At 40.9% G+C, this 72,089-nt stretch overlaps 1 protein-coding gene across 1 annotated transcript; it reads right to left on the bottom strand.

Annotated features, from left to right (window-relative positions):
- Positions 1–19,667: 19,667 nt before the first annotated feature.
- Positions 19,668–29,810, bottom strand: BMP2 (bone morphogenetic protein 2). The gene is made up of 3 exons (XM_060120460.1): positions 29,738–29,810; positions 28,256–28,605; positions 19,668–20,632 (listed from the first exon to the last, which is right to left on the bottom strand). The coding sequence occupies exons 2-3, from the start codon at positions 28,596–28,598 to the stop codon at positions 19,788–19,790; spliced, it is 1,188 nt and encodes a 395-aa protein (XP_059976443.1). The 5' UTR covers positions 28,599–28,605; positions 29,738–29,810; the 3' UTR covers positions 19,668–19,787.
- Positions 29,811–72,089: the final 42,279 nt, after the last annotated feature.

The raw sequence follows: 72,089 nt of genomic DNA, 5'->3' as shown, positions 1-72,089 counted from the left end.
TACATAATAGGTATCCTATAAATATTGTTGAGTTTTGAAGAATTATCTTTCATAAAACTGGGAAATTGATGTCTAGGCAGGTAACAGATCTTCCTAATCCATTAACCCTCTCCAAGCACAACTGTCAACCTTTGAGCTTTTCCAATATTATTTAAAACACCCAATAGATTCTGAAAGCCCAGAATGAATAAGTGATACAACACTTGCACTTTGAAATTGGAAAGTTACAGAAATCTCCTTTCCTTGAGAACTTTGGTAAGAACAGCTCAATAACCCCATTGAGACATCAAAATTTAGACAGAGGGATCTATTTTCCAGGTGCACAAAATTTTGCAATTAGAAGTATTATATACAAAGATTATTGAATGTTTGATCCTCTAAGAAAACTGCATTATTTTTTGCAAACTTTTTAAAAAATTGAAGTCTAGTTGTTGTACAATATTATATGAATTACAGATAAACACTATAGTGATCCACAGGTTTTAAAGGTTATACTCTATTTATAGTTATAAAATATTGGCTAGATTGTACAATATATCCTTATGGCTTACTTTATACCTAATAGTTTGTACCTCTTAATCCCCTACCCCTATATTTCCCCTCCCCCTTTCCTTCTCCCCACTGGTAACCACTAGTTTGTTCCCCATATCTGTGAGTCTGCTTCTTTTTTGTTATATTCACTAGTTTGTTGTATTTTTTAGATTCCACATACAACTGATATCACACAATATTTGTCTTTCTCTGTCTGACTTATTTTACTTAGCATAATGCCTTCCAAGTCCATTCAGGTTGTTGCAAATGGTAAAATTTCATTCCTTTTTATGGCTGAGTAGTATTCCATTGTATATACATACCAAATCTTCTTTATTCATTCATCCGTTGGTAGACACTTAGGTTTCTTCCATATCCTGGCAGTCATAGGTAATGCTACTATGAACATTGGAGTGCATGTATCTTTTCAAATTAGTGTTTTTGGGGTTTTTTGGCTATATATCCAGGAGTGGAGTTGCTGGGTCATATGGTAGTTCTATTTTTAGTTTTTGGAAAACCTCCATACTGTTCCACAGTGACTGTGCCAATTTACCTTCCCACCAACAGTGTGCAAGGGTTCCCTTTTTTCCACATCCTTGCCAATATTTGTTATTTGTGTTCTTTTTGATGAAAGCCATTCTGACAGGTGTGAGGTGATATCTCATTGTGGTTTTGATTTGCATTTCCCTAATAATTAGTGATGTTGAGCATCTTTTCATGTTCTTGTTGGCCATCTACATTTCCTCTTTGGAAAAACGTTTATTCAGTTATTTTGCCCATTTTTAAATCAGGTTGTTTGTCTTTTTGATGTTGAGTTGAATGAATTGTTTACATATGTTAGATATTAACCCCTTATTGATCATGTCATTTGCAAATATTTTCTCCCATTCAGTAAGTTGATGGTTTCCTTTGCTGTGCGAAAGCATTTAAGTTTAATTAGGTCCCATTTGTTTATTTTTGTTTTTATTTCCTCTAGGAGGTGGGTCAAAACGGATCTTGCTGTGATTTATGTCATGGAGTGTTCTGCCTATGTTTTCCTCTAAGAGATTTATAGTATCCAATCTTACCTTTTGGTCTTTAATCCATTTTAAGTTTATTTTTGTGTATGGTGTTAAAGAGTGTTCTAATTTCATTCTTTTGCATGTAGCTGTCCAGTTTTCCCAGCACCACTTATTGAAGAGGCTGTCTTTTCTCCACTTTATATTCTTGCCTCCTTTGTCATAGATTAATTGATCATAAGTGTGTGGGTTTATTTCTGGGCTTTTTATTCTGTTCCATTGATCTGTGTGTCTGTTTTTGTGCCAGTACCATTGTCTTGATTACTGTAGCTATGTAGCATAGTCTGAAGTCAGGGAGCATGATTCGTCCAGCTCTGTTCTTCTTTCTCAAGATTGTTTTGGCTATTTTGTGTCTTTTGTGTTTCCATACAAATTTTAAAATTATTTGTCCTAGTTCTGTGAAAAATGCCATTGGTATTTTGATAGGGATTGCTTTGAGTAGTATGATGAGTTCAGCAATATTAATTCTTCCATTCTAAGAACATGGTATATCTTTCCATCTGTTTGTGTCATCTTCAATTTCTTTCATCAGGATCTTGTAGTTTTCTGAGTACAGGTCTTTTACCTCCTTAGGTAGGTTTATTCCTAGGTATCTTATTCTTTTTGATGTGATGACAAATGGGGTTGTTTCCTCAATTTCTCCTTCTAATAGTTTGTTGTTAGTGTATAGAAATGCAACACATTTCTGTATATTAATGTTATATCCTGTAACTTTACAGAATTTATCGATGAGCTCTAGTAGTTTTCTGATGGTTTCTTTAGGATTTTCTATGTATAGTATCATCATCTGAAAACAGTGACATTTTCACTTCTTTCCAATTTGGATTCCTTTTAGTTCTTTTTCTTCTCTAATTGCTATGGCTAGGACTTCCAAAACTATGCTGAATAAAAGTGGTGAGAGTGGGTATTCTTGTCTTTTTCCTGATCTTAGAGGACATGATTTTAGCTTCTCACCATTGAGTATGATGTTAGCTGTGGGTTTGTCATACATTGCCTTTATTATGTTGAGGTATTTTCCTTCTATGCCCACTTTTCTGGAGAGTTTTTATCATAAATGGATGTTGAATTTTGTCAAAATCTTCTGCATCTATTGAGATGATCATATGGTTTTTATTCTTCAGTTTGTTAATGTGGTGTATCACGTTGATTGATTTGTGGATATTGAAACATCCTTATATTCCCTGGGATAAATCCCATTTGATCATGGGGTATGATCCTTTTACTGTATTGTTGGATTTGCTTTGATAATATTTTGTTGAGAACTTTTTGCATCTATATTGATCAGTGATATTGGCCTGTCATTGTTTTTTATGATATCTTTGTCTGCTTTTGGTATCAGGGTGATTCTGGCCTTGTATAATGAGCCTGGATATATTCCCCTGTAATTTTTTTGTTGTAGCGGGATGACTATGGGCGTGATCTGTTAGGCTTGTTTGGACCCTAGCCTGGTTGGTTGCCAGGCCCTGCCTTGTGCTGATGCTGCTGGCTGTTGGTTAGCAGGGCCTGGTCATGAATGGCTGATTGCAGAACCCCAGGGGACTCCAGGGCTAGTGCTGTCTCACTGGTGAGTGGAGTCAGCGTCCAGAAGACTCCAGGGCTGTTGCCCTCCCACTAGTGGGTGGAGGCAGGTACTGGGGTTAGTGGCAGACTACTAGCAGGTAGAACTGGGTCTTGGAGTCTGCCTGCAGGGCCCAGGGTTCTTAGAGCTGGTGTCAGATCAATGGGGGTGAGGGGTGGGGAGGGCAGAGCCCAGCTCCTGACACAGTTGGGTATGGGGTCTTAGGTGTCCCAAAGCTTGTGTTGGCTGGCTAGTGGGCAGGGCTGGGGCCAAGCTGGTCCCAGGGTAAGCTCTGGCCTACTGTGGGTGGGCTGGATCAGTAGGCTGTGGGATTGTGGGTTTCTTGCATCAGGTGTCTGCCCCCTGGTGGGTGAGGTTTTTCTAGAGGCTAGTGCAGGCTTCCTAGAGGACAGGGCCAGTGCCTCCCCCCCAGTGGATGGGGCTGGGTCTTGGCCCTCTGGTGGGTAGGGCCATGTCTAGACATGGTTGTGGGTTTAGGAAGTCTTTAGCCAACCTGTCTGATGATGGGTTGGGCTGTGTCCCTACCCAATTAGTTGTATGGCCTGAGGCATCCCAATACTGGTGCCTATAAGCTGTTGAGTATGGCCAGGTCTTGGTGCTAATAAACTAGAGGGTGGATCCCATGATGGCACCTAACTGCACCAGTATTCACGCAGTAGAAACCTCCCAAATATGGTTGACACCAATGTCTACATCACCACAGTGAGTCTCAGCCTCCTCCACCTACCCTGTCCCTCTGGGAGACTCTCCAAGCCCAGCAGGTAGGTCCGGCCCAGGCTCCTATCAAATTACTCTTTTTGTACTGGGTCCCAGTGGGTGTGAGATTCTGTGTGCACAATTTAAGAGTGAAGTCTTTGTTTCCCCCAGTCCTTTGGGACTCCCAGAATTAAACCCCACAGGTCTTCGAAGCCAAATGCTCGGGGGGCTTGTCTTCCCAGTGCAGGACCCCTGGGCTGGGGAGCCCAACGTGGGGCTCTGAACTCTCTCTCCTGTGGGAGAGCCTCTGCAATTAGTCTCCAGTTTGTATGTTGCCCACCTTTGGGTATGGGATTTGATTCTATCATGAGTCCACCCCTCTTACCCATCTTGTTTTGGTTCCATCTTTATGTCTTTAGTTGTAGGTTCTAGTATGTTCTGGTCTTTTTCATCGATGGTCATCTGAAGATAGTTGTGATTTTGGTGGGCTCATGAGAGGAGGTGAGCTCAGGGTCTTTCTATTCTGCCCTCTTGACTATCCCTTTGCAAATTTTTAACATGCCTTTTCATACAGGACAAGGGTAAGTGGCATGTAAAAATGACACCAGCTATCCAAATTCATATTGAAACACAGAAATGAATGTTGAAATGAGATATTCTTTTGTTAGCACAATATACTCTGATTCATTAGAAAATATAAGAGCAAGTGATTTAGATTTGAAAGGACTTCTAATACTTTCTAAGAAGTTATTCTGAAATATTTTTACATCTTTCTGTTTCTTTCTGATTGCAGCCCTCAGCAGTAGCTCTGCATTCTGTAGAAGGAGTGAAGTCACTTGGATAGATGCCTTCCTGAATTCCATGCATTCACCCAGATTGACGGCTTTTGAGAGAAAACATTATCTCCAAATGAAACTTCAAATGGAAGACTGTAAAACATAAAAACAGCCAACCAACCAAACAAACAAAACACACTCAGACTTGTGACCCTTGGTACTTCCCAACTCTAATAACCTAATGAAACAACTTTTCTGAAGTTAGAGGGAATAACAGCCATCCTCACAGCTGTCAATGTCAATGTAAAGTCTTCGTGGACCCCACCTGCTTGGTAGTAGATCTCAGATGACTGTCAGAGGCCCAGTCAGTTCCTGTGAAAGGGCTAATACCCAACCCCCATTTTCTTATCCCCCTTCTCTTATCAGGGGGAAAGGCATTTATTCCTTCTGGGGACTGATTTGTGGAGGTGACAATTAGCCTCATGGAAACAAATGCAAACTTGTAACTGAGACTTCTCAGTTGCCCCTAAACTCCAAGCCTGCCTCCTGACAAGCTTATAGGATAGAAGGTTCCTCTCTGGCCAGGAAGTTTATGAATGACTGTTTTTTTTTTTTTTTTTTTTTTTCATGAGAGAAGGATATATAGGAATAAGAAAAGAGAAAGCAGGGGACAAATGTTATCATCCATTTTTCCCTTCCTCAAGCAGAAAATGGTCTGTGCTTCACACAAAGGAAGCATAGGGAACAAGACCTATTGCTTTCCCTGGCAATGAAAGGGAAAAAAAGAGCATCATGCACCACCTGAAACAACTTTGAAAGCATCAATGAAGCCAGTTCTATAGCTGAGGGGCTGGAACACACCATGAACAACTTAGGGAAAAAAAAATGTCAGTAGCTAAAATGTCTACAAAAGCCTAGAAATTGCTGCCTTCAGAGAGATATTTTTCCCATCAAATTCTGTGGGAAGACCAGGGGACAGAATTGAAGACAGACATAAATAGTAAGTACCCCAGGTAGAACCTCAAATCTCTGGTTGAAACCAGAACTGTTATAACTCTTGACTATTCTTGGAGGCAAAGATAATTTTCCATAGGAATGACTATACATACTCTTCCCTGCCAACCACCCTCTGCTGTGCCCCTATATTCTTTTTAAGAACTTATGCATTTTCGGACTTCCCTGGCCGTCCATTGGTGAAGAGTCCGTGCTTCTACTGCAGGAGGCAGGGGTTCAATCCCTGGTCAGGGAACTAAGATCCTGCATGCCACGCGGCACAGCCAAATAAAATAAAATAAAATAAAATAAAATGACATGCATTTTTGCTCTTCCTGTAATGTATGCCAATATGAACCCATAAGAACTGGATGAACCAAAATGGCCACAAAATGGTGAAGGAGATAGTCCACTTCACTGTTCCTAAAAGGTCCTTCACACCTCTTATCCCCTCTTGATTTTAGACTCAGGAAGTTTTGAAGAATGGTGGTAGCAATCAAAGCTAAAATAGGGAAAGAGGGCTTCTGAAAGCTCTAATAGGAAATATATTAGAGTTAGGGAATTTTGCTTAGGAAAGGTAATTCTCTGAGTTCATCATTGCCTTTGCTGTGTTGGAAACTTTTCAAGAACTCTAGATAATGGGTTTTAAGAGAGTAGTCCAAAATTGTTTCTGAAATACTAAGCAATCTAGAGAATTTACAGGACCAAAAGTATTCAGATGAAAGTATTACAAACTTTCATCACTGCAAAGTGGTGATTTTCCCCATCCTTCCCATTTCTATGCAAATCTTTAATCAAGGAAGTAGTAGTGATTACTAAATGTCTCTTAAGCTTCAGGATACAGTGTGAATAATCAAAGTCACTCATTTACAAAATGAGACATAAATGAGTAACTATGAAGATCATATAATCAATCTGTGGAAATTAACAACATTTCAAAGTCCAGTTGAATCCCCCTGTAAAGTCCTAGCTTTGTAATTCTAAACAGTTGCTGCTTCCAAGCCAAAAAGTAATCCTTTAGTCTTCTCTTTGGTGACTATTCCTTCCTACCTCACCCCCACCACACCTATTCCCAGTGTTTTTCTTTCTAACAAACAGAGAAAGAAAAAGGAAAAGCAAAATACTAACTGTTTAAAATTCCAAGGTTTTACTTCAAGCCAAGGCCACGTTTCTAACCAACTTTGATCAGGTAAATTACCTCTAAGTGTCTCAATTTTTCCCTCTAGAAAATTGAAATAATGTATCACCTTTGATCTGCAAATTTGTAAGGGCATTTAGAGATTGAATGAAACCTACCTGCTGGGATTTCTGTTTCCAGGAAGATGGAGTAACCATCTCTCTACTTACTCCTCCTGCTAAGTTCAAGTAAAAACAACTAAACTAAAAACAAATATAAGAAAATCCTAAAGGTGATAAGAGGAAGACAGGCCAGCTAGAGGCCTTGGGATCTGAAGACCATAGGTGGTAAGTTCCCTGAGGTTTCTCAGCACTTCATGTATTCCAGACTGAATACTGGAGAAGTGGCACCCTACCAACACCATAGATGGAAAAAATAAATAAATAAATAAAAACAAAGGGAAGCCTTCTCTCTCTGGACAAAGGATAAGGAACGGGGTAGTCTAGAAAGGTAAAAAAAACTTTTAGATAACAACCAGTCTACACCAGCCAAGCAACACAGAAGAAAACCTGCAGCCCAACCCCTACCTCCACCAGCAAAGGACAAGTGGAGAGCTTAGACATCCACCCTTGGCAGGTTGAAATCAGGGACTCCAATCCTCTCTCCCCCAGGGTTTGTCAGAAGAGGCCTAATGGAGAGTCAGGATTTTCACCAATATTAAGTGGTAACAAGAACACCCCAACCCACAGCATTAGTGGAAACCATACGGGGACCCTGAAATCCCAGCCCAACCAACAGCAACAAAGAGCCCCTCACCCCCCGGTGTCAGTGGAGGCAGAGGGGACAACCTGGACTCCAACCTCACCCAGCAGTAAGGTAGTGGCACCCCCCACCTTCACCCACCAGAGCACTGTCAGAGAAGGGCTGCTACAACACGAGATTTGAATAAGGTCTAGAATCTTATAGCACACCCAAACTGTCTGGGTTTCAATTTTTAAAAGCTCACATTTTATACCAAGAACCAGGAGGAGCTCAAACTGAATGAGAAAAGACAATCATCAGATGCCGCCCCAAGATGATACAGATGTTAGAATTCTCTGACAAGGATTTTAAAACAGCCATCATAAAGCTGCCCCCAATGAACATTTATAAACATACCTGAAATAAATGATTAATAGAAAGTTTCAGCAAAGAAATAGAAGACATGAGAGAAAATCAAATGGAAAATTTAGAGCTAAAGAACAAAAATAACTGATATAAAAACTCAGTGGATGGGCTCAACATAAGAAGAAACAAGGCAGAGGAAAACAATCAATGAACTTGAACAGAACAATAGAAATTATCCAATCCAAACAACAGAGAGGAAATAGACTGGAAGAAATGAACAGTCTCAGGGGTACGTGGAACTATAACAAAAGACCCTGTCATCAAAGTCCTAGAAGAAAAGGAGAAAGAAGATGAGGCTGAAAAACGTACCCAAACAAATAATGGCAAAACATTTCCTAAATCTGACCATAAAAGGGAGGTTGGTGAGGTCCAGTAGATTCAAGGAGCTGAGCGAAACTCAAACAGAAAAAAAGCCAAAGAAATCCATTCCAAGACACATCCTAGTCAAACTTCTGAAACTAAAGACAAAATCTTGAAAGTAGCTGGAGAGAAATGAGGTATCCCTTAGAGGAGAAAAACAACTCAAATGGCAGTGTACTTCTCACCAGAAGCTATAGAAGCCAGAAGAAAGGGGCAGACGATTTTTTAAGTGCTGAAGAAAAAAAACTGCCAACTCTGAATCTTATACCCAGTGAAAATATCCTTTAAGAATGAAGGGGAAACTTCAGACATTCTCAGATGAAGAAAAACTAAGAATTTATTGCCAGCAGATCTACTTTGAAAGAATAGCTAAAGAAGAGTGCTGGCTGCTCATGCGGTGTGGGGCAAGTGCTGGCCTGGCTGCCCTGCTCTGTGGTGGACTTGCAGCCATTGCCAAGGCCAACAGGGAGCTCCCCTCCTCCTTCCCCATGGGCAGCCCCAGCCCCAGGGTGAGGGTGCATCCAGACCCCTCCCCAGCCAGTACTGTAAACAGAAGGGAAATGATAAGAGGACTCTTGAAAATCAGTAAGGAAGAAAGTCCACAGAAAGAGGAAATATATGGGTTAAGCACAAGACTTTCCTTCTCCTTGATTTTTCTGAATTATGTTTGATAATTAAAGGAAAAATTATAACATTGTATAATGTGATTGTCAATGACTATAGAGGAAATATTTTAAACATCTGTATTACAAATGGGGATGAGTAAAGTGACATTCAGGGAGGTAAGATTTCTTCACTTTAGTTAGGGATGGAAAAAGATATATGATGCAGTATATTTTATGCATATGATATGCATGTGGAGCAAAAATTGATAGGCGTGAAAGGAAAAATCAGCAAATCCACAAATATAGTTGAATATCTCAACTCCCATCTCTCAACATTTGATAGAATAACTAGACAGAAAGTCAAAGACAGAGAAGAATTCAACACTACCATCAACCAACAAGGTTTAAGATCTAAAGACATTCACAGAACACTCCACACAATGACAGCAGAATTCACATTTTCAAGTACTCACATAACATATACCAAGATAGAACAAATCTTGGCAATAGAACAAATGCTAACAAATTTAAAATATTTGAAATCAAATACAGTATGTTCTATGACCATAATGCAATCAAACTAGAAATCAATAGCAGAAAGGCAAAGTGAAAATATTCAAACACTTGGAAACTAAAATACATACTTCTAAATAATCCACGGGTCAACAAGGAAGTCTCATTGAAAACAATAGAATGAATGTTAAAATAAAACATATCAAAATTTGTGAGACACAGATAAAGAAATGTTGAGAGGGAAATTTGTAGCACTAGATGCTTACATGAAGAACGAAGAAAAGTCTCAAATCAATAAACTAAGCTCTCACCTCAAGAGCATAGACAACAAAGAGCAAAAATAAACCCAAATAGGAAGAAGGAAGGAAATAACAAAGAACAGAAATTAATAAAAATTGAAAACAGGAAAAAAATAGAGAATCAATGAAGAAAAATTTGGTTCTTTGAAAAGATCAATAAACTCTATAAAGTAAGTCTGACAGAAAATAAAAGAGAGAAGACACAATTAAAAATATCTGGAATGAGGGCCTCCCTGGTGGCGCAGTGGTTGAGAGTCCGCCTGCCGATGCAGGGGATACGGGTTCGTGCCCCGGTCTGGGAGGATCCCATATGCCGCGGAGCGGCTGGGCCCGTGAGCCATGGCCGCTGGGCCTGCGCATCCGGAGCCTGTGCTCCGCAACGGGAGAGGCCACAACAGTGAGAGGCCCACATACCGCAAAAAGAAAAAAAAAATAAATATCTGGAATGAAACAGAAGATATCACTGCAGACCCTGCAGACTTCAAAGGTATAATAAAGGAATATTACAAGCAACTCTACACATAAAGTTGACAATTTAAATGGACCAATTCCTTGAGAAGTACAAACTAGCATAAATTACTCAATATGCAGTAGATAATTTGAGTAGCCCTATAATTATTTTAAAAATTGAAATTGAATTCATAATTTAAAACTTCTCCAAAAAAAGAAATCTTCAACCCAGATGGTTTCACTGAAGAATTCTACCAAATGGTCAAAGAATTAATGCCGATTTTATACAATTACTTCCAGAAAATTCAAGAAGAGAGAACACTTGCTAATTCATTCTATGAAGCCAGTATTACCCTTATAACAAAACCAGACAAAAATAGTACCAAAAAGAGAAAAAGGCAGACCAATATTCCTCATGAATATGGATGCACACATCCTTAATAATATATTAGCAGACAGAATTCAGCAATGTATAAAAAGTATTATACCATGACCAAGTAGGGATTATTCCAGTGAGGCGAGGCTGGTTGAAATTTTGAAAACCAATCAATGTAATCTACCACATTAATAGAGGAAAGGAGAAAAATCATGTGATCTCAGCAATTGAAGCATAAAACGCATCTCTTCTGCATGTTAAAAACTCTCAAAACATAGGAATAGAGAAGGGTTTCTTCAGCTTGATAAAGAAACATCTTTTAAAGAATACCTACAGTAACCATATAGTGGTGAAAGGAATTCAAGATAAGAGAAACATCAAGATGAGACAGGCTGCCTGACAGTTGGTCAATGTTAGAGAGAAGATGTCCTGGGGAAGAGGAGCCAGCGGGACCCTGGAGGAGAAGGGTCTGAAAAATGCCCCCTTGCCTTTGTTGTTTTTTTTTTTATATAGTTGTTTTTTAATAGTTTTTTTTTTTTTTTTTTTTTTTTTTAGATGTTGGGGGTAGGAGTTTATTAATTAATTTACTTATTTTTGCTGTGTTGGGTCTTCGTTTCTGTGCGAGGGCTTTCTCTAGTTGTGGCAAGCGGGGGCCACTCTTCATCACGGTGCGTGGGCCTCTCACTATCGCAGCCTCTCTTGTTTCGGAGCACAGGCTCCAGACGCGCAGGCTCAGTGGTTGTGGCTCACGGGCCTAGTTGCTCCGCGGCATATGGGATCCTCCCAGACCAAGGCTCGAACCCGTGTCCGCTGCATTAGCCGGCAGACTCTCAACCACTGCGCCACCAGGGAAGCCCGCCTTTGTTTTTTTAATTGAAGCATTAGTCCATCTTCCATTTCCTAAGGGGGAAAGTGTATTCCACGTGGTGAATGTTTTAAGTTCCTAAAAAGTAAATAACTGTTTCAGCCTTTGAAATGTCACATAAAATTATCAATGAGTCATGAGAAAAATGCTAACGTCAAAATTAAAATCAAATGAATCATGGCTTCTCCCTGCAAAGTAGAAGCACGTTGGTCTGTGCTTATACTCTGCTGATGGGCAATTGGCTGCCAGCTCCCTCTCACCTCACCCCACCCCCACCTGACTGACTGGATCTTCCCCCCAGTATCCCATAGGCTGGGTTATGGAGAGGAGCAGAACAACTCCTCTCCCACCATAAGCATTTTCCACGAGGAAAGGCTGTGGCGTTACTCCTTTCCCCAAACTCAGTCCTACAACCCTGGAAAAGAGGGAAATCATGATAAGATTGTGTTCCCTGTCCAAGCTGGCGTCTCAGAAGAGACCTTCAGCAGAGTTACACTTTGGTTCAGCAAACTCTCAGATTGGTGACAACATAGGACCAATTCCCTCTCCTTTTGTATCAGATCAGGTTAGCTTTTCTAGCTCCTCTTTCCCAAATGCATTTCCTCATCTCCCAGACTGTCCTGGTACCCGGAGGAAGGGAGAAAGAGAGAGAGAGAGAAAGAGAGACAGAGGGAGAGCTGAATGTAAAATAGAAGTATAGGAAAATTTTAATTGGTTTTTTGAAGATTACATAAGTGATGGGGACAAAATATATCAATTTCCACTCCTGCTAAACAAGGACCACCACTTGACTTACCTCATCACTGGACAGCCTGTGATGTCCTTTGGGACCCAGAAGTCAAACCCCCACAGATCCACTTGGCAGGAGCTTTGAGAGAGTTGTGTTTTGGTAACAGATGCTATGGAGGGAGGCTCCTATTTTTACACCACTGGGGCTGAAACACCACCGTCTCCCTGAACTTCCTAGAAATGGTACATAATATGTGGTTCTAGGAAGGGGGGATCCTTGAGAACTGCCCTCCCCCATGTTATGAGAATGCACCTGTATTTTGGGAGTATCTGGCAACCCCCTCTCTGCTCCTTCATGCCACACCCTTAAAAGTATCTTAGCAAACTCATGAGTACACCAAGGTACAAAGGAACATCCAGGCCTCAACCTGACCCAGTCAGCGAAAGTGATATTCAGGTATAAAAGGTGCTCACAAAAGAGAAAGAGGATCTAGAGTTCACTTAGATGTTATTCCCCAATAAGGCAGAAATATATTTTCCTTTGGGTTGCTATTGTTGGTAAGAGGATTCTAGAATTCTTAGTCTCAGCTCTTTTTCAGGTAGCAAAACGGAAACTCTTTTTCAGTTTCTCCACAGTTCAGTAAAAAGGGAAGTATCAAAAGTCACTTCTGTGCCTTCTCTACACAGGTAAAATACTCTGTAGCATCATCAAGGAAGGAGTTATTGTGCAATGGTGGTATTTAAAAATCACCCCTCTGCTCGTAAAAGCTGTATTGATCTCACTCACATATGTATTTCTTTTCACCACAAACAACGCTTAACTTCTCCAGTTCTCCCCATTTTCTTTTATTCAGCCAAGCGATCTTCAGGTAGTTAAACACACAGCAAATCCTTTGAGATTAGAAAATATTGGAATTTTCTCCTGGGCTTATTTTCTTATTTTTGTTTAGCTCACCCTTTGATTGTCATGAGGTTTGCAGTCTGATTCATTTCAGGGCCTTGACGTGGAAGCATTATTATTGTCGTGCCTCCTAATATTGACAAGACAAATGTGCTAGTGAGGACAGTAGGTTTACTGGTGAAGCCAAGTGACTGAGCAATGTTTAAGTAAGTCAGTAGTAAGATTTCTTTAGAGGAGAACATTTTATCAGGTATGTACAGGCCAGACGGGCTTCAGAAGATCCTAATTTCCAAGGCAGTCTACGACGAACAAACTTCGGGGCTCCCTGTTTGATTCCCATGCCAGGAAATCCTGCCTGTAAAAGATTCAGAAAAGTTGGTAAAGTTTTCCATGGATTTGACTGAATTACAGCACAGGGAACCCTGTGAAGAGGAGAGGCAGAGAGACAGCATCTCAGAGGATGGAGGAGGGAAAAGGACAGACCTGAAGTGAGCAAAGCACAAGCACGTCAGCTACAAATTGTGTATACATGCAAGATGAACTTGTGAACACACGTCCAACTTGGCAGATGTTTAAAGATTGGGTATTTATAATGTGCTCCTGAAACATCTTACTGAAATGATGATGATTTAAGTGACTTTGATTTAGAATTAGACTTTTAAGAATTTTTAAAAGCATTTCCAATGTTATCTACCAAAAACCAAATGCAGCTTCATGGAGATAGGATTCTCCATAAACTGACGTCTTGTGTTTCTGAATGTTGCCTCCAATCTTTTCTCTACCTCTTTGCCTTGCAACAATTGAAGCAGCTGGGGGCTGGAGCTCACTTTATTAGTGATTTAAAACACACCCTTGGAAACTAAGCTGGCTTTTTTTTTTTTTGTCCATCCAGGTGGGAAGCGTGTTCCAGCAAATGGGAACAACACTTAAGAAAGTTCTCAAACAGCTAATGCTTTAAGAGCTCAACTTCAACAAATCTTCTACCAGTCATCTCGGCAACAAAAGACCAGGGTAACCTGGTAAGAGAACTAAGCCTTCCATATAAAGACAAAGATAAAACAGCTCAGCAGCCGAGATTCGACATCTTTAAAAATGCCTTTTCAATCTTTAACTTTTGTCTGGTTGGTTGTCTAGCAACCAAGTGCCGAAAAGAAACTCCACCCAAAACAAAGTGAAACAATGCAGACACTTATTTAGGAGTGTGTGTGTATTAAGGTTCTCAGGGTGCAAAGATAGAAACTTGCTTTCAGACAATTAAAACAGAAAAAGCCCTGATTGTAGATGGCAGGAAAGGAAGTAGGGAGTGAGGAAAAAGCAACCCGAAAATGCGTAATGTGGGATGAGGGTATAGTTTCCACACACCGGGCTAAAGCGAGGTTTACACTCTTAAGTAATAAAAACAAACCATTAAGCTCGGTCCAGCACTGTCAGGAAGTATAAAACAGTTCTTGAAACTTTGCAGTGACTATACAAAGCTTTTCATAAACTCTGTTTCCTGATCTTCATTAAATGTTCACATCAAGTTGCCATGGGGCAATTAGCTTGCCTCGTGAAATCAATAAAGAATCAACAATTTGGAAATAGTTGTACAGTAAAATAGTTCAATAATTATTCTCTCATCGTGTTGTGGCCAAGCAGTTCCAGTGTAAATGCAGACCAGATGAGAGCCTGTTCCTCACGAGGGGAGCTTTCAGCAATGGGCGGTTTGCAGAGAGAGCTGCTCATCGGCACGCACTGCAGCGAGAATGCAGTCTTGGCACTGCTTGGAGTGTGGCCCAGAAGGCAGGGCAAACACGGGCTGGAAGTGGCATTCAAGTCAATATCTGGCACACTGCTTACGCACCTCAGAGGGACTCAGTCCAAAGTGTGGAGACCTAAATGAAATGATAGACCCAATGGATACAAAATTAGGCACCCTACACTCAGCATTTGGACCCCAGACAGGAACAAAGATGTTTTTCCCCCTCGGGTATACATATCTGCAGGAGAAAACATAGGTATATATATTTATATCTATATATATCTATATATCTCTCTCTATATATATATATCTCTGTGTGTATATCTATATCGATATATGTCTACATTATATATGTATATAAAGAGTATATTTGAGACTAGGATTCATTCATTTCAGCATTTCTTCAACAAATATTCAAATCTGAGTTGCTTTTAAGAAACCTTCAAAGTGCTCCCTTGGAAAGTAAAATGCGGCTACTAAACAGATGACCTTCCTAAGACGTTTTGCTGTAAAAGAGGGGACAAGACAAAGTTCTTTCTTTGCTGACCCCCTTTGCAGATGGAAATCAATTCCTTTAACTTTTTCTAGTCAGAGCCCATTCACTTCAGCACCTTCTTCGAAGCCAACCGTGGCATCACAAATTCCAATATCCATTAAATCAAATGTCAAATACTAGCTTGGGAAGCTTTATATCACCCTCTAGGCTCAATGGTGCTGCAGAGTGAACTGCCTTAGAACTTGAAAAAAAAATAAAGCATCATTTTTAGTATAAACAAATGCTTCAAGTGTATGACATCTATTTGCTGCCTTCAAAGGGAAAACGTTTAACTCAGACGCTTGGCACTAAGATCACACGGGATCAACTCAGTGGACTGACTTAAGTGTTAAAACTTTTTAAAAGTACGTTAAGGGCTTGCACCTGCTCCCCCATCCACATAGATGTACTGACACGTATTTGACTAAACTGACTACATACATGCCCAAGCAAGCAAGCTGAACAGATTTTACAAGATAAGCAACCAAGTGTTTTCATGTCTGAGGGTGGCTAGAACACAAAATTGCCAGTCATCTTGTGGGGGAAAATAATGCCTTTGAAAAAAATATATAGGGCATCATTTTAGATAAAATGTATCCAAATGCCATCCTGCATACAGGTTTTGTTGTTTTGTTTTGTTTTTCCTTTTAGTGCTACTTCTTAGCAAGGGGCCTAAACTTAGTACCGCTTTCTGCTGTTGTGATTGAGAATCCTTAGAGCCTTGCTACTCAATGTGTAAGACCATAAGCCGGTGGGTAAAGGCAGCTACACCTGGGAATGTGTTGGAAATGCAGAATCTCAGGCCCCACCCCCGACTCATGGTAACAGAACCTATGTTATAACATGATCCCAAGGGGTCTGTATACACATCAAGGCTGCATCCTCCTGGAGCTAGTATTGGTGATTCGCATGCACATTAAAATCTGAAAAGTTTTATTTAGAGCATTGGTCCCCCAAGTTAGGTGGAAGTTCACTTTGAAGTTTGCAGGGCAGGGAAACAATGAGAAAACTCTGCCCTGGAGAAAACCATAAGGCTGTAATTTATGTCAGTGGGGTGCAGGCAAGAGGAAAAGCAATTTACCTGAGTGAAGCAGACCTGCATTAATCCCATCTCACCCTACCTGCCCCCTGCAAAAAATAAAGCTGAAAAGGAATAGAATAGTGCCAGGGCAGTCCTACTTCTTTGTGATTGCCTATCCATGTCACACTTATTTGTACACTTAACTTGTTCTTTACTGCAAGGCTAGGTTCTTTTTGCCTTATAACACACTGGAGAGGGGGGGAGCGCTGGGAATCTAACACTCCGTGAATCAATATCTTAACATTAATATGACTCTAGAATAGAAATACACTATTTTAAAAAGTGCTGTGTATTGCACAAATGATTTTTCCACCTCCAATAAAAAACTGAGGAAAAAAATATGGAACACTTAGATTATCCAGTAATGATGTAGCCTGCTACCTAGACCAGACTGATAGATCACCTCTCCACTCTTGGCCTCTTGAGGTACAATTTAAAGCAGCAAATGGAGTAGAAATTACAAAAAAATGGAAGCACAGAGAAATCTGTAAACGACTCATCTTCTTCTTCCCCAATTTTGAAGGCAAAAAATGAACAGAGCAATCTGGACCTGCCATACAGGCTAAAACCATGCCAGGGAGGTGCACACAGCCCAGACAAGCACAAAACGAGATGACACAATTTAATTTTGAAAGGTGATCTCCCCAAATTCAGAAACTTACTACATTTTTTGAAAAGCTAACTCTGAAAAGATTCAAAGTTTCCTATAGAATAGTGACTGAAAACTGAAGACATTCAGTGTCACGGGGTTAGTTACGACACTTTTTTTCTTAGAATGAAGAATGTGAGACAAAATGTCTGTAGGAACGTAGAATATATGTAAGAATATTATGTTTCTCAAATGAGCTGCCAAGAGGGTCAGAGTCCTCAACTATTAAAAAATCCCTGAAACTAAATTGAAAATGCCATCATCTATATATATGTAATACTAATCACATATATCTTCATATGTATATTTATACATATTACATATGTCTATATATATTTACACATATATTTATATGTATTTACACATATACTTGTATGTATATTTACACATATATTTGTGTATATATTTATATATATTCACATATATATGTCTATATATATTTACACATATCTATTATGCAAGAACCATTTGAGAACCATTTGAGAAAAGAACATTTGAGAACCATTTTAACCGAGAAAATCAGACCCAATGAAGCAGAGAAATAAAAAGGGACGAAACTGCCAAATGTATGGAAATTCTTGTGCTGTACTTTTACAGCTCTTATCTGGAGTATTTGGAGATGAGAAAACACGGATTATTATTCTTTAAGATGTTACGACTGTGCAGCCTGCCCCTCACATCCATGGCAAGAGAGGGTGAAGAATGCCAAGGGACAAAGACGATCCCGCTCTCCACAGGGGTGTCTAACACCAATGATACATAAAGAACAATAGAATAAGGATAAAAAGAAACTAAAAGGTTTTAACAGTGGAAGGAATAAAAGATAACTTGTACTAATTTTTTAGAAAAATATGATCTACGTAATCTCAAAACTAGGGTTAAACCTATCACACCCAAAATATAACCCAAAATGTAACAGGGTCATTGAAAGTTAATTCCTGGGAAGAATCTGATGATAACAGTCTGTTCCTTTACTAACACACTTTTTTTCCGCCAAATCAAGGCAGGGCTAGGAAAGGAAATTAGAACTAGGCCTCACCAATCACAGCAGGATCAGAGGTGACACAAAGTCCTAGAAATTGACCTTAAAATACTTCCAGTAAAATTGTGGGGTTGTGGGTCCCCTGGCCATACAAGCATACCCACCGAACCCTTCCTTGGGTCTGATTTCAACCCAGAGCACAGAAGCCCTGCCACTGGTATGTATTCATTCTGAGCGGCCTAATTCGACTTCATTCTGCTTGGGCTTCAGTCCAACTGGCAGATGTCCTTGTAGAAGCTTGATCTCAGACACTTTCCCTTTCTAATTTTTTGGCACCATTGCCTCTATTGCATGGGATATCATCTCTGAAACTTTATCTTGGGTTCCCCAGGTTTGGCTTGATTTTTGTTGCTTCAGTTTTCTCTTAAATCTTCCTGCCCCAAAGAGGTTCATGTGAAATACTAAATCATTGATTAATTCCTAGGAATTAGCCAATGACTTGCCTGCAAATTTCCAACCATTCCTCGCCTTCTCCCTACCTCCCTCCCAAATGAGTAGCCTCAGAAGCAAAAATGCAAACACAAGGTAATCTTTGTGAACGCTGTACAAATGCACCATTTTCTCTTACAGGTTGGCTTTTATAGAATGAAATGCCAGAGCTTTGATATTTATTATCTGAAATAGGTTTAACATTTGGAGAAATGTGTTCAAACACATAACCTTGGAAAGAAAAGCAAGCTGATGGAACAGAGAACAGGGGTAGGCAGAAAACAATTTTGCTGCGGAGGGGCAAAGTTAGAAAGTTGAGTCCTTTTGAGCATAAAGAGCTCTTAGGTGAGGTAAAAGTAAAATACAAATCAATTTTCAACTCTTCATGAGGGCCACTAGATATCAATTTTAAATATACATGACCACAATATCAATAATGAAGAAATCTTATGTTTTATTTAATATTTTGGCCAGACCAGCCCCTTTGAAGGGGTCACTAGTTTAGGAAAGAGGAACAACAAACCATCATTCACTTTCCTGCAGGTTCATCGTTTTCTTAATTATTTCTATTGGTCCTGCTTTACTCTTTCTGCAAACTAAGGGGTGGGGGGTTTCTGTATTAGATCAGCAATGTCTGGTTCTTATCCAAATATTCCACCTAATAAGGACGTAAGTTCTCATGGACTGGACAACCACTCTGCAACATTCCTGAGAATTGAATAATATAATAATCTTGAAAGTCAGCAGAGTGGATTATCCACTTTTTTTTTTTTTTTCTGGACATGAACTTGTGACCTTAACAGTAGCACTGCAAAAAAAAAGCAAATGTGCTAAGCACTTTGCCAGAGTAACCTTCCATGTAGACTTTTCATCTTAAATACACACGACTGAAAACAACTACAATTTTTGGAAAATTATGTACAAACCCAATACTTCTTTTGATTACATATAAATACAAATTAGCTATTTTTCCTAAAAAGTGGTTATAATAGTAAATAAATACAAAATAAATCTGACCATTATACTTCATGTGCTGGGGTTGAACCCATATAAAATGTACAACTAAATACATTTTAAAATCTTTAAGGAATAATTCTCTGATTAAAATATTTGTTTTCCCAACTTCCTTTCGTAGACATAAATATATTTTCAAAATAGCTGTTTTTTTTCTCCATTCCATTACATAAATAAAGTCTTCATTGGGAAATATTAAAGTGTCAACTTGATTTTGTTTTTTTTGCTTTTTTCTAAAATATATATATATATATATATTTATTTTATTTTATTTTGCTGTGCTAACGACACCCACAACCCTCGACAACCATGTCCTGATAGTTCTTTAATACCACCTTTTCATTCTCGTCAAGGTACAGCATGGAGATGGCACTGAGTTCCGTTGGGACACAGCATGCCTTGGGAATCTTAGAGTTAACTGAGTTGACCAGCGTCTGGACGATGGCGTGGTTCGTGGAGTTCAGGTGATCGGCCAGGGGGAAAGGGCACTCCCCATGGCAGTAAAAGGCATGATACCCCGGGGGGGCGACGATCCAGTCATTCCACCCCACGTCACTGAAGTCCACGTACAAAGGGTGTCTCTTACAACTGGACTTGAGGCGTTTCCGCTGTTTGTGTTTCGCCTGACGCTTTTCTCTTTGGTGGAGAGGGTGTCCTTTCCCATCGTGGCCAAAAGTGACCAGCAAGGGCCTTCTCTGTGACCAGCTGTGCTCGTCTTGGTGCAAAGACCTGCTAATCCGCACGTGCCTCTTGGAGACCCCGTGGCTGTCCTCTGGGTGGGCCACCTCCACCACAAATCCATGGTTGGCGAGCCCCTGTGCTGTCCACCTCATCACGGCAGGGGTGACATCAAAGCTCTCCCACCTGCTGGCATTCTGAGTCACCAACCTGGTGTCCAGAAGTCTGGTCATGGGGAACTTGGAGTTGGCTGTGGCAGGTTTTATAATTTCATAAATATTAATTCGGTGATGGAAACTGCTATTGTTTTCCAAAGTTTCCTGCATCTGTTCCCGAAAGACCTGAAGTTCTGCTGAGGTGATAAACTCCTCAGTGGGGATAGAAGTTAAATTAAAGAAGAATCTACGGGTTGTTTTTCCACTCATTTCTGGCAATTCTTCCAAAGATTCTAATTTAATGGAAAAAAAGTGGAAAAAAAGAAAAATCATTCAGTAAGGGAAGTATGACAACTTGATTGTATATATGGACTTATATACATCACTTCAGGGTTTGATTTAACACATGTAAAAATCTGCAGCCAGAAAGTTAAAATTTCCCCTTTAGATAAAGAAATGATCCTCCCTTTTCTATACATTTATGTCGATATACACACCATGAAACAAAATTTCACAATTCACTGTTACGTGTTTAATCTAATACGTGAATACTGCTTCCAGGTGGCTATAATAATGGGGGAAATGGTGAAGCATTTCTTTGGAATTCACAGACTTTAGGGCAAAAAAAAAAAAAAAGTCAGCACTATAGTTAATAGAGGTCTAATGAGTGAGGATTTGAGGAAATTATTGCATTTCTTAAAAAGAAAAAAGCTTTAATGTCAATCCCTTAAGCAGTATTCTAAAACATTACTCTGCAATTTAGATGATTTACAAATCTCGATATACAGATTTCAGTTTCCTAATTAAAGACTCTGAAACTCAACATCAACGATGACATTTTGCAAAGTACACCCTACTATTTTACTCAAAAGTCCAGAGACAAAGGCATTTACAGGGATCTACTTCTTTGGAAACGTAACGGTGGTACTAGGACACTGTGGTAATTAAGGCTGGATGATTTCAAGAGAAATAACTTCCTAACTTTGTCTGTTCCCTCACCTCTTTATGACCTCAAAAGTCAAAATCTCATTTCAGATGCTTTTGGGAAAAAAAATAATTCTCTTCTGTTTGTAATTCCTTTATCTTTTAAAAAAAATAAACCATATTAAAAATATACACCTACCTAATAATAGGCTACAGGATACAGATAAATCTCCCCCAAATTTATAAAAATCTACAGAAATGCCATTATGACATTCATGATGTAAGGGATAATCTAATTACAGAATAATCATTTTATATCTATTATCATTATTTTAAAATAGTCATTCTAGTGGGCTATTCATAAAAGTTCTTCCTGATTTAAAATTCCAGCATTGCAATTTTAAGGAGTACTGCTTGTCGAGCAAACAATAAAATATAACATAGCACCTTGAATGTACCGTCTGCAAATCATCAAAGGTGCACATTATTATTAAATAGATAGTAAACAGCACTAGAATTTGGGATATTTGGGTTTACTTTCTTCTAGCTTTACCACATCCTGTTATTTCACTGTCAACAAATTTTACCTGCTTCATTCAGGATCCAACCTAAGTGCTAACAAAATCTATTTGGCCGTGTCATCACCATAAGAGGAAACCATATTTTCATTAATTTTCTGGTTGTATTTCTCCTGAACCAAACAGCTATTCATTGTTCACAAAATTTAGACACCTTAGCAGAGGATAATCACTTCAGATCGTTCACTCCAAGGTTCTACCTGTGTAAACCTTCATCATCAAAGCAACAGTCATCGTTGCCAGCTAAGGTCAACAGGGGTGGTTTATACCAAATTATGGAGGAATGCTTTAATGCGACGTTTCTCAAACTTCAACCTGTGTGCACAACACCTATAGGACACCTTAACTCTTCAAATGCAGATTCTGATTCAGTGGGTGAGTCTGGGGTAGGGTCGGAGATGCAGCATTTCTAGCAGCTCCCAGGTTAGGTAATGCTGGAAGCTGGTGAACTGCCCTTCGAGGCTCAAGGTTTTAAAGAACGTTTTTCACGTGCAGGTATAAATTGCCAGGAACTTTTTTTTTTTTTTTTTTTTTTTTTTTTTTTTTGCAGTACGCAGGCCTCTCACTGTTGTGGCCTCTCCCGTTGCGGAGCACAGGCTCCGGACGCGCAGGCTCAGCGACCATGGCTCACGGGCCCAGCCGCTCCGCGGCATGTGGGATCTTCCCGGACCGGGGCACGAACCCATGTCCCCTGCCTCGGCAGGCGGACTCTCAACCACTGCACCACCAGGGAAGCCCCAGGAACATATTTTAAAGTGCCTTTTTGTTAAATAATATAGAAATGAATAGAAGAACCATTAGCCTTGGCCAAGGAGTAAGACTTGAGGCCAGGGGTGAGCAGCCAGACTCGGAACAGAAAGATCTAAAGCTCCTCTCCTTGGACAGGGCGACCATCAGTCCAAGAAGGGAGTCCCCCACGGTCCCCTCAAGGCTGCTAACCCGCACCCGTACGGATACCTTTGGGGAGCCGCTCTAAACCCCGCTGCTGGCTAATGGTACTTCGGGCCAGGCACTATTTTTAACATAACCCTCCCACCAATCAACCAGAGCTCTCCTCTGTGGCTCCGACAAGTATCAAGGGTTGTGTTTAGCTCCTTCTTTCCTTTCCTCCCTGCAATTCAGGAGCCCTCTGATGATTCCCTTGAAGGCATTCTTTCAGCAGAGAAGCCACCAGTTACCAGAGAAAAGAAGAGTGACCTAAAAATCAGCACATCCATCAGACACAATGACACAAAGCCAACGGCTGGACCCGGGCAACTGACTTCGCTGATCCCAGCACACCTAAAAGCGCTCTCTCTTCTTTTAAGGAGGGGAAGGTATGGCACATTATCCAGGGCCTTTGGGGAACAGCTGTATTAACAAAGGTGCCCAGAGAAATCATACACACACACACACACACACACACACACACACAGCCAGGAGGAGGATGAAGGAACAATCTCCCAGGTAAGCACGAGAGACAAGCAAATGAACTAAAGAGGATGGGTATAAAAGGGGCATTAAATAGAACAATAACCCTCCAAAAGACTAATATGAGACTGAATTATATAAAAATACCACCATTCAACTCGATTTAACCTATGAAAAAGCAGTTTCATGTGCTTCAAAATCTCATTGGAGGTAAGTGGCCAAAAGGATAATCACTTAGCAAAGGAAAAAATTACACTATTAAACATTCACAAGTAATGTGAAGATCCCTCTCCAACTTTGCAGTTTCATCTCAGTCAGCCTAATCCCTGAAGGACCACTATCCCTCCTTAATACACAGGCCTCCATGACAAGACCCCTGACTGCAGACTCTGGTCACAGAGATAAGTCAGAAAGTCACAGGAACCCCCAAACCCAGGAAAACAACTGACTAAGGTTAGGGCACCTACTACCCTCTCCTTTGATCTTCAAGGGAACGTGAATTTTTTCTAGAAGGCAGAAAAAAATCTGCATCTTTTGAAATGAAGTAAAGAATCTGCAAATCACCACATCCAGCCTAGGGATTCTGAAAATATGGAGCATTTACCTAAGCAGGTAATGTATGCTTTTCTAGAGGTATATACAATTATTAATTCTCTGTAAATAACCCTTATTGAATAAGCTGCACTTTCCAAGGGATCTGAGGATTCCAACCTATTTTAGACATGGATTCTTGAACCTCTAAGTTCTTATCCAAATAGATGGAGCTATGGCTTCAAAAATGTGGGAAAGTAAAGAAAAATAAGGCAACAATGACATTTGACCTCTCCTCCAAAAAGTGAATTTCTAACTTAATCATCTACACTGTCAATTATTCATCTACATTCGAAAAGATGAGACTGAATTCCCTCAGCTAGCCTAGGTCCACTTTGGCCTCCTCTTCCCTAGACCAGGGGAGAATAGGACATAAAGAAAGAAGTCATCACGATAATGACAGCAAGTATGCTGAATGGTTGTTTGTGCCAGGTCTGGCACTAAGAACTTTATATGAATTACCTTATGACAAATTAGTTAGAGAGGAACTGTTACTAGCTCCATTTTGTAAATGAAATAGCTGGAGCTCAGAGATGTTATGTGACTTTCCTAAGGTCACAGAGCTAGTAAACTAAGAACATAGCTATGAACTTGAGTCTACTGCAGCTCCCAAGTTTCTGGCCACTAGACGGCACCATCTCACATAGGGGAGGAGTCAAAAACTCAAGCAAAAGTCAAAACCATTAGAGGCAGATTTATATTTAACACAGTGATAACCATAAGGCAAGTTCTGTCTAAGTTAAAGGGATAGAAATGGTGGAAGAAGCAGACAGAACAGAAAAGTAAAGCAGAAAAGTAAAGTGGCAGGGGCCACTGGGACATACAGAGCTTGTGTGGAACCACTGATATTTTGTGACTGCCTCTTTGTCCTACAGTATGACGAGGACAAGTTTTGATGAGTTTTAGCAAAAAGTGAGTTGTCATTACATTTTGAGAATTTTGTAACACTCTTTAGACAAAAAATGTCCATTAAGAAAACAACAATAAAAACCTGGGAATGTTCTAGTAAATCAGTAAGGTTGGAAATCACTGCCCAGAAATAAAATGAAAGTAGTGGAGAATAATAAATAAAATTTTCCAAAATATAAAATAATGGTTAGAGAATTGATGTATCAAGGAGAAAAAAAAAAACCCAATAAAATACAAAAGGTTAAAATGAATCAGTTAAAAAAACAAAGACAACAAAGGAGATGGCAGGTAAAAGAAAGAGCATGGTCGTGGTCACCAACCCCGATTTGGCCTCTTCCCACTCTCTTGCCTCCAACACCTTTGGAATGATCCAGGGACCTCTCATTGCTACTTATTTGGTGAAATACACAAAGGGCAAGTCTTAAAAAGACAAAATAGCTCAATGAGGAGGGATCAAGGGGGAACAGAAAGGAACCACTAAAAAAGAGGCAAAATGGAAAACCTAAGTGCAAGAACTATCTCTGGGCACCAAAGTCTCAATCTCTATGAGCATTTCCAAATAGAACGCCTGTTCTACCTAAAGGGGGCCTTTCACAATCACAATGAAATACTTGGGGGACACTACGGAAGCACCCCAAGTGAGCACTGGTTTGGGGGGGTGTATGTGTCCAAATCCTTTGGTTGCACTGGGAATTTGTGATACCAGTGCTCCATCACAGAGCAGTGGTTGTTTCTTGAACTCTCCTTTTAAATGGATATTTTAAAGAAAACTACATTTGTGGGAATAGGGTTAATCTCTATTTCAAAGCTTCAGTCATAGAGGCAAATAATTCAGTTATTTTGGGCAAAAAGAGAACTGTGTCCTTCAGAGTCTGGAGAGCAAGCACGTGGTCCTTCCATATTCCAATCTGACAGGAAAGAATGAGGATTTTTTGCAAGGCCAATCAGGTCAACCAATTTCAACGTGTTTTTAACTACAAGCAAAACACAAAACACTGTTTCCAGTTGAAGAAGTGATTTTTCTATCCTCAGTGGCAGTTCCGAAGCACTTTTTAACAACTTTGAAAAAAGAAAATTTTTCCAGCGCTTGGGCTCTCCCGAATAAAAGCCACTGGAGAAAGGACTAGACAAAGCTTAATAGGAGAAATGACAACTGATCATTTCTGTGTCAGATCATCTATGATGTGGACCCATTATCTTCACACATCGGTTGAAAGAATGCCATCATGATACTTCTTGTCTTGTATTTCGCCAAATCACCCAGATGCCACCCGCAAATAAAACCAACAGGTAATTCTTGTAATCAGGTCCTTTGGTCCTTTACCAAACAAACGCCCACAAAGGCTCTAGGAACCAAATTCTGCTCTTAAACCTGCAGCCTTAATTACATGGTTTATTAAAAGATTTTTTAGTGCCATGCATGGATGTTTTATAAACAAGAATATTTACAAAAACCAAATTCTGGTTTACGTAAAAATGAAACGGTCTTCAAAAAAGGGCAATTTGTAGCTTAGTGATTATAGGCTAGTCTTAAGAAGAAAAGGAATGGGTTTGTTGAAACTTGGGGCAAACATTGCATAGCTTTTTTTATTATCTAATTACATAAAGATCTGAAGTTATTGCAAGTTGATTTTAAGCAAGTTGGTAACTTCTGCACTATTTGGTGCATAACGTTTACACATTTAAAGACAAATTCTGACTTATAAACTCAAGCATGCTATTTAAGTTAGAATCATACACTCTGATAAATTCTAGCCTGTTTAGTTTTGGTCGAGCCACTTCCAGAGGAAGGAGAAATATGCAGACTTCACTGATGGAATCCTCATGCAACTGAACGCTTTGAGGTGTCAAATGCCTTAAATGATCTATCTTCCTTTAAAGTTCTAAGAGACACACACAATGCCTTCTTGGCCTTAAAAATAAAGTTCAGAATGGTTTCCATGCTATATCTCCAGGAGAGGTGGCTGAAATAGCAATTCTTATTACTTTTCTATCCAGAAAAACAGTTCTAATCAGCAGCAGCTGGGAATGATGATCTGGATCTATAATCTCCCCAAGGTGGTGATGACAGAATGTACAGGAACAAGAACATTTCTGCATGACAACAGACAACTCCTGCTTTCAGTGGATGAATCCTGAAGGAGTAAAATGAGATCTTATTTCCTTTCAAATATGATTTCTGCTAGCAGAGAGCACCTCACTTAGAAATGTGCTGAAAAATGAATTGATTTTTCAATTCATGTCCCCTTCATTATGTATAGCTGCCTTAATGAAGTCCCTTTTGTTATGTGACCGGCCTTTAGGACCCCTTCCCACTATTGACTGCTGTTCTCACAAGTATAAGTTCTCCTTCACACTGGCAGAAAATGCCTGTCTGTGACACTACTGATTTGTTTATATCAGAGGGTAGATTTCCACTGGAAATTGACCACCTAAGCAAGGCAAGACAAGGAAACCGGAATAATATCCCAGTTCCCTGATATCCTACAAGTGGCTGCTCTGTGATATACAACTTTGGACCATTCTCTAGAACTTGAACGAACCTGGGCTCATTTAGAATGTGTTAAGCCAAAGGAGCATTTAAAAGTGTAGAAAAAGAATTGAAGTGGAAAATATTTTTGACCAATTGCCCTAAGAACTTGGGTACAACAGATCTCACTAGCTGCTCTAAGACATTTCAAATCCACTAAATGCCTTTCTGATGAAACAAGCATGAGTATCCTACCTTAAAAGAATCACATCCAGTATCATAAAAGAAAAAAAAAAAACCACATTTCAGTGCACATGAAGGAAACCAGGCAGTTGCTGCAAAAGCTTTTATCTGAAGGCTAGCCTTGTCTCTACTCCGGAGTTCATCTCAGATTTAAGCACAAGACAAGAAAGTCATTGTGGAAACAATAAGATTGATTGTGGAATTGATCTCCCACGAGGATTAGATAGGGATTTGAAATCTTCCAAACCAGGTCCAGATCTACTGTAAATTAGAAAGACATTGGAGCCCTGGGCTTTGATTTTTCAATACTATCTCTGAAAATTCTGCCCTTGGCTCTGTCATGCTTGAAACCCCGGCTTAAGCAAGAGAAGCAGATTTATAGAGCAAAGGCTTCCAAACAGACCTAAAGAGATCCCAATCTGCCCCCCTCCTTCTCATTCTTCTCCTATGGAATTCTTGCACGTTTAGATGACTAGGGGCAAGCCTTTTGCCCTCGTCTTCCCCATCACTTGATTTCTCTCCAGCTCCTGGAGGAGGAGTCGCTCTTCTGGCTGCAAGCCAGGAAAAGGGTGCAGATTTACCAAAGGGGAATCCCTGGCTCTCCCGCCACACAGGCAGTGAGTGAATGCCAGGTTCGTAAAGGTTCTTAAAGAGGCAAACATGGAAACGTCTGCAGCGCCCCGGCCAAGCTGCCCTTCCAGGGACGCCTGCTGTCTGCCCACTGTGGGGCGCTTGGCTGGACGACTCCCCGCCCCCGTCTCCGCCCCCCGCGCCCCGGCTCCAAGCCTCACCTTCGTGGTGGAAGCTGCGCACGGTGTTGGCGAGGCTGGCTGCCCTCTCCAGCCGGTGGTCCGGGGCGGGCGCGCCAGGCTGGCCCGAGTGCCGGCGGTACAGGTCCAGCATGTAGGGGGGCACCACGGCACCCCTGCTGGGGGTGGGTCTCTGCTTCAGGCCGAACATGCTAAGCAGCCGCAACTCGAACTCACTCAGGACGTCGTCCGAGGGCTGGGACGAAGACCGGCCAGCAGACACCGCGAACTTCCTCCGGCCCAGCTCGGGAATGAGGCCGGCCGCAACGCCCAGGAGGACCTGGGGAAGCAGCAACGCTAGAAGACAGCGGGTCCCGGCCACCATGGTCGACCTGAGGACAGGGCCGACGTGAGTCACGGAGTTCTCCGCCCAGCCCTCCCCCTTTCCGCCCTCGCGGTCCCGGCTCCCGCTCGGTCCCCTTGCTTCCTCCTCCAGGGTGCCCACCAGGCTGACAGCATTCGCGGAGACACTTCAGAGGAGCTGAAGCTCAAACGTTTGGGAGAATGGAAGACCCCTAATTCCTGAGCCAGATGGATTTCCCCCTCCCATTCCATTCTCAATCCGTCTGACAAGATTTGCCCCGACCCCACCCCGCGTCAGTGACCTTTTCTTTCTGTGACACGCTGACAGCTTGTGCAGGGAACCTGGGGAAACCACCGTTTGGTCTCACACCCCTCCGTCCCCTAAACTAACCCAATCGCACAGCGCTCGCTTGCATATAAACACAAATGGTGCATGTGACTTCCTTAGAGGCACTGTATAGAACTTCCTGATACACACACACGGTCTATAACTTCCAGAGCTAGTAAACTCAAGGGCACAACTTCCGAAGTCACTTGCAACCTGTGGCCTACGCCTCTAACCTCAGAGGTGTCAGGGCAGCTCACTCCATCTCCGAACCCCCTGCCCCCAATGCAGTCAAGATACGCAGGTATCTTCATAGGATTACGTAGATGGCTAATATCTATTAATTCCCGTGTCAGCACAAGGTGGCACGAGAGAACTGCCCCCTCGCATTCCTGGAAACAAAAAGGGAGAATCCCAACTTCTAATATTTTCCCAAATGGGACGCAGCTCTGAGTACAGAGAGCAGTTCTCCCGGAGAAACTTGAAACAGAAGGGATCGCCACGGCAAGGCGTACAGGTTGGCATCTAACGGGTGAAATCCAGGGACCACCCTCTCCAAGGGATTTCTTTGACTTAAAAAAAAAAATCATCTAAGTGTTAACAGCCCTAATAAAATGCCGAAAAGAAGGGAAGGAGGAGGGGCGGAAGAGTGCGAGCCGGGAGTGCAAAAGCCGACGGTCGCCCGGCGGCGGTAGGATGGGGGCATCCCCGCAGGAGCTCGGCTGCACGTGGACCTGCTCTGTTTACGTCCGGCCCAACCTGGCCCCGGGAGGGGCTCATCCTCCTCCGGGGCCCCGCGCCCACCCACAGCCCCGGCCTCGGCCCACGCTGTCTACCTTTAGGAGACCGCAGACCGTCTAAGAAGCACGCGGGGACACGTCCATTGAAAGAGCCTCCACATGGAAAAAGCTCTGGCTGAAGGACCTGGCGCAGGGAGCGGGTTCCCTTCCTTCGCCTCCTCCTTCTCCTCCCGGGTGCCGGCCGGGCAGTCTCTCTCCGCACGCAGGGAAAGGCGTCTCGGGTCGGGCCCAGCGGTGGAGTGGAGGAGCGACGGGGTTCGCGGGCGGAGAGGCTGGGTCCGCTGGGGCAGAGGCACCGGCGCGAAGTGGGGAACGCAAGTTACTCTCCCTGCAAGTTCAAGAAGTCTCCAGCCAAGTGCTGACACACAACAACAGCGAGCAGGGGGAGGAGTGCGGAGCAGGGAAGGGAAGGGAGAAAGGAAAAGCTGGTGCTGTCGTCGTCCTTAGGAACCAGAGCCCGCGGGACGCGTGGCCCCGCGGGGGGCTGGCTCCGGGACTGTGGGGGCGAGGGTCGGGCGCTCGGCGCTAGCTCCGCCGGGGCCCATGGCTCGGGCCAGCCATCCTGGGAGACGCCGGGTCCAGGGAAGGGCGCAGCGGCGATCTCGGTACCGGGCGAGTTGCCCCCCCGCATCACTCTGCCTTCCTCCAGCGCACCCCCATTAGCGCTAGCCAGTTGAAACCACCGCGGCTCCGGCGCTCCGGCGTCCTCGGGCGCATTCTCCAGCGAGTCGAGCCGAGTCTCGGGCCGCCGAAGCGGGTGGCCGCGCTCTCCCCTCGCTCTCCTCGCCCCCGGGCCAAGCCGCTGTGCCCTTTGTGGCCAGCCTGGGGTACGATCACACCTCGGCCGGCACGTCCCAGGCCCCCGAGCTCCGGCGGGAGGTGATCGGCATCGCGGCGCTCGGGCTCGGCTCCCGGCTCCCCGGCGCTCTGCACGCCGGTCTTCGGCTCCGGCGCGGCCCGGGCAGCCGAGGCCACGGCGCAGCGGCGCGCACGGCCGGGTGCTACAACCCGCGCAGGGTCTGCGGGCGCGGGTGCCTCGGAGCCCGCAGTAATCCGCGAGGCGCTCGCGCCGAGGTCGTCCGGGTGGGCGGCGAAGCCTGTGGCGGCCGATGTCCGGCGGCGGCTGCCAATCCCCGGCCGGGTGTGGGAAGCGGAGCGGCGGGCGCAGCGCGAGCCGGGCGCAGCGCGGCGCGGCTGGGCGAGGACTCCGGCGGCGACGGCGGCGCCGTGGCGCGGCGCTCGCGGCTTTTAAAGGGGACGCCGCCTGCCGTCTCCCTCCCGGCCCAGGCCGAACACCTCCCCCTCGGTGGCGCGGCTCGCCGGGGATCCCCGAACGGGCGGGAGCAGCGCGCAGGGGTGTGGACGGCGCGCCGGGGCAGCCGCGGCGGGGTGGGGCCGAGGGCGGGGACTCGCGGCCGCAGAGGGGGCGCTCGCGCCTCCAGCCCCTGCCCTCAGAGGGGAGATCCGTCGGAGCGGCGGCCCCTGGCTGGGGCTCCGGGAGCGAAATCGCGGACGAATGCTGAGTCGGGCCTTATTTCCCCTCCCGGCCCGTTATTCAACTTTCAGTTTGAAGATGTTCAATAGTAGTCGATTAAAAGAAGAACTCAACCAAGTTACAAGGCATCTTGGCATAGGCTTGGGGTACACACTTCTGTGTTTCCCCGGGGTGGGAGGAGAATTAAAAGAAAACTAGAGATTGGATATTGGGTGTTACTTAAACTTTAACACAGAGAGATATATTTATTTACATATGCAAATTTATTTATATAAATGTGCACTATTACTCCAAAAAGTATATATGTAATACACAAATATACACGTGTATGTCTCTAAATATATCCATATATGTAAATATGTGCTAAGGAAAGCGCACATTTCTGTAAACATATGTCTATGTGAAATGGATGTCCTGCTATACGTGACATGCGCATCGTGGCCTCTGTGTGTGTGTGTGTGTGTGTGTGTGTGTGTGTGTGTGTGAGACAGAGAGAGAGAGAGAAGAGAGGATGAGAGGGATTTTATTTTTTCTTGCGGTGCAATCACTTCATGCCTTGTGATATTTATCTTGCCCAGCTCAGAGGCAACTCAGAGGAAGGTAAACTAACGCACAGTGTGAGCCAAGCAGAGAGGACAATTCTGGTCTGAGACCTTAGAACCTTCTGCCTCACCCACTTACACCAGTCCCCAGCAGCTGATCTGTGACATGTGGTCAAGTGACTTGTCTTCCTCAGAGTCCTGAGAGAGTCCCCAAATCTGCTGCACCACAAATTTCAAAGTTAAGGCTTTCAATCCTTTCCAGGATTCCAGGATCCCCCATGCACAGCTCAACAAGTTTACCCAAAGGGAGAAAATTTTTGGAAAAGGCCAGATGGGCAAAATCAAGTTCTCTTGCACAGAACCTTCAGCCTGCAGAGCAGAAAGAGAAAAAGCCTGAAGCAGGAACTCATAACAATCTATTATCCATGTGTATTATTTTTTCAGTCGGAAAGCTAAAATAATTCTAGGTTCCGCTCACGTAAATCGGATTAGTAACTCACAGAGGGGAATTAGGCACTCGCTGTTTCTGCAAGTATAAAGGTCAAATAAGGTATTTATGAGGAAGCCTGCCTACTAGGAAAATAAATGGGGGGGGAGGGGGGACAAAATATTCAGGAACATGGTACTATTTTTCCCTGAAAATGCACTATGTAAGCTGTTTGCCACTCTGAATCATTGGACACCAAACAAGTTGGCAAGCGAACATATTCTCTTCACAGACACTTTAAGTCAGAAAGTGTTTATTGTGCTTCTGAAACAATTTCCTTCCCTATCAAGTTTAATTGAGGAGTTAACAATAGTTTCTGTCATCAGTGAGATTTAAAAAACAAAACAAAACTTATATGAAACCTAAATCAGTGTGTAGCTTTTAAAGAGGAGGAGAAAGCTGACAGCTATTGAATGTGCCTCAAGTAAGGATGAAAAATAAATCTTTGGTGTTGACATCAAGGATGTCTCACAGCTGCAGGCCTTCATAACTTGGGAGCCTTGTCAGTCTGTGAAATAATCTTTGATCATCAAGAATTGGAGGGAAAATTGGCACTTCTGGACACTCTATCCCATTTCAGTGTTGCCCATCACAGAACCTCTTGTGTGTGATATGTGATTACCCAGGGGCTGCTGAATGCCCTGCCCAAGCACAACTTCCTAAACGTTGGCCCTATTTCTCTTAAGATCCAGGCTCTCTGGCTGTTTTTTAGAGATGGCTGCCCTCTTGTGGTGGAAATGAGTTTGGACGCTTGGGAGAAAGAAGTCAATAAATAAAGAAGTAAATATGTAAGTAAATAAATAATCTCTAAAGACAGATTTGGGGTGCGAAGTACAGGATGATCGAACCTACCCATTTTCTAGACATTAGGAAGAGTTTGAAACAATAAATCTAAATGGAGATGACCTCATTTTATTCTCTTTGTGCACAGCCACCTGCAGCTCAGAATGCAGGGTTATTACTTTGAGGTGACAGTGTCTATTTCCCTTGAAAATATCACTTGCTGCTAGCCATGGTCCATGCTACCTTCTTCAAAGGTTTATTGCAAGTTTTTCAGCCCATAAGGTGAGAGTCATTCTTTCTGGGTGTATCAAATTTAGTGTATGTGCCAGATGTGGGGAGTGGTGAGAGTTGGGGTCAGGGGTCATTTGGGGAAGGTGATGGTAGTTGCAAATTCAGCTTCCTCATAGGGGACACACAAGTTACGTAAAAAGCTAAGCCAGTCTTCCCTGGTGGCGCAGTGACTGAGAGTCCGCCTGCCGATGCAGGAGACACGGGTTCTTGCCCTGGTCCGGGAAGATCCCACATGCCGCAGAGCGGCTGGGCCCGTGAGCCATGGCCTCTGAGCCCGCGCATCCGGAGTGTGTGCTCCGCAACGGGAGAGGCCACAGCAGTGAGAGGCCCGCGTATCGCAAAAAAAAAAAAAAAAGAACAAACAAACAGCAAAGCCTACTAGGTTAGGATTCTATATAAAGGAGGTTGCTGCTATTCCCTTCCAGTCACTTATTGCCAGTTTTTCAAAGAGATACCAGAAATCACATTTGATTGAATGTGGACATGACCTGGGATGAAATTAAGTGCTTGAACAGTCATACTCTGGCAACTTTTCCTTTAGCAGTTCAGCCCAGATGATGTTTAATTTTATTGCATCCTGCAGCTATTAGCATTCACCATTGTTCTTTCAGACCTACCATTATGCAAATTAACATTAAAATAATGACTCTCACATATTGTAAAGTTCACAGCAGGCATGAAGTGATCCATCTACCTTGTAATTGTTATTCCACTGAAACCTGCAGCAACTCCTCAGGGAAACCTCTAGGCTTGGTAGCATACCTGTCACCTTGGAACTAGTGTGACACTTAACAGCAATTCCACTTACTTCACCTGGATGAGGTTCTTTCACAGGAACCAGGAGCCACAGCAAAGAGCAGCATGTGGTCAATCAAACTTTTACCTATGTGATGTATGATTGGATGTGGTGGAAGTATGGGTGTGGTAAAGTCACTTATTTGCCAACTAGTAGGCCTTGTATTCTGAGTCTGGGTTATTCCTTTCAGGCAAAGACTGACTACTCCTTAAAAGTTAAGAGACAATAAATTTTATGCATTTAACTAGATTGTATTGTATTGTAGGATACACATAGTAGGTGCTCTATACACACGTTGCTTATGGCCCAAGACATAGTTGGGTGACTTACATTCTAATTCTGGTTTGGCTATGGATCGCTGAATTTAAAATGGCCATCGGGGTAAATAGATATGTTCTACCTGCCTCAGATGGCATGATAAAGGTCAAATGCTTAGCATGTGTGGACTTGGAGAAGTAAAAAATGCCATGCAAACACAAGGTTTTGACTGCTACTTATCCTATGTATCTTTAAATGTAGTTCTTGGCCTTCTGCCTGAAATATTATGGCCTGATTTTGAGACAGACTTCGTATGCTTTTCTTCTTCTTTTTCTTTTCTAACAGCTTTTATCATGTTGCCTAGCAGTGGGTGTTTCATCAGAAAGTTTACCACTGAGGTTGATTAAGCCAATAACAAATTCTGATAGTCTCAGCTCCCTCATGAATAATATGTAGAGATTAACTGCTTATCTCCTCACAGAGCTATAGTGAAAAATAAGTGAGAAGACATGTGTCAAGACAACAAAATTTGCCCAATTTGAATTACTACACACATGCAAATTAACATCAGTGGCTCTTGGGAGATTCACTTTGTTTCATGTTATTTTCTTTTGCACTTGGTAGACAGCAAAACTCAATGTTAAATGAGCACACGCTTCTGAAAAATAATTATAAGCTTCCTAATATGTTGTTTTAGATATCCATTAAATATTATTTTATTGTATTCATATCAATATGTTTGCATATCTTGTCAATGATATTAAAATCTGTGTTAATTATATTGTGAAGAGTCAATGATAATATTTCTCTTTACATATCCAGTCTGCAAATATTCTTGAGCAGCTATTATGGCCATGGCACTGTCCACTTTGGGCCCAGGAGATACAAAGATACAAAATCTCTGCCCATAATGCATGTAGAATTCAGCAGAAGAGATGGTGTTGCAGGAAGGGGGACCCCTTCCAGGGCCCGAGAGTGGGATCTTGTCTAACACTCTGAAATGAATTGTCCAAGGAGACACTTGTGCTGACAAAGCAAGAGACTTTATTGGGAAGGGGCGCCCGGGGGGCGGAGAGCAGCAGGGGAAGTGAAACCAGGAGGACTGCTCTGCCATGTGGTTTGCAATCTTGGGTTTTATGGTGATGAGATTAGTTTCTGGGCTGTCTCTTGTCAGTTGTTCTGACTCAGGGTCCTTCCTGGTGGCGCATGCATGGCTCAGCCAACATGGATTCCGGCGAGGATACTAATGAGAAATATTACCTTTGACTCTTCATAATAAAATTAACACAGGAGGTTGGTAGGACATATGGACTTGCATCTCCTTTTGACCTTTGCTGAATTCTTCCAGGTTGTGGTGGCTTATTAGCTCCCGGTTCCTTACCAGGACCTCCTATTGTAAAATAGCTCGTGAAAATGGTTACTGTGGTGCCTGGCCAGGGTGGGCAGTTTCAGTCAGTGTTTCCCCTAACAATGGGACATGTTTGCAGGTAAATGAATATAAGACATATGAAGTAAGAACTTTAATAAGAGAAGTGAGAAACAATTTCTATAGGTTTAATGGAGAGCAATCTCATTTCTGAAAAGTGGACTCACTAAATTCATAGACGTGAGAGAACTTAAGAGAAAAATTCAGGGTGTGTAAAATTTCAGTAGGATCAGTAGGTGTCTTTATGAATGAAAGCATTAGCAGCAGCAGAATTTCCACCAACACCTTTAGTTACTGAGTTTCATGTACTAGATGCTTTCCACTTTTTTTTTTTTTTTTCATTTAATCATCACAAGACCCTTGCTCAGTGGGTATTACGCCCATCTTACAGATGAAGAAACTGCCTAGAGAGGTTAAGACAGTTTCCCAAGGTCACACAGGTATCAAGGAGCCCAATCAGTAGTTTGTTCTAGAACTCATGTTTTTGTTTGTTTGGATTTTCTTCCCCCATCATGCCAACAGTCTCTAGATTCTAGACAGTAGAAGCAACCCAAAGGCAAAACATCAGGTGGGAAAATGTCGGATTGTTTTCTGTGGAGCATGGCTGGTAGTTCAGATTTGGAGGTGGGTTTGGATAGCATACTTGGAAGTAAGTTTATTCTTTAGGTAGGATCCCATCAGGAAAGTAATAGTAATAACAGTCTTTAAATAAGAATTTAACAAAGTTTAACAAAGGGACATTTACTCAAGGTGTGGGGAGAGTTGAGGAAAAATAACCAGGGATAGTGAGGTACTCTGGCCCTACATTAGGAATCCAAACCAGAGGCTTTACCAGCCTTAAGTCTACAGGGGCACAGTAGGGACAGTTACTAGCCCTCTGAGATGGCTGCAGCTAAAGAGAAGCCATTGGCAGAAGTTGGGGGCAGTGGGGAGCTCTGGTAGGGTGTCAGCTGGCAAAGAGCTGGCAGGGAGAATAAGTATCTCAAGATCTCTTTCCTCCTACTCTCTGAACAATCTTGATTTATTCCATTGACCTAATTTGCCCAGAAGGACAAGGGTCTTAGTTAGCTATTGCTGTGTAACAGATTACCACAAACTTAGTGGCTTCATGCCCATTTCTTATGTCATGTGGGTCAGCAATCCAGAGCAACTTAGCTGGTTCTCTACCAAGGATCTCAGAAGGCTACAGTCAGGACTGCAGCCTCATTTAAGGCTCAGGGTACTCATTTAAGCTTATGGGGTTGTTGGCAGAATTCATGCAGCAGAACTCACTCATGATCATCAATGCCAGCAGGAGAAATCTCTTGACTACTAGACTGTCTTCTAAAAGGGATCAACGTGTACACGCTGCTATATTTAAAATGGATAACCAACAAGGACCTACTGTATAGCACAGGGAACTCTGCTCAATGTTATGTGGCAGCCTGGATGGAAGAGGAGTTTGGGGGAAAATGGATACACGTATATGTATGGCTGAGTCCCTTTGCTGTGCACCTGAAACTATCACAAAATTGTTAATCGGCTGTACTCCAATGTAAAGTAAAAAGTTAAAAAAAAAAAGACTTACCTGATTATACTAGGCCTACCCAACATAATCTCCCCATTGATTAGCTCAAATTAAATTGATTAGGGACCTTAATTACATTTGCAAAAATCCCATCACTCATTGCCATATAACATAACCTAATAAGGGGAGTAATATCCTTCCATTATATCTGTAGATCCAGATCATACTCAAGGGGAGGAGATCCTGTAGAGGCTGGGAATGTCAGTCCATGCAGCCATAGAGATCAGCCTCTCAGGCACAGAACAAGGTGAAAAGTGGATCTGGGTACAGATATTTAGTATATTTTGAAACATAAGCAAACTTCAGGACCTCAAGACTCTTGAGTGCTAGTCTAAGGAGTTTGAACTCTATCTCACATAACTGGATCACTGTGAAATGATTTTACCAGAGGAGTGCTCTGGTTGGAGATACATGTTAGGAAAACCAATGTCATATTTGGTGGAGTATAGTGGTAGGAGTAGAGAGTACAGACAGAGACTGGAGATGAAGGAACTGGATAGTAGCTTCTGTATTTATACACTCAGGTGGTAATGGGGGCCTGAAGCCCACGTGAAGAACAAGACAATGTCCTTGGGTAGGGGAAGAATCAACAATATCTATAGGGTTTGGAGCCCAGGTCACAAAAACCTAGTGGTGCCCTTAACAGAGAGGAGTGTGTGCAGAAGCCAGATAAGAGATGCAGGGGTGGTTCTTTTTGGAATTACCTATGAGGCTCTGGTCAAGCATCCTCATGGAAGTCTAGAGCAGGTGGGCCTGTAATTCAGGAAAAGGATTAGGTGCATTGCAGACTTCTGAGCTAAGGTTTAACCATTTGGAGAGGAAAAGATTGCCAAGGAAGGGCATAGATATTGAAGGAAAAGTTTCAGAGAAGTGAAAAACAGACAATGGTAATTTGTCTTAGAATTCATCAGAGAAGAACTTTCAGAAGAGGAATCATGTCCACAGTCCTAATGCTTGTGAGGTCTGGGGGACAACTGAGAGACTGAGAATTAACAAGAGCTCCTTGGCGATGTTTCTAGATGACAGGTATAGAAGAAGAGTGAAGTGGGAGGGTGCTGCATGGAACTGAGGTAGGAGTACTGAGGAGGTTGAGTAAATGAGTGAACGAGAAGGAATTAGCAGTATGTGAAAAGTATCTCCAAATAGTTCATGAAATAGTAGAAGTTCTCTGGGAGCCTTACCAAAATCAATAATAAGTTTGTATAATTGGCTTTGTTGGAGAAGTTTTGTGTAGTCATTTGCTTTTTAGTAGAAGGAATCTCCTAGTGGAATAGTGTATTTTAACATTGTAATTAGAGCTAGAGCTTCTTCGTCTACTCTAATTAACCTAGAGCTTCTTCGTCTACTTAAAACTTTATTTGCATATTTCTGCACCTTTCACAGTTTCTGGGGGTACAGGAAGCCTGAGAAACCTGGCACAGTTATCAATGAAGTGTCAGTCATGTTCATCTCTCCACAGTGTTCTCATGGGCCCGACCGCAAATCCTTCTCATCTTGGTTACCTAGGAGTTCAATAAGAGAATTTTGCAAAGGCAAAAGGGGTTTGAGGGCTGTGACTTTAGAATTATGATAAAATTCATTTTTCTATGAATAGTAGCAATCCAAGAGAATCACTCTGACTGGTGACTCTTAAGGGATATTCTCATCCTGGGCATATTTCACAAATTGTCTTAATTAGACACAAAAGATTTTGCTTCCTGCCCTAACTACTGTAGAACTTGTTTGCTGAGCAAATAATGTGGGGTATATGTAGCTAAGAGATTTTGAGAAATCATATCATATTTCATCCTCTCATATTTACAATGACCACTCAGTGTCACCAAAGACCAGATGCAGCCCACAGGTCAATGCCCTGACCACACCAGTACACACCTGATTGCCAACTTCCCCCATTTGGTGGAGTTTGCTTTGCCCACATGTGCTGCTGACCAGATGTGCTAGGGAGTTAATACCTCCCAGGAACAGCCCTCAATCAATGACCAATGGGACTTAGTGAGTGAGTACCTCACCTCCCTCACATCTCTGGGAGGGATAACTCTGGGGTGCATGGTGATCCGAACTCCCACAGCCCTTGTCACCCCCAGTGTAACTGGCTTGATAATACATCCTTTACTGGCCTTCCCTTTCCCTCAATGCTTCCCTAATTGTGTTTTCTCCACCTCTCTGTAAACTACCTGTACTAAAACCCTTGTCTTAGTGTCAGCTTCTAGAGGAACTTCAAATAAACCCTGGGTATTCTACTGACCTAAGATAGCACCTCAGATTCAGATTGCACTATGCCAAGAATGAAATAAAATGGTTAGCTTTAGCAACCTACCTCCTGCATTTTATTCAATGACTTTTACTTTTATTCATTCAATGACTTTTACTTTTCCAGACTGCTAAGTTTCTGGGGCTATAAAGATGAATACAGCAAATTATGCAAATGGATCAAATAGAAGCGTACACAAGGTCCAGAATGTTAACTAATAATAGAGTTACCACCTTCCCTTGTAGGTCAGAGGTTTGCAGGGAGGACATAATACTTGAGTTGAATCATGAAAACTGAGCAGGTGTTAAGCAGATAGGAAAGGGGGAAGGGAATTCCAGACAGGAGGAACAGTAGGGGTAAAGGCAGGAAAGCATAAAACATCAAGATGCATTAAAGAAATGGTTGACAATTTACTGTGGCTGGACAGAAGAGGAGAGAGGGGTGCCAGCACTTTGCTGGGCAAAGGAATTTGGACCTTTCTCCATAGAATCTACTTTGAGAAAAAGCTTTTTGGTAGAAGGGAGCATGATGCCTTGGAGTAGCGCCAGACTGAAGATGCTATTTTTTCTTTTGAACAAATTAAAAGGTTGTTATAATTATTTAAGCAAGAAATGGGGCATCCTTGAACTCAGCAGATGCGTGGGGTGAAGGAGAAAGCTATAGGAGATTGAAAAGATAAGATCTGATGGCACTTAACTGCTCACAAGGAATGAAGAAGGAGATGTAGAAAGTGTAGGAAGGGCTCAACTTACAAACATATAGAGATTGAAAAAATTCTTGAAAAAACTCATGTGGCTTCCAGGATCCAAATTTTCAATTTTAAACTATCAATGATTATGTCCTTAAGATTCAACTATCAGTGATTGTGTTCTTAAGATTATTCCCTCAAGGTCATTCATGCCAGTAAGTATATATCCAGCAGTAAACTAAGTCTACTTACAGTGTGAAACTAGTAATTTTAAGTTGTTAGTGTGCCATTTTGTGTATGAACAATTAATAAAAGACCAATTGGCATGCATGAAGTAGCTAAAAGATGGGCAATATTTGGTCTAATCCAGGGTAGAAAAAGTTGTAAGACAATTAAGGAAAACAGCCATCATTACATTCCATGCCTTGAAAATTAATGTTAACAGTAGTCCTCCTCCTTTTCCAACAATTAATTTTTGCTAACTTAGCAAATTACTGTTTAAGCATCTTATTAGGCAAGTAAACAGAAAATGCATACAGAAAAGATGGGGACTTAGGTGACTTAGTTATTTTAATATGCAGATGAATGGACCTATCCTATGTAATGTTTCAAAAGTGAAATCAAAATGCAATTTTACATTTTACTTATTTATACATTACATATAATTATAAGAAAATGTCTCTGAGCACAATTTAATCTATTTTTGAAAATTTTAAGTTTGCTTAGTTTTCTATAATGAAAATCTCAGTACCATAATACTTAATAATGACCAAGTATTATCCTTGTACCAGCTGTTAATCTAAAAATAGTATATAGAAATTGTATCATATTTGTCTTAACCATTTGAGACACTATGGAGTGGATGTTGCAAAGAAAGAAGAATGCAAGGGAGGTAGGAAGAAAGGAAGGAAAGGAGGGAGGGAACGAGGGAGGGAGGGGGTAAGAAATTAGCTCTACCTGCTATTTGTTCATTTGTCATGAAAGTAGTATAAAGGAGTAAAGATCTCTGGTTGTTTGAGTGTTCTTGTTATTTGAATTCAGGGTAAATTTAAGTTTGCTTGACTTTAGCTAAAGAGTTAATACAGTGTCCCAAAGTGCCAAACATAGAATCAGACAGAACCAGAACTATTTGGCTATTTTCAGTATAAGTGTATTTTCTATAATTTATTTCATTTATGTATACTGAGTGATTTTCATTATGGCACTACCAAGAGATGCCTGAATTGCATCCCCATATGTTATCCTTCATTTTCAACAATCAACAAATGAAGCACTTTTAGATAGGAAGAAACTTTCAGATCAGCTGACTCTTGCTTCATGTCCTATGTCAGTAATTAAAAATCAAAACTGGATGCTTTTCTCATTTTGTCAATTTGGCTTCTACCTTCAGTTAAGTCACAATGGAAGTTGAATGGTACCAGCTCTTCAGTTGTCTTTCTCTTTTTGAAATAACTTGAGTAAGGTGAACGGATCTTAAAAATGAATGACTAATTAATTCTTTCATGAAATCCTGCTTTAATGAACACTTTCAGAAGTGTATTTAAGTTGCTTTTCCTTTTCTGCTTCATACTATTTTCAGAGCTCTGTGGTCTCTCCTCCAAGTCCACTTACTAGGAAAGCCTCCAGGGATATCTGTTTTTAATGGAGTTTAAAGATTTCACTTAGGAGAAGGAGAACTAGGGGAAGAAGCCATTGTCTTGCCATAAAGACCAGGTTACCATCAGGGGAGAAAGAGAATACCAAGAGCCAATGATAGCCTTGTTTAACCCCCAGATCACTCCTCACACTATAAACTGAAAGCATTGCTCCCAGTTTACAAAATATCTGAATACTTTACAGAATTCACTTTCTTTTGAACATAAGAGAAGTTTATAAACTATTAAAAATTGAATAATGATGATGGCACATTTTATTTTAAATAATATTTTAAAGCATTTTTAATAGAGAAAAGCAGAGAAAGAAATTTATGATGACTCATGATTCTGCTACCCAGATAACTCCTGTTAACTTAAAAAATGATCCACATGTATATAAAAAAATTAAACATTACCAAAATGCATAAAATGAAAATAAAGGTCTCCCTCCTCCTTTTCTACCCCAAAATGACTTTTTCTAAAGGTAACCAGGGTTAATGGATGCATATGTAATCTTATGGAAATCAAGACACACATGTACATACACATTTGCACGTATGCATGTATGTGTATTTGTGTGAAAACATTTTGCACAAAGGACTGATAGTCTACACACTGATATTTACATCTTTTGATTTTTAAAATACGTATATCATGGAGATATATGTATATATATAAGACAGACCACACAGATCTGTCTTACTATAAAGGTAGTATTATTGCCATGATTTCTTTAATCTGCCCCTCCTGATATTTTAGATATTTTCAGGTTTTGTTTTGTTTTGTTTGCTCTTATAAGAATGTTTTAATAAGAAATTCATGTAAAAGTTGGCAAGTATATTCAGAGGGTACATGTCCAACAATAAATTTTCTGGGTCAGAATATGTTTATTAAAAAAAAATTGAAAGAGTATAGCTGAATTGTCCTTCAAAAAAGTATATATTGATTTATTCTACCATCAACAGAATCCTCATGAATCTTGTGTGTCATCAAATGTTGGTAAAATGATTAGGTACAAACACTATATTACAATTTGTATTTCTTATTATGCATGGTTGACAGTCTTACCTTATGCTACTGGCTATTATATTTCAATTTTTGGTCACATTCTTTACCTATTTTTCTAGATTGTTTGTCTCTTTCTCATTAACTTAAGCAAGCAAACAGAAAAATATTATAATGCTATTATCACACTTAAATTTTTAAATTAATTTTTACATGTTCTTTACATATTAAAGAAATTAGTCTTTTGTCAGAAATGTGTTTAAATATTTATTCCATCTGTTGATGGCTTATGGTTTTATGGTGCAATTTTTCTGTATAGAAATTTCAAATATTTTTGCAATTAAATGAATTAAACTTTAATTTTGTGACTTTTGTGTTGTATGACTTACTTCAAAAGGACTTTTCATACTGCAGGATCATAGATTCACCAATGCTTTCTTATAATATTTTTTTTCCATTTTTTTTATTAGTTTCTGCTGTATAACAAAGTGAATCAGTCATACATATACATCTGTTCCCACATCCCTTCCCTCTTGCATCTCCCTCCCTCCCACCCTCCCTATCCCACTCCTCCAGGCTGTCACAAAGCACTGAGCTGATCTCCCTGTGCTCTGCGGCTGCTTCCCACTATCTATCTACCCTACGTTTGGTAGTGTATATATGTCCATGCCTCTCTTTCGCTTTGTCACAGCTTACCCTTCCCCCTCCCCATATCCTCAAGTCCATTCTCAAGTAGGTCTGTGTCTTTATTCCCGTTTTACCCCTAGGTTCTTCATGACATTTTTTTTTCTTATATTCCATATATATGTGTTAGCATACGGTATTTGTCTTTCTCTTTCTGACTTACTTCACTCTGTATGACAGACTCTAGGTCTATCCACCTCATTACAAATAGCTCAGTTTCGTTTCTTTTTATGGCTGAGTAATATTCCATTGTATATATGTGCCACATCTTCTTTATCCATTCATCCGATGATGGACACTTAGGTTGTTTCCAGCTCCGGGCTATTGTGAATAGAGCTGCAATGAACATTTTGGTACATGTCTCTTTTTGAATTATGGTTTTCTCAGGGTATATGCCTAGTAGTGGGATTGCTGGATCATATGGTAGTTCTATTTTTAGTTTTTTAAGGAACCTCCATACTGTTCTCCATAGTGGCTGTACCAATTCACATTCCCACCAGCAGTGCAAGAGTGTTCCCTTTTCTCCACACCCTCTCCAGCATTTATTGTTTCTAGATTTCTTGATGATGGCCATTCTGACTGGTGTGAGATGATATCTCATTGTAGTTTTGATTTGCATTTCTCTAATGATTAATGATATTTTAATGGATTTCAATATTTATCTTTAAATCTTTGACTCATCTGGAATTTTCGTTTTGACTTGTCAGTTTCCCATAACATTTATTGAGTTATCCATCTATTGTTACTGGTTTGAAATGACATCTTTATCATGTAACTTCTCATGTATATTTGAGAATCTTTCATTGATTTGTTCATCACTTCTTTTTTTCTTATCTAATTGCATGACTTAGTCTTTTCCTACTAAATTGTGAAGGAGCAGGGATCTTATATACCTTGTTTGTAGTTAAATCCACACCACTTAGAACAGTTTCTGACAGATAGTAGGTTTTCAAAAATACTAGTTGAACACATGAATAATAAAAAGCTCTATTTCTTCATTCATCACCTTTAGATATAATCTTTTGATTGTCCATATAAAAGTGGGGAGATTAGTACACAGACACATCTCCTTAGCTCTGCCTTTCATCTCCGGATTTCCTGTTGCTCTATTATTATTTTTTAAATTTCAATATTTAGAATATGGACTTTCTGAAATCATATTTCCCACATTGATTTAATTTTTGTTCTATGTGTAAATAGGTTCAATGCACCCACCTGTAGTCTGATCAGGGCTTCTCTTAAAGTAGGTTTTATTAAAAAGAGCTCATGGGTTTCATGAACTTTATTTTATTCTTGTTTAATGAATTAACTAACACATAGTGCTTTCTATCTGCCTGACACTGTTCTATGTGCTTTGTAGATATTAAGTAACTTAATCACAAAAAGGTATTGTTCTTGAACTTTTGCATGTAATTTAATTGACCTTAAATTTATATACCCTCTTGGCTTGGTTTAGGATTTTTGTATCAACCCCTCCAACCCAAATAACTTGAAGACAACAGATATTGCTGTAAAGAAGTCTGAAGCCAGCTTGACTTTTACCCTTATACTTTACTTGCTTTTTCTATCTGTATTCCTGAAGAAAATCATCTTGATCCTTGACATTCAAATTTTAGCTGACGTGCCTGTGTTTGTTATTATTTATTAGTTTATCTTAGAACACAGTACATAACCCCTTTAATAGATTTGTTAATTTAACTCATTTTCATTTAGGTGACATTTTCTCCTGTGTATATCTTAATCCCCTTCTCTCTTCCATCTGTTAGGATTACTTGTCAGGTTCTTTTTTTTTTTTTTGAAAAAGATTAAACTCTTTAAATTAAAGTATAATTGAGGTATAATTGAGGCTAGTTTCAGGTATACCACATAATGATTCAATATTTGTATATATCGCAAAATGATCACCACAATAAGTCTAGTTAACATCTGTCACTTACACAGTTACAATTTTTTTTTCCTTATGATGAGGACTTTTAAGATCTACTGTCTTGATAACTTTCAAATTTGTAATACAGTACTATAACTATGGTCACCATGCTGTATATTACATCCCCATGACTTTTTTTTTTTTAATAAACAAAGTGAATTTATTAAAAAAAATAAAAGAACCCCTGCTCTTCACAGGGAATAAAGCCAATATTTTATAATAACTATAAGTGGAATATAACCTTTAAAAATTGTGAATCACGGGCCTCCCTGGTGGCGCAAGTGGTTGAGAGTCCGCCTGCCGATGCAGGGGATACGGGTTCGTGCCCCGGTCTGGGAGGATCCCATATGCCGTGGAGCGGCTGGGCCCGTGAGCCATGGCCGCTGAGCCTGCGCGTCCGGAGCCTGCGCGTCCGGAGCCTGTGCTCCGCAACGGGGGAGGCCACAACAGTGAGAGGCCCGCATACCGCAAAAAAAAAAAAAAAAAAAAAAAAAAAAAAAAATTGTGAATCACTATGTTGTACACCTGAAATATATATAATATTGTAATCAACTATACTTCAAAAAAACAAACAAACAAACAAACAACCCCTGGTCTGGAATGTTACAGGTCATCTTGGGCAAGAGAAGCAAGTGTAGCCAACCAGACTCTGGCTCTTTTATGTTGTTGTTTGTTTTTGTTTTGTTTTTGGCCACACCGAGTACCTTGCAGGATCTTAGTTCCTGTACCAGGGATCGAACAGGAGTCCTAACCATTGGACCACCAGGGAATTCCCAAGGCACTGGTTCTTAAAATCATTTGCCTAAGAGTGACTCATCAGTTTTACTCCTCTTCCATTGGGCAGAGTCAGTCACATGTCCAAGCCTGCAGTGATGAGACCATGCAGCATAATTCTCCTAGGAAGGACAGTGAATATTTGAACAATAAACAATTTACCTTGGGTGTACATCTCTGACATAGCAGTTTTTTCTAAATTGTTAGTGCTCCGTTTTCTTTCTTGATTCAGACTGTAATTTTATATCTTCCTAGATGGTCACCATTTTATTGAGTCTTCTAAATTGATTGGGGTAAAGTCCTACTTAATAATCATGATTGAGTTTGTCTATTTTTTGCCCCCTTTCTCCTTTCCAATGTCTATTAAAATGGTTCTCAACCAGGTACAATTTTATCCCCCTCCCCCCAGGACATTTGGTAATATCTGAAGACATTTCTGACTCTCAGAACTGGGGAGGAAGGTGCTACTGGCATCTAGTGGAAAGGGTCAGGGATGCTGCTAAACATCTTATGTGCATGGGATAGGGCACAGCAAAGAATCACCTGGCCCCAAATGGTTGTAGTGGTGAGATTCAAAACCCTGGCCTATTGGTATATTTTCTTTGAGCAAACCTCCCTTTTTAACAGCCATTTTTGTTTTCATTGATCAAGTGCTGTTCATCTTCATTTCTTCTAGTTTCTTGAATTGCATGTGGTTCGCTTGATTTCAGCCTTTTGTTTAAAATGAACTGAAGTTCACAGACATTCTTCTGAAAAGTGACTAGGCTATGAAGCTATGGGCTTTGATACATGGAGCTCCCCCTGTTTATCTCTTGGGAGTTTGTAATTGGATTCTTTTTTTGAGAGTAAAGTTACTAACGTTCTTTATTAATACTCCTGAGAAATGTTGTGAGGAGTCTTCCCAGGAATCTTCTTCACTGGGCATCTGAGAAGACAGGATCCAGGCTGGGTTCAGCTTCTGTGATGAGTCTATGGGAAGTCTAGTCACAGCTTGACTCCTCCTGGGTCTTTGGGTTCCCCAGAAGGTGATGCTCAAGACCCTCAACCCATGACTTCTTTATGAGAAGTTTTCTTCACATTTTCCATGGACTGCCTTCACACCCTCTGAGTGCACATCACTACAAATTTGAGACAGATGTCCACTCATAGTCTTTCTTCCATCTGTTTGAGCTTGGGTAGAAGAGAAGGGTCCATTTGGGAGGTGGGGAGATGCCAGAGTATCTCCTTTCTTTCTGATTCTGACTGTTACATTTCAAAGGTGTTCCTTTAGGTAGTGTGCCTTTTCCTTTTATTGATCCCTATTGGTATATTTCTTTCCTTCTTTTTTTTTCTAATTCTTTTCCTTTTTTTTAACTTATTATTGTTCTGTTTCACTCTGTCATTTTACTTTAGACTCTGCATATCAACTATGTATTTACCATGTGCTATGTCATGTGTGTTAATTTGCTTGATTTAAAAGCAGATGCCACTGTGTAAGAATAGCCTTAAAATCCCATGAAGTTCATTGACAATAAATAACTTCCCCATGGCCACCAGATGATTATGTTGAAGGTAGGACTTATCCTACTTTTTCAGTTGTGCTGGCTAGAGAAAGCACGTCAATAAATTGGTAAGAATATCAGAAGCAGACAATAGCATAAATGATAGCCATATTTATTGAGCATGTACAACGTGCCAGATGCCCTACTGGGCACTGAGCATGAATGAACTCTTTTGCTCCTCACAGTAGCACCATAAAATATGCACTTTAATTATCCTTTTTTTTATAGAGGGAAATTAAAGGTACAGGATGGTAAAGTAATTTTTCCAAAGCTACCCAGCTCCAAGTAGTAGAAATAGTACTCAAATCTTGGGGGTCCAGGGACTTCCCTGTTGGTGCAGTGGTTGAGAATCTGCCTGCCAATGCAGGGGACATGGGTTCGAGCCCTGGTCTGGGAAGATCCCACATGCCACGGAGTAACTGGACCCATGAACCACAATTACTGAGCCTGGCATCTGGAGCCTGTGCTCCACAACGAGAGGCCACGAGGCCGCGATAGTGAGAGGCCAGTGCAAGGCGATGAAGAGTGGCCCCCACTTGCCACAACTAGAGAAAGCCCTCGCACAGAAACGAAGACCCAACACAGCCAAAAATAAATAAATTAATTAATAAACTCCTACCCCCAACATCTTCAAAAGAAAAAAAAAATCTTGGGCATCCAGTCCCAGAAGTGGTGATTTTAACCCTTACTTTATACTGCCAAGTCACATGAGGCTTTCTGTATTGCACATGTGATCTTAAAAAAGTTTGGTTGTCCTAAGAAGACTGCGCTAGCTTTCTAATTAAGTCAGCTCCACCCATTCATTTAGGTACTCCATGTACAATACTCCTGGTGGCTGGGTTTACAACATTCTTATTTAATTGTTTGGATGACTCAATTTCATATTGGCTCATCCTTAATCAATAAAAACAATTTTATTGATAGCTCCTTTTTGTCTGCACATTTAGAGGTTGACAAAGAAAATGTAACAGTGAGCTGTTAGGTTGCAGTGAGTCATCTTTTGTCTACTTATGCCTTGGTGAAGGAGAAAGGGACAGATTTGGCACCCAGCCATGTAATTAGAATTAACATTGGCCGTGAAGGCACATCAGATGACCCAGCCAGATCACTCCAACGTTTGCCTCCTTGCATGTGCAATTCCTGCCTTAGACCATGGCACAGAAGGAAATGTTCCTCTTCTGAAAATTTTCTCTGTATACCAATCGAATTGTTCCCTCGGGACACATCATAAAGAAACGTCATTGAATACTCTAATTGAGGCATTCACCAGAGCTATTTTTTAAAAAGCAACACTTGGTCACAAACTCAGATTTTAATCAAAAACAGAATTCTGGTGAGTTGAGTGGTTTTTCCAATATTTTTCAGCTTAAAATTTTTGATAGTCACTGGCCCCATAAATTGAACGTGTTTTCAAAAGATTTGAGCTAAATTAGTTCAGCATTTTACAGTTAAGTTAAAATAGAAAACCTGCATTTTTCTCTGAGTACAGCACACTCGCACACACACCAACATCACCTTACCGAAATGCTTTTTTTTCTCTCCGCTGAGTGTTACTCAGAAGTATCTGAAAGTTTAAAACTCAAACTTGGCAGTTGTTTGATCCTCTCAGGGGAGGAAATTCAGGAGAATTTAAAGAAAATTGGCTTAGCAATGTGTTTTGAATATAGGCAACAGAACATTTTCTATTTGGGTACAACTACATCAATGAAACTTGAGTCAGTGGAAGTCTTGTCCGATGCCATTTAGAAAGTTGTCAGAGCAAAGGGAGGCGTTAGAAGAATACCAATTGGAACAGAAAACTGCCTTAAGGAAAGACTCTATTTCCTTCCATTTCCTGTTGTAGATAAATGAGGACCAAATATAGGAAACCATAAGGTCACTTCAGCAAATAAAAACCAACCCACCATCTGGGTATCATATATTGTGGTCATTGCTGCTGGTACTTTGCTCACTGTGATGGCTTCAAAGCATGGTTTCAAATACTTTGACACTTGGATACCCCTCCTGCACTGCTGGATCTGATTGGACTTGTCACTGCTCCAAACAAGAGACAAAAGAAGTTACACTAGGTGACTTCTGTTGCCAAATCCTAAAAGGCCAGGTAGCTTCCACCTTGTTCACTGAAACACTCATTCCTGGAGCCCAGAATTGCCAAGCAGTAACTGAAAATCCTGGCTCTACCTGGCTGTTTAACCTCAGAACTATTACTTAATCTCTCTACGTCTCAGTTTCCTCATTCATAAAATGAGGAGAAATAATAGTCTAGAGTAAAATACCCGTCCTCTTACCTGTACCTTATGCAATTGTTTAAAGGGTCAAATGTCTTAATAGTTTAGAATAGTGCTGGCAAATAATAGACAAAAATGGTAGTATTTGTTAAATAAAACACACACGTCCTTTTGAATGTGCCTGATAGGTTTAGTAGCAGATTGTACTCAATACAGTTCAAAAGCAAATCATTCTGCATTTTGGATTTCAGAGAATGGATCCCCATGGTAGCAAGTAAAAAGGTTGTTCAAAGCTCTAATGAACTTGAGCAATTCAGCCCAAAGAAAATGCTAGTGTCTGAAAAGCAGGGATGCTTCTGAAAAACTCTTTGGCTTGTATTTCCCTTCTTACATTCTAGGCTGATGTTTGTTGTGTTTACATCATTGAACCAGGCATTTCCCTACTCATATTCTAGCACTGAGTAAGATATTTGAACTTATAAAGTTTACAAGTCTAAAATAGTTACCAGCATATACTCCCCCACTCCACAGCTTGCCTCTCCCTGTGAGGGATTAGGTTATAAAAATGAATGAAATCATCATTCTTGTTTACTGGATAATCCCAAAGCTAAAATAAAAAAAGGAACTGAGGAGACAGCAAGGAACATTTAAGGAGAAATGAAGATATATGGGTACAGAGAAACCTCACTAGTTATCTCGCAGGGTAAATTACTGGCAAACACATCACAGCCTGATTGTCTGTGGTTTTCCCTTGCTCATTTTTCAGAATGAAAATGAATGAAAGGGGAGCTAATATTTGCTCATCAAAGCCCACTTAAGATATAGATCAATTAGCTAATGCAAATATACAAATATACATGTCTTCAGAGATGCCAAATGTGCTAGTCACTTGTCAGTCATCAATGTTTCCCACACTCTGCTCTGGAAACTACATTTCCCAGGCTCTCTTGCACCCTGGCTTCCTGGTAGATTCAGCCAAAGGGAGGCTTTGATGGAAGACTGGGGAATGGAAGATGCGAGAAGCCAGGATATTTCTCCCCTACTCCCACTGCTTCAGACTACATCATCTCTGTGATTTCAGCTTTCACTGGGAAGCCCTCACCATGAATTCTAGCTTCCAATAGATGAACCCAGATGCTGGTCCTGGGAATCATTTTTCTTTCTGTTAACCTTAGAGATGGTATCTGCTTCTCACTATTAATCTCTGGATTGCCTCACTATCCCTTGTAGGGCTTCTTACTTCCTCCTCATCTCTGTCACTGAGTCCCTCTATTAAATCCCTTCTGTTTGAAACACCTAAAATGATTCCAGTTTTCCTGACTGAATTCTCACAGATACCCATAAGCAGTTTTGTTTGTTTGTTTGTTTCTGATATAAAGCTTGCAGGAATAGTGTTGTTTTATTGACCTGGCATTTTTATAGACAGACTGTACCATTTGCCTATATTAAGGATGTTATGACACTCATGTTAGTTTTTATTTTCTCCTGAGCTAAATGTGCTGTTTTTCATACACATGGACATATAATTCTAGTTGCTCATTTAGAGGACATGTAAGTTGAGTTGCTCAAGAGAATGAATTATATACTCAGATGCAATCAATTTCTCTTTAATTTACCTTTCTATGGGGTTCTCACGGTACATTCTCTGTTTTGTCAAGTGTACAGTACATCAAACTCATGCATGGCATGTAATGCATAAAAACTCATCACCCATTAGAAAAAGCTACTCTCACTACCATGATTTAACAGATAATTAATCTTTAACACTGACGATTCTTTTCCTCAAATAACATGTTTTATTGACCTCAGGACCACCAAGACCTGGTAGCAATACTTCCCCATAAACCATTTTATTTTCTTGCAAGGTATCAATCTGGGGGCCTGGATATAGAATGTGCATGCTGGATTCCATCAGGAAATGCCACTGCAACCCCAGGGATCTGAACCTCAGTAGAAAGGCTACAATCTGCAGTCAGAGCTGACTGTTTGCATGGAGGCTTTATTGCAGCTGCAGACTTAGCACATATGAAAAGGTTTTCTGTGCTTGGTTTTTGGAAGAGGCAGATTGCATCACTGGGAATTCCCATCCTCTAACACATAGTGACCAACATGCCTTAATAAGCATTTGCCTTTTTTATTTTCAGGTTAATAACGTAATGCTTTCTGTTCATTATGGAACCAGTTTGTTTTTAAAACTCTTTTTAAAACCAAAGGGAAAGACATAAAATAATATTTCCAATGCTGTGACTCTGGTATGTCCCTGTGCACAAGTAGTCAGCCAATGTAACTCAGTGCAAACAATGGGCAATGTTCAGGCAGGGTTTCCAAGGCATGGAGTCTGGCAAGAGGGGTTGTTGTCAGGGGAAAAAATCTGTGTATCCTTCCATGAGGTAGATGCTCTTGGAGGGGGTGGGAAATTGACCTCATGCTGTCAAGGACAGCATCCTCTTAGCAAAGAAGTCAAGGGTTCAAAGTTAATGCACTTTGGTTGGAAAAACTGACAACAGAACCTGAGGAAAGCAAATGCAGCAAACATGACACAGACCATTTCAGAAAGCCAGAGGATGTGAGTCCAGAAAGCAGGCCAATGCCAGAACCGTAACAGCCCCAATCAGACAGTCCAGACACAGAGGGAGGGGAAATAGAGGCAAGAGACTGGCTCATGGTCTACTTTCAGAGTTATCCTATTTCATTATGGCACTCAGATACTGTAGGGTTGTGACATGTCCCTCCTAGGAGCAGGAGCCACAGGCTTGCTCTGGAAAGCCTTAAAGTACTGAAGAATGTCTTCTGACATACACAATCCCCTACACTTATCCCTTATTTGAGGAGCTTTTATCTCTATAATGATAAACAATCATTTAGACGGATTTTCTTACCAGATCAATAGATTGTGAAATCCCAAGATTCTCCTTCGTGTTTAGCACACATTATGCTGCTGTCAGTGAGATATAGGCAAGTGCTTATAAATCAGCTGTTGACTTATACTGCTAGTAAAGAGGCACCTGGGAAATGCTTACAGATCATGTGAGCCAGAAGTTTTCAATGGCTGTGCCTAGACGACTTTGAATCAAGGATAAATTAGAGTTTGGCAAAATGGGAATATAGTTCTAGAGATATTTTCACATAGTAATGGCAAAATGCACAAGAAAGGAGTTAAATCGTGTAGACAAAGACTGGATGTCAAGGATGGTATCTTTAGATAACCATGCTGTGTGTGTGTGTGTGTGTGTATGTGTGTGTGTGTGTGTGTGTGTGTGTATGTAAGAGTGGAGTATTTGTGCATGAGGATGATGGGGAAGAGGGGACCCTGAGGCATAGGAAAAAGGTGATCAGGAGTCAGGATTGCCCCAAAAAGCAGTTGAATAACTTCTTAGTGGCTTCTAGAACATCTACAGTTTTCTGTACTTTTATCATTGTAGAAGGAAATTGGAGCAGCCAGCCCTCTTCTTACTCCATGTGAAACTCTGCCCAGTGGCTTTTCATTCATGGACTCATTGAGTCTAGTAGCTGCTAACTGGTAGCAGTAGGTGATATCCAGCTTAAGAAGTGTTAGATTTGGCCTATGAAGAACATATTAACTTTTGCAAATTTGTTGCCAATGTCTAAATTTGGAAAAATTTCCGTAAAAACTTAGAATTCCTGCTTTTTGAAAGAGAGAGATTTGAAAACACCAAATCTTCATTCTCATATAACCCCAGCATGCTGGGCCGACACAGTGGGGTGTCTCTCTGGGGATATGTGTTCCCCAGTTTTCCACAGACCCCATTACTCCCTATTGTCCTTGGGCTCTGTGGCCATTTATCAACACACTCACATATTGCTCCTTTTAAATATAGAATAAGATAAAAGTAAAATATGTTTTGTATGAACATCTCTATCAACTGTAAGAAAAAGACAGACCGAGAGTCTTTATGAATGCCAAGAAATGTTTTCTTATACCTGTTTTACTTCACTCATGGCTGTTGTAGGCATTTGAGTTTGAGAGCCTAAATTATACTTATTTATACTAGAAGGGTGCAAATGACAGTGAGTTTGACAATGGTCGATATGTGGTACACACATGATCACTTGTGGAGAGTGTTATCACTTCCATCTTTGTTCTGTAATCAGCATATAGATCCAGACATAAAAATATATGAGGTGGCTGGGCTCAAGAATTTATCTCCTCAGATCATTAGGATTTATTTGAACCATCAAAACTCCACTTTCATTTTTGTAAAAAAACAATTTCTGGAAATAGCTTTTAAAGGGTAAATGCTACTATCCTTAGTGAATTGTGTGAATAACCACAGAATTTTGTATATAAAGAGTGAGTTGAGGAAAGAGTCATTGACCTCTTTGTATCTGACAGGATTAAGGAGACCCAGGTGAGAAGGAAGCTGTTCTTGTCAGTCAAGACTTCTCAGCACAAAGGGGCACGTGCTGCCTCAGTACATGAAATTCTTAAGTGGCTCTCCCAAAGCTATAAAATGTCTCTTTTTAAAAAACAGATGGAAACATTGTACTGGGGAAATCTGAGGACTTTAATACATTTCAGGTCCTGCAGATTTTTTGTAATAGACTACAGAGGTAGTTCAAAAGGGAGGGGAATGCTATTAGAATGGAACAGTTGAAGACCCTTAAAATATGAAACACACACATGCATAGACAACAGCAATGGCATTTACCAAAAGATACATTTTCGAAGAGAAAGAAAATAAAGGCAAGCACTGGATAAGACCAAAATCTAAATGGGATCATATAAATCAATAAGGTAACATCGGACCTTTTCCCCTTGGTGGGGTGTTGAGGGAACTCTAAAGTCTCATTATAATAATAGATTTCAATATTAGACTTAGACATGACCTAAGAGGTCAACTCATGTCCTATCAAGTACAGGAATTCCCTCTATGAGGTCCACAACAGCTCCCTGTGCCAATCCCAGGTGTAGATTTTTTTTCAGTGCATCACATTGAATTTAAAGCATAATTAAGCCCAAGAACAAAACACACTTCCTCACACTGAGATCTTGCCCCACTCTCGACAATTATATTTTTGTACAATTTCTTAGTCTGGATCTTCTACAGGAAAAAGAGGCCAGAGGTGGATTTAATAGATTGAATATAAGATTGAAAATTCAAACGCTGGTTGGTTATTCTGTTTGTTCCCACACCCACCTCATGCCACCCCACCCCCAATCCACATTCCTCTTTGTTCTATCCTGCTTTATGTCCCATGAGGTGATATCTATGGATGGAATCATCCCTTCCCTGTGTCCTCAGGCTTGGCTTCTGGGAGGTACTGACAGGAGATTGGAGGGCAAGAGAGAGATAGAGAAATCACAGTATTTGTTCTCGGATTCTCTTCCTTCTGGGCCTCATGTCTGAGAGTGGATATGATCTTATGCTGTGCTACAGCTCCTGTGTAGCTTTTCTTGCGCCTTCAGAATTAAGATGGTAAAAATTCCTTCCTGTTGGTGGATTCTGGGTATCTCAATATCCCTTATTAGTTCCCTTAACTATCCAACTATCTTCACTGTTTTGCACATGGTCTAGGCATTAAACTCTCTGTAACCAGACTCTTTGTATGGACTACCTGCTCCTGCACAGACCCTGAAAAATATAATTTCTTTTCCTAGAAGTCCTGAGCAACTCTTTAAATGTTTGTGGTATTCTGGTTAATAGTAATAATGATTCTGATAGCAAAGTTAATTGAGAGGTTTCTGTAGATCAAGCAGTGTATTTTATATGCATTGTCCCATTTAAGTCTCATTCACCCCAGAGGTAAAGATTTTTTATTATCCCTATTTTTCATATATGAAACTTGAAACTTAGAAAAATTAAATAATTTGTTTATGGTTCCACAACAACTAAAGAATGGACCTGAGACTCAAACTCAGGTTTCTCTGAAGCTATCGTAGAAAGACAGAGTGGAGAGCTGTCCTGAAATCTCTGAGAAGCTGCTGTAGAAGACTTGGACTTTTTTTTCTGTGAGGACAAAGGGCAAAATCACCCCCAAAGGGTAGAAGCAGTGGTGTGGTGATAAATATTTAATAATGGTCTCTCACTGTGGGGGGGGGAGAAGCCCTGATTTGTGGCTTTTGGCAATTTCTGTAGTGTAAACACACCCACCATAGTTGATTTCAAGGTGCCAACTTGAGGTCACCAAGTGTGGAGTTAGGAATAGATGTGCACAGTCAGCTCTTGAGTTGGTGTGAATAAGCATGGACCCGCTCTAGTGCACCATTGGGTAGAAGTCTCAAGGAAGCAGATTTTTTCTAAATAAGAGGAAGAGCCATCCAAAATGGCTATTGGCTGCCCTGTGAAGGAATGAGGTAGTCATTATTGTAGGTCACCTGAAGCACAGGGAGCTGTTGTGGACCTCATAGAGGGAATTCCTGTACTTGATAGGACATGAGTTGACCTCTTAGGTCATGTCTAAGTCTAATATTGAAAGATATTACATGGATTCTGTGTAGGAGAGAAGAAAGAGTTCAGACTTTGGAAAAAGACAAGCCCAAGATTCTGATTCCAATTTGTGACCTTGAACAAGATAGTAAACCACTTTGAGCTTTTGTTGTCTCATCTCTGTAAAATGGACATAATAATACCTCTTCCTCTTGTTAGTCACACGATTAAGTGACAGAGCCTTGGAAAAGTTACCAAATGCATATTCTACATCTCTCCCTCTAACACTCCCATTCATCCCTCTCCTCCTGGGGGCAGAAAGCAAGCATCTATATGGGAACCTCTTTATAAGCAAGTCAGGTTACAGGATTAACATCTAAGATTCCTATTTCATGGTCTGACCTGTGGTATTAAAAATACATATATAATACATTGAGCTGTATTACAATGTGGTTCTATTGAAATTGGCTGGAAATTAAAAAGAAAAGAGAAAGAGGATTCTACCAGAATCTTGACCACTAAATCTAACTAAAGGCTGTGGAACCTCTCTGAGATATTCATATCAGAAGTCCAGCCAGCTGGAATGTATTTTGTAACCCTGCCTCCAATGTAGCATTATCAGAGGAAACAAATGAATGACCTGCCAAATTAGTTTTGGACACACCAACCCATGCTGGCACAGCACAGTAAGGTTCAAGAAGAAGAAAAATAGAGGCCACCATTCCAAGCCCTGAGTCACTTTTAAGGGCCAAAGTCAGTACGTGACTCCAGAACTTGCCTGTCCATTGACAAGGCTGCCATAAACGTCCAGGGAAGAACAAGAAAGCCCTAAGACAAATCATTTCCTTATTTACTTTCCTAAGAGTCCTTCTGGAAGTAGACATGTTGGAATTTTAATCACGTACTTAAGAGCAGAGTTGGATGAAAATTGCACTGTCTGCACTTAAGCTACTTCTATCAAGTGGGCTGAGCAGATAGAAAGATGGAGATTACATAGAAAGCTGTTAACTAGTCTTGCCTCAAAGAAGATTTTGCTGTTAAGGGGCCTAGTTAGATTTCAGAAAATACATTCTTTTTAATTTTAGTTCAAAAAAGTTACTTGTTGGAAAATGTTATTAAATTTATTTCAAAATTCACCACCTAATTCAGGATACTTCTTGATTTCAGAGAGGCTGACAAAGAAGGCTTGGCCAATCAAAGATCTATAAAGCTGTTTGAGTTTTATCCTCTTATAAGACTGAGAAATTGAGACCTCTTCAAAGAAGGAGAGTATGGAAAAAAGAATGGACTTTTCCAGCACCTGCAACACGCCAGACAATTAGCTATCTATTCTTGTTAAATCCTCACTACAACTCTGTTCTTTCTGTATATGTGGAAACTGAGGTTCAGAATCATAAAATAACTTCTTAAGATTACAAAGAACCAAATTGTTCTGTGTGAGATTCAAATCCAACTCTAACTCCAAGAACCATTTTTTTAAACCATATTATTCAACTTCCTGCCCTATTTAATGTTTTAAATCTTGAGTGTTTTATTTTTATTTTTTATCAATATTAGGCATCTAGGCTAAAGCTCTTGGACATGATAATTATTGGGCAAAAAGTGCAAAGTTCAGTCCAATCCGGGCACAGCCTGTATTCATGTGAACTCAGCCCAGTGGATTTGTGTGGGTATACATGACCTGCTGAGTTGGACTCTGTCCTCAAGGGACTCTGGAAAGACAGAATAACTCAGGAGAAGCATTTAGAGCATAACACTACCCAGCGGCTAATCAAGCATAAATGGGGTGGTTCCGTGCATAAATTCAATAAGATCTCGACAAAAGGAAAAGTCCATGTTGGTGGGTGGAGGAGGTGATGTGGGGATATCACTATAGGAAAGATAGTTTTTTGCAGAGGGAAGACCGGTTGGTCAGTTTGGCCTTTGCTAGGTTAAGAGATAATTGGAAATTAACTGAAGCATAGAAATGAAAATGGGTGTGGAACATGCAGAGTCAAATTACAATGCAATATCACTACCTGCCCTCCAAAATAACTAAAATAAACACTGAACATATCAAGTACTGGTGAGGATATAGAGCAACTAGAACTCTCATACATTGCTAGTGTGAGAATCAATTAGTTACAGCCAGCGTGGAAACTGTTTGGCAGTTTCTACTAAAATTAATCACATGCACACTCCACATTCAGCAAGTCCTCTCCTAGGAATAAGCCCAGCAAAGATGTGGACATATATTCACCAAAAGACATGTATTAGAACGTTCATAACAGCACTATTCATAATAGCCAACTGGAAATTGCCCTAATAGCCATCAGCAGTAGAATGGATATAGACTTTTTGGTGTACTCATACAATGAATATCAATAGCAAAGAGGGTGGACAGTCTGCAACTATACACAATAACAAGGATAAATTTCTCAAACATAATATTGAGTGAAATAAGCCAGACATAAAAGAATAAATGCTATATTATTCCATTTATAGAAACTTCAAAGAAAAAGATTAAACTATGGTATTAGAATTTAAGATAGTGGATACCCTTGGTGAGATAGTAACTGGGTGGGGTTGTGTGTGAGTGGCTTCTAGGTGCTATTGATGTTTCATTTTATAATCTGGACTCTTGTTATACAGGTGTGTTCAGGTTGTGAAAATTCATCAAAACGTACACTTACAATAAGCACAATTCTTCCTATGTGGATGATATGTCAATAAAAGTTTAAAAAATTAATACACGGAAGGTGACAATCCAGACTGGAACATCTAATCTCCAGCAATGTTTAGTTGCTCTTGTTAAATGGGAAGGGAGGCTGGCCTTGCAGAAAGATGTTCTCCAACTTTACAGTCCCCATAGTCATGATGATGTTCGTGGTAGATTATTGAAAATCTAGCAATGCCTGCAGATAAGTGTATATGTGCATATACAAGAAGAAAAGCCACTTCTTCTACTTCCCCCTGCCTCCTGCCTCCCACATTTCCAGCCCCCAATCAGCCTCCTGCTAAGTATTAGTTAACCTCCTAAATCAATACATCTTGATCTAAACCTAATAGGAAGGAATGTTTGCTTTTGTATCTGGGTTCAAAGTACAGACTACAGTAGTTGGCTTTTAAGTTTATGTTATAGGATTAATTTTCTTGCTCAAAAATGAAATGAGGAATACATTAAGACTGCGAAAGGAAAAAACACATGATTGATGAACTGGCTTATATGACTATAGTTCCTCTAGCAACAAAAATATTTGGTACGTTCCCTTATTATTGAGATCAAGCCATGCGCCTGGATCTAAATGACACAAAAATGGTTTGAATTAGAGTCAAATAATTGCCATTCTTAGTGAACATAAACTTTTTGGAGGGGGGTGGTAGATGGGGATAAAAAATAACTAATAAACTCTGAAGCAAAAGCTCACATCTGAGCCTTAAGCTTCAAAGCTCTTAAAAAGGAGGCTTCCCCCCCACCCCGCCCCCCAGCCCTTAAGAGAGAGAGTGAGATGCACGCAGCAGGAGGAGTGGTTTTCCCAAGCTGATTTTTCTTAAGGGGTGACCCAGCCTGGGTCGGAATGTTACCATGTGATCAGCCCAGACTGCGGCAGCAACACAGTCTCAGCACAGAAGTTAGGACTTTCTGCAGCATCATTAAAATAATTGGGAGAGAAAAACAATGTTAAGCTCCACAAGCTTGAATCACAAGCCTCCTGGAAAGGTTAATAAGCTTGTTGCTCTGCAACCTCCTCCCCTTTCTTCAATGCCTTGCCACCCCACCCTTCCCTCTTGCGGTGACAGACTGGTTATCAGTTGGGAAAGGAAGCTTCAGAATACAGCCTTTCTTCTGAAGATGAATGGCCCCCATTCCACTACTGGTGTTGCAAGATTCTTGTTTATGATGATGCCGTGCAGATCTAAAAGGGGGTCTCTGCTTTTGCTCTCATGACTGGAAGTTACTGAGCTAGGAGGCTCTTGGGGTCCAAAAGGAAGTCAGTCCTGCAGGATAAAGGTGAATCTGTCAGAGGAAAGGAGAGGAACTGGTGAGTGGGGTGGAGGCAACGCACAGACTGAGGTTGGATTTTATTAATGAGAGGTGAGCAGCATAGGTCCAGTGAGGGAGACGGAACCCTCAGTAACCAGAGAAGCAGAAGCAATTGTAGTGCAGCTCACAGAGAAAATGTTAAGAGCATGGAATAAATTCAGTTGCCATGGGTGGTGTGCCAGCTAGGGGAGGGCAGCACTGGATAACTGGATTTGTGTCAGGAAAAAGAGTGAGAGTAGAAAGAGAGAGAGAGACAAACAGCTGCAAGGGATTGAGCTTTCTTCTTCCTAACTTCTCTTTGGCCTTGGAATACCCTGCAGTCCAAGATGGACTTCAGCAGAGTCATCTGACTCAGGCAACCACCATCCCCCTCAACGGTCTGAATCTTGAGGCTGGGATCAAGGTATGGTTAGAAATGAGGGAACAGCTCCCTCTCTTCCTCACCATCAGTGAGCTTAAGAAAATATAGTTGGTACCAATGCTCGTTACTAATGGAGGCTAAGAGGGAAGGGTGCCTTCCCCAAAGAGATGATGACTTTTCAAATTTTGTTAAAACTGGTGGATTTGGGTGAGCATAGCCCCTAAAAGAAAGAGAGAGATGTTTAGTCCTTAAGAAAGATATTTCAGAAACCATATCCAGGGGAGCAACAGACCCACAAAGGTAATTCTCACTTCTCTGTGTTAAATGAAAGCCCTCCTTAATGTGTGGGAGTTAAAGTGTGGACAACTGTTTGGATTTGGAGCTTATCCTTTATACAGGCCATGCTCCCTGACAGATACAGTTGACTCCTAATTGAACTCAACTTTCTCAGCTGAGTGTGTATCAGTGAAGCCACCCCAGGTAATCCTACCCGGAACATTTGGACTTCTCCAGCTGAAGTCTTTGCTCAGTTGTTTAGCCTTTTATGCTTGGCTCCATCCTGCACCCTAATCTCAATGACTACCATACCATCGGCCCCTTTTTAGGGACAATTGTTCTCTTCCAGCCCTGCAGAATGGACAGTCTTCTGATATAAAAACAACCCCAAAGTGTTAATCCTTAAATGCTTATTTCTTACTCACATGAATACTTCCACATTATCAGTCAGTGACCCAGGCTCTTTCCATCTTGTGGCGCTGCCATTTTGGGGGTCTTTGACAGGAAATTAGACCGTAGAAAAGGCACCAGCATTTTAACCTTTTTGTTTGGAAGTGATACACATAATTTCTTCTTATATTCCATTGGGGAATCTTAGTCACACGGCCCAGCCTAGATTCAGGAGGGACTGGGAATTGTATCTTCTCTCTGAGAATGGACGTCTCAGCCTAACAGCAGCTTTGCTCTAAAAGCATGACTCAGTATGTGTGACTTCCCATCAGCCATTGCTGATTGAACCAAGGGTATGCACCTGCCTATGCACCTGCCCTAGTCATAGACTGGCCACTGGCACCAGATGTGGCTCATTGTAAAACTATATGCCTTAACTGGTGCAGTGGCTTTTAGCTGAGTCAAATTGATGCCAAATATGGAAAGCAGACAGGTAAGTGAAAAAATAGACAAGCAAAAAGAAATGAAGTCCCATTCATGGCAGAGCACAGGGAGAGATATCTACAAAGCCCTGGTGATGGACACTTTACCCATTCCAGCATCCCCAAGACCTACTTGTTGTTGAAGACACATAGTCAGAAAAGAATGGAGCTAAGATTCAAACTTAGATCTTCCTGGTACTTAGAGCCTGATTTTTTTAACCTCACTATAATACTTTCCTACTTGATGTTTTAGATGGAACATTCTGGTATTTTTGTAAATTGGTTCATTGTCTTAATTCTCATACCCTTCCTATTTTAGAATTATATTGGGTTGGCCAAAAAGTTCGTTCAGGTTTTTCTGTAACAGCATATGAAAAACCCGAACGAACTTTTGGCCGACCCAGTATATTCACATCCTTTGCCATGTAACTTTGCATTTTGTCTCCTAGAAATGGAATTAATTTCTCTATCCATTGATGATGGAGCTGGCCACTGATGAACTTTAATCGGTGAAATGTGGATGGAAATGACTGTGTGCAGTTTACAGAAAAGGTGGTTTCATTCATTTCCTTCTGCTCCTATGATCACAATGAGAAAATCACTACCCAGGTAGCAAGAGCCTCATATAACTGAGTCCCCCAAAAGTGACACATGGAATAGATTTCAACCCAACCTAAAGCCCAAGCCAAGCCTAGTCAACCCCCAGTCTAAAGCAAACAGTCCCAGCTGACTTATAGACCCATGAGTGAGAAATGTAAATGCTGTTGTAAGCACAGGAGATTTGGAGTATTTTGCTGTGCAGCTCTATGGTGGCAAGGACTGACTAACACAATGCCAAAAAGCAAATACATTGCTAGTTAGCACAATTGTATAGATCTGCACGTTTTTAGCACCTACTATGAACATTTAATACAGCATATTATTATTTCTGATCCCAAATGTAGTAAATAATGCCTGCTTTAGCCCAAATGGTAATTTACATCCTCTGTGGCTAGCAAAATTTATGTTCTTATCACATATAAAAAAAGTTATTGTTTAACACTAAAAAAAATGTTTTTTCAGCCCAACAACCACATTTATTGAAGCTTAAAGATTTAAGACTTGTCTAAGAACTTTTCATAAGGATCATGCACTCATGGGTTATACACTGCAAAAGAAGGGCCACAATTTCTCTTGACTCACCAATTAGGTGTGGTTTCTCAGTCCTGGCTAAGACCAAAGATCTCTTTGCTCAATGCTCTGTCTAGTTCTTAGGTAAACAAGAGAAGCAAATCAACAGTTAAAAAAGGATGACACCATCATTTCCTCATTTAAACACCTTTCTCTGAGCATCGGTCACGCAACTTCTGTTTGGGACACACAAGGAGCATGGAAGGAGAAAGAATGCTGAAGGGAGCAGAGAAGTAGGGAGGTATTGAATGTGTTTACATGGAAGGGACTTACGATTTCAGAAACAAATTATAAATATGTTTCCACAGTTTATGACTTAAACTAGAAGATAGTATTCGAGTCCCTTACTTCTGTGTCAGGGTAAAAATATGATTACGGAGATGAAGCATGATTGGGCTAGAAGTGCCCTGAGTTGTAGTTTGATCCACTATGTACTCCAAATGAAATGCTCAGGTCTTTATTCAATTTAATCAGTTACTAGAGAACTCCATTTGATATGTTAATTGCTTGAATGAACATTTTGCTGAGACCAGAAATGACAAATTCATAATGTCTGTGCTGACACTCTCCTTCCACACTCATCACAAAGGTACCACTGTGGCAGACATTACTAATCCTGCTAAGCCTGGATGTGGCCTCAGGCTTTCTTAGTACAACACACTGTCAACAGTCACTACCAATCAATGAAGTTGTCACCTGAGATGATAACTAGTTACCTCGCTTGACCTAGATATTTTTTGCATTTTTGATATTGTCATTTGCTCTATGTACATTTGTCAATTTCCATCTGTCAAACCACTTCTAAAATAAAATCAGTGAAATTGTAAAAGGACAGATTGGAAAACAGATAATACTTTGAATAGTTATTTCCTTTTGTTCTTTTTTTCTTTTTCTTTGACCTGAAATTATCTAAAGATGGCAATACAACATGATAAACAAAGGCTCAGGGAGAATCAAAATTATTGACTAAAGAGAATTAAGAAAATAAATAGGGCACAGATCTTGTTGGTCTGTTAGAAAAATTCCTTAAGAAGCAGGTACAGTCACTGCAGCGTCACAGAAAGCAGTGGAAAGGCCTTAACAGTGGCAGAAATGCTCTCCCTGATTTAGCTACACACTGGGGGAATGTGGTCCAAAAACAAGTGGCTGCTCCTTGGGCAGAAAAGCAAATTTTGTGTTGTGACTCTGTGAGATTACTCATAGTAAACACAGTATAGTTTCAGACCAACTGGGGAAAATGTGTTAAAGAGAAAATACATATTAGCATAAGTGACTCATCGGTGTTTTCAGACTTGAGTGTAACACACAAATCTGAATTTATCAGCTCAGGGCTCCCTATGCTTTCCTTCCCCTCTCCTTCTTCTGCCAGGCACTCCCTCCAATGTTCCCTTTCCTCCTATTCTGAAAGCATCAGTGTCCTGGAAATTCTGGCAGCCCTCCTAGACCAGCTGCTGCCTCTGACCTGGACATTCCCAGCCTTCTACAAGGTCACAGGACATGCTGTATTCTGGGATTCTTCTAATGGAATCTGGAAAAGGCTTGAAACTGCATATCCCCACTGTCCCCATGACCCTCTGAGTCCCTGGCTTGTGGGTCTAGTTTTAAATGTAGGCTTTGACTTCCAGCCCTGCGATCGAGCCTCTATGGATTTGAATTAAATATAATCACGAATTTATAAATCCAGTACTACACTACCTCCTTACCTGACAAAATAGTTCATGGAATAAATATCAACACTCCTATTTTCTAAAGGAGAAAAATATAGACAGGGATAACTGATAGGTGTGCTTGAGTTTAGATAGAATGAATTTAATGCATTATTCTTATATTCCAGAAACAGAAATTGTTGCCTCCAAGGAAGAATGTTCACATATTTTTTTGCACCTTCTTAATGCGCCCTTTTCAGCTTTCCTATGGTCTCTGCTACTTAGTCCTAAGGGTACTATTTTAGGATGAGGTTGACGGGCCTTTGTCAGTTACATCTCTTAACCTTCTGAGGAAAAGCCTCATTCTTTACTCACTCACAGATTCACTGGGCACCCCCAGAAATGTGGCTGTGGACCCACAATGAGTGTCTAGTCATTCTTTTCTGGCTACACCAATAATTCGGGCCTAACAGCAATTCTGATCGGCCCAGGGCAGGCACATCAACAGAGGGAAATGGTATGCTTGCCAGGTGAGAAACAGTCAGGGAACTCACACTGCCAGCCTTGTCTCCTTTCCTTTTTTCTTTCTGGGGTGAAAAGGAGGTAAAGGGTTGGAGATCAGGCCAAGGTCCATAAGAAGAAACCAAGTAAAGAAGACATACATACATACATACATAAAATGTAGGAGAAAATGGGGGCGATTTGGAGTCATCAATAAGGAGGAACTCTCAACTTCTGGCACAGACTCAATCCTGGAAACCCAGTGAGGTTTGCCCATCACTAATGATCACATAATAATATGTTCCCAGGGGAGGGGCTGAGAAAGATTATTAAAATATCACAGCTCTGGTTCTCTACTGGGAGGGGAGTTTTCTGAAACGTGGTCCCTGTCAGGTTTCCCTTGAGAGTCAAAAGAAAAAAAAATTCGACTAGAGTTTGGCTCTTGCAGGTAAAGTATTGGGAAAACTAGCTGGGAAGGCTTCTCTCCTCAGCCCAGGGTTGGACACGCCTGCGTTCTCCTTGTATATTTTAAACGTGGTGATGGGCCAGCTTGCTAAGTGTGCTGGCTGGTTGGCTGGCTGTCTGGGTGACTGGTAGGCAGCTGTAAGTGAGAGGAAACTGAACAATTTGTGGGATATGAGGTGGCCAAAGTAGCCAGAACCAGGCTTTTGTGATGTCTTCAATCAAAATATTTATTTCAAAAGATGTTGGCAACTCTGCATTTCCTTCTAAGGAGATATGGCTATCCACTGGGGTGCATGTGGGTCTTTGGGCATCTTGATTGATCACTATGGCTAAAGAAAAGCCATAATTTGACCATATTCTATGGGTTACACATGGTAGGGCTCAGTAAAAGTTTTCTTTTTAATCGATTAAATTTTCTTGAAGTATTGATATAGTTTAACACAATTAAATTACCCATTTTAAGTGTACAAAGAGTTTTTGACAAATGTATACATCTATCTAACTAACCACTACTGAAGTCAAGACGGAACATTTCCATCACCCTAAAATGTTCCCTCAGGCCCCTTTTCAGTCAGTACTATCTACCAGCCCCGGAAAACCACTGATCTGTTTTCTGTCACTATAAATTAGTTTTGCCTCTTCTAGTATATCATGCAAATAGAATCATACAGTATGTTTTCTTTTGTATTTGGCTTCTTTTGCCTAAGACAATGTTTCTGAGTTTCATTGATGTAATGGGTATCCAGATATCATTTATTTTTATTGATAGGTAGTATTTCAGTGTATGAATATGCCACAGTGTATTTATCCATTTACCTGCTGTTGGACATTCGGGTTTTTTTAAACAGAAATAGGATACAGTTTTATAAAGAGAAAAGAGAGTAGAGAAGACAGATGAAGGAGGTTAAGACAGATATAGAAATATAGGCAAAAGACAAACTGGCACTTCACAAAGACAATATCCAAATATCCAACATCTGCAAATTAAAACTAAAATGAATTACCATCATACCCTCACCATAAGGGCTGAAATGAAAAATGCTGACAGTACCTAGTACTGGCAAGGATGTAGAGCAAACAAAATTCTCATGCTGTGCTTACAGTGGTGTAAATTGGTACCGCCATTTATGAACACTGTTTGGCAATATGCACTGAAGTTTAATACATGCAAACCTGCGATCTGGCAATTCCATTCTGAGGTTTATGCACAGTAGAAACACATACATGTTGCACCAAGGGACATACACTTGAATTTCCATATCAGCACTATTTATAATAACCCCAAACAGAAAGTTATCTAAGTATCCATCAACAGTAGAATGGGTAAATAAATTGCAGTAAATTTACATCATAGACTATCACCCAGCAATGAGAGTGGACATTATATATATATATATATATATATATATATATATATATATATATATATATATATATATATATATATGTGTGTGTGTATATATATATATGGATATATGGATATTTCATAAACATTATGTTGAGCAAAAGATGCCAGATGCAAAAGAGTACAAACCATAGCATACATTTTTATACATTCCTAAAACTCATGTATAGTGTTAGAAGTTACGATAGTGGGTGCCTTTGTGGAGGTAGTGACAGGAGCTTCCATGGGACAGGTAGTGTTCTGTTTATTGATCTGGTTACTCAGGTATGTTCAGTTTGTGAAAATTTATCAATGTCTGCACTAAATAATGTGTCCTTTCTCTGTAATCATTCAATAAAGACTATCAAAAATTAGGAAAGCTTTTATATTCTTAATACTTCACCCTCATTTACACACACACACATATTCACACAAATTTGCACACATTACAGGAACTGAGAACTTGTTGGCAAGGCATGCTGCCAACTGTGGTTCGTAAAATGGGGTCGTGGGGCAGGAACAGGTGTCTAGCAGTCCAAGTCATTGTCAAGAAGGCCAAAGTAATTGTGACACTAGATTGAGGTATGCTAGATATCACATCAGGACCACTTGTAAGTGGAGATGCCTATGATAACTAAATAATCATGTATCATAAAAATTGGTGTGACTCCTTGGAAATGCTCAGGAGGGTTCTTGTCCTCATTTTAGCAGCATGAGAAAGGAGACATGGAAAACTGAACTCGTCAGCACATGATCTCCATTAATCCCTCACACCAGTTGGTTTTTCATCCTGGTTTTTCAAAAAGTTAATTAAGGGGAGGTCAGGAGAACTAATGGAGAGATTGTAGTCCTGGTTCCAATCCAAATGGAACAATATTAAGGGTGACATAAAGATCTTATTTTTTAAAAATATCTCCCCTGGTATTGTCTGAAATAGCACTCTTGTAGATTAATTCATTTTGGTTAAGACTTTTTATCTGTTTTTAAAAATGGCTCATTTATGAAAAGAATTACCAGTCATAACTAGCCAACACTCCCACTCCTTATTCCAATGGTGCCAAATTTTACCTAGTCTCCAGGCAAGATAGTGGCTGTTACTACAACCATGGTTATTTCTAGAGGCACTCAACTCTCTTAGCTCTGCTGGTCTAGGTGGAGATAAAACAGACAAACACACCACCTTCCCCTGTCTTCTTTTTCTCAATATATGCAAGACCTTTTGAAATCTTTCAAAAGGAATCGTAAAATTAGTTGAAGAAATTACCCCCCCAAAATAATAAGCACACAAAATACTCATCTCTGATTTTTAAATATCTAAAGGATGCCTGGGTTTCTCTCTTTGTTTTGCTTCTACTCCAGTAAACAACTATAGCTCAGTGAAAAGAATTTTTGAGTTGGTGTCAAAAGACTTGTATTGGGCTTCCCTGGTGGCACAGTGGTTGAGAGTCCGCCTGCCGATGCAGGGGACACGGGTTCGTGCCCCGATCCCGGAAGATCCCACATGCCGCGGAGCGGCTGGGCCCGCAAGCCATGGCCGCGGAGCCTGTGTGTCCGGAGCCTGTGCTCCGCAACGGGAGAGGCCACAGCAGTGAGAGGCCCGCGTACAGTAAAAAAAAAAAAAAAAAAAAAAAAAAAGACTTGTATTTGAAACCCCAGTCTTAGGTCAGTGCTGTGTAAACTTACATGAGACCCTCAGTCCTCACCAGCCTCAGTTCCTTCACCTGTCAATGATGAATCATGTGAGACTTAGCTGAGATAAGCTGTGTGCTGGTGTCTTCTGAACTGTAAAATGCACTGTATCAGAGCTCTCATACTGGACCAGCAACATCATGATTTCTTGGAATTTGTTAGAAATGTAATTTTTTGGCCCCATCCCAGACCTACTGAATTGGAAACTCAGGTGGTGGGGACCAAGAATCTGTGTTTGAACAAGCCCTCCAGGTGATTCAGATACTCAGTCAAGTTTAAGAGCCACTGTACTACTCAGACACGTGGCTACTTTTAATTAGAAAACAGCTCTTGTCTCCCAAGGTCTTGTCTCAGACTCTAACTGGGATACTCTGCCTTCTCAGAAAGTATGAGGAGGAAACTTCTGTCTTCCTCTGCTGGCTCCTCCCTAATCCCTCCATCGCAGGTGGGGAATGACTGATTTGATAGTGAGTTGGGACAGAGGAAGCTCTCCATGTGGACTGGGCTCCTGACTCTGTCTCTAGCAGGTCCCTGCTCACAGCTGCCCGTTGAATTTGTTTTGCTTCCTTAGAGCAAGCACATGTGATGCAGGTCAGGTGGGGCTGGCCTTTTAGAGAAAGGCCTAGAAATTTGGGGGCTCCTCCCTGGGATTGAGTCAGGCAGGCAGTGACTACCACTGCATCTGCCCAGCTCCACAAACCCAGGCCTTCCTGTAGGCACATTCTAGAGGAAGGCGTAAAGGAGCATGTGGACAGTTCCCCTTTGCCTTCAAGCCCAAGCCACATCTTCCTCAGACACAAAATACCAGAAATCCTCCATCTGGAAGTCAAAACTCTGATACTGGATTGAATTCTTATCTTGTCACTTGGATTTGTTCTCCATTGATTTAAACCACAAGCGAAAGAGGCATCATGAATTGGCACCTCAAACACCAAACTTCATCTCCTACAGTAGACCTGCCTGGGGACTAACTTTGACATTGACTCTGATGGTGGGCACCAACTTCCCTGTGAATCTGTGCAGGGCTCTGTCCAGTCTTAGGTGTTCCCACTTTGTTCCATTTTCTAGTCTGCTGGACAAAAGAAAAAGCTTTTGAGTTGTCTTGCATTTTGGAAAAGATGAACACACAAGTCCACTGAATGTTCTTCAAGGCTACTCAAGCCCCTTTACAGCTCCAGTTCTCAACTCCACTCACATTTTAAAAATTCTCATTTCTGTTCCTGTTCCCTACTCTTGTAAGTTTCTGCCTTCAAAAGATCTTCCCTATGAACCCTGCAAAGCTTAATGGCTTAAAACAACAGTAGTATTTTTTGATTACAAAATTTTAATTTGGACAGGTCATGATGGGGACAGGCCATCTCTTTTCCATGCAGCTTCAGGTGAGTGACTTGACCAGGGCTGGAAGATGTACTCTCAAGATGATTCCCTCACATGGTTGGCAAGTCAGTGCCATCTGTTAGCTGGAAGCTCAATGGGGGATGTGGGCCACAGACTTTTATTTCTCTGCACACAAACCTTTCCTTGAACTGCTTTGATTTCATCACAACATGGTGGTTAGGTTCCAAGAGTGAGCATTTTAAGACACAGGAATTTTTCAGTACATGACATTTTTCAGACCTGTCTTTGGAAATCATGTAACATCACTTCCATCATATTCTATTGGCCAAGGCACTTACAAAAGCTGCCCAGACACAAAGGGTGGGTACATATACTCTACCTCTTGATGGAGGGTGGCAAGGTCTTAGAAATGCCTTAGGGTGGGGGACATCGTCAGTGTCATCTTTAGAAAATACAATCTGTCACTGAATTCTCTCAGAGCGCCTGTAATGTAATTTCACTAAAATGCAATTATTCCTGTAAAGGTAATATGATCAACTATTATCAGTCATTAATGTCCTTTTGAGAATGTGTTTATTAGGCATCCAGCTAAGAGGTGAAAAGATATATACTGATTAAAGGTAATGACAATAGCTTCTAGTTGTGAGTACTTACTATGTGCCAAGCACTGTACCACACATTTTACATGCATTGTCTTATACTACGCTTGTAACAGACCTATGAGGTAGCTACTATTCCAATTTGACAATTGAGAATCCCAAGTTTATAGAAGTTTGGGGAACTTGTCTGAGGCCATACAGTTTGGAAGTAGTAGAGCTGGAATTCCAGCACAAGTAGCCTGGTTTCAACTCTTTGGTCTGACTTTGAGCCCTCTCTCTACCTACAAAGTAAAACATAAGAAATCTTTTTGATCATACAGTGATGAAAACAGGGGAATTGGCACTGGTGCAATTTTAACTCAACTACAGATGTCTTTGGATTTCACTCATTTTTCCAGTAAAGTCCCCTTTGTGTTCCAGGATCTAATCTAGGATCCCACATTGCATTCAGTTATTACATCCCCTTGCTTTGCCCCCATCTGTGATGGTTTTTCAGTCTTCCCTTGTCTTTCATGACATCTTCAATTTTGAACAGTAGTGCCCAGTTATTTTGTAGAATATCTCTCCATTTGGGTTTGTCCGATTTTTTTCTCATGATTAGATTGGCATTACAAATTTTTGTTAAGAATATTGAAAAAGTGATGTTGGGCCCTCCTCAGGGCATGATGTTTGAGTAAGTTATGATGATGTCTTATTACTATTGTTAACTTTGAGCACTTAATCAGATATAATTTTTAAAATAAGGGGTTGGACGAAAAGAAACACATGGAATTGACAGGGTGGTAGGCAATTCTATGGAGAAATGCTGTTATGAATATGATGATGTATAATTATAATGAAACCATGTGCCAGGCATAAAATTTATCATTTTTTAACATCTTTTTTGGAGCATAATTGCTTTACAATGGTGTGTCAGTTTCTGCTTTATAACAAAGTGAATCAGCCATACATATACATACATCCCCATATCTCCTCCCTCTTGTGTCTCCCTCCCACTCTCTCTATCCCACCCCTCTAAGTGGTCACAAAGCACTGAGCTGATCTCCCTGTTCTATGTGGCTGCTTCCCACTAGCTATCTATTTTACATTTGGTAGTATATATAAGTCCATGCCACTCTCTCACTTCATCCCAGCTTACCCTTCCCCCTCCCCGTGTCCTCAAGTTCATTCTCTACGTCCACATCTTTATTCCTGTCCTGCCCCTAGGTTCTTCAGAACCATTTTTTTTTTAGATTCCATATATATGTGTTAGCATATTATTTTTTTCTCTTTCTGACTTACTTCACTCTGCATGACA

Source organism: Mesoplodon densirostris, chromosome 16 (assembly GCF_025265405.1).
Source record: "Mesoplodon densirostris isolate mMesDen1 chromosome 16, mMesDen1 primary haplotype, whole genome shotgun sequence".
Classification (NCBI taxonomy): Eukaryota; Metazoa; Chordata; class Mammalia; order Artiodactyla; family Ziphiidae; genus Mesoplodon; species Mesoplodon densirostris.
This window is presented reverse-complemented; position numbering and strand designations above follow the sequence as displayed.

Bases quoted from the DNA above. Each gene is read 5' to 3' on its own strand.
- BMP2 (XM_060120460.1), bottom strand. From the start codon at position 28,598: ATGGTGGCCGGGACCCGCTGTCTTCTAGCGTTGCTGCTTCCCCAGGTC. The intron at 20,633-28,255 runs GTGAGGCTTGGA...CCATTAAATTAG, and splicing joins GCGCAGCTTCCACCACGAAG to AATCTTTGGAAGAATTGCCA.